Source organism: Cibotium barometz, chromosome 40 (genome assembly GCF_041138505.1).
Source record: "Cibotium barometz isolate CiBa-2024 chromosome 40, ASM4113850v1, whole genome shotgun sequence".
Taxonomy (NCBI): domain Eukaryota; kingdom Viridiplantae; phylum Streptophyta; class Polypodiopsida; order Cyatheales; family Cibotiaceae; genus Cibotium; species Cibotium barometz.
Genome location: NC_141085.1, coordinates 8,680,413 through 8,752,501, shown reverse-complemented (window position 1 = coordinate 8,752,501; position 72,089 = coordinate 8,680,413). Strand labels below are relative to the sequence as shown.

The window sequence follows — 72,089 nt, the reverse complement described above, 5'->3', positions numbered from 1 at the left end:
AAGAGAGAGACACCCTTGACAAGGCAGAGGGGAGAGAGACAGGGAGAGTAAGATGAGGTGACAGAGACAGAGGGAGTGAAGGAAGAGAGAGAGAGAGAGATAACTGAGAGAGAAAAACAAGGTGAGTGAGAGAGAGAGAGAGAGAGAGAGAGAGAGAGAGAGAGAGAGAGAGAGAGAGAGCCACATCCATTCTCTTGTCAAATGCATCACTCTGCTTTTAGCCATGACCATTCACTCTGCTTAGCCATGGCCGTTCACTCACATGAAGCCACGGTCGTTCACTCTGCTTAGCCACAACTGTTCACTCATGAAGCCACGGTCGTTCACTTCTTGGGAAATCTATAAAAAGGGCCCACCACCTTACATTTCACTCACTTTTCTCTCTATCCCCTAGCCAAACTCTTGCAATTTTTTCTCCCGAGCTTTCACACTACCAGTACAACTTTTTATCCCCATGGCAGACCCTGCCCACTTGGACTCCTCCTCTGAGGTCCTACCTCATACCCCCCCCCACAAAAGAAGAAGCGATCTGTCGGTCACCGTTTCGAGGAGTATGGGAAACACCCTACTTAGCTCTCCCACCTGGGCGAGGTCCTCATGCGGCAAATCAGCGACGGTGGCCACACCATCCATAGCCTAATGAAGAACACCCACAAGGTTGAGCACAAGTTGCTCTACTATACGGAACCTTGTTACAGGGCCATAGCCGATCCTGCCATAGTGGCCCACTTGGAGTAGATAGGGCTCAGCGGTTTACCCACTCTTCAGTCTTGGGGCCAAGACCTTCTACACTGCCTCTTCTTCATGGAAACCTATGATGTAAACCAAGCTACAGGGCATTTCATCGACAATGAGGGCCACCCCAAGACTCTCCACCTAAGTTTGGACCTCGTTTGGGAGGCACTGCATCTCCGCCACATGGATCATTGCTACGTTTTCCTGGCCAATGTGATGAGCCACACGTAAGGGATACAAACTAGGGGCCCATGACCAAGGACGTCGTGGAATGGTAGAATATATCACGCCCAGAGCTTGTAATTCCAGCCCAAGCCCTTTCATTCCTCCTCACCACCCACGCTGGACAGATAGGCTCAATAGGTGCAACATGTCCACCCTCGCTCGTGTTCATCAAGGGATGCAGGTCAATTGGGTGGAGTACATCCACAAGAAATCCACAAGAAGACGCATGCAATATGCACCAACCCCCAGGGCAAGCCCCCGCGGCCTCCTCCCTTCTCACACCAAAGTTATCTATCACGTCGTTGGATGGCCATAACTCCCACAACCCATTCGCCTCCAAAGTATAGCCCCCATTCCCACTCCTCTCCAAGAACCCCAACCCTTTCCAACCTCTCCACCCCCCAAATGCCATCACATTAAGAACAGGAGGCCACCTGCCACCAAGCTGCTGCTATGGCTGAGGCTCTGAACAGGAGGCAGAAGCCCCAAGAAGAGGAGGATCTTCGGCGTACTGCTCAATTTTTTAACGAGAGCCTTTTCGAAACCCCCAGTCCCCGCACTCATTATTTCCCCTCTTTGCCCCCTACCTTTTCCATAGCAGGTCCGTCATCCCCATCCTCCTCTCAACGGAACACCATGGATGCATGGGCCCATGCGGGCAATATCCATTCCCAAGTTGCTTACTCCCAGGACATCCGCTCGACCCATGGCGCTATCCTGGATTTTGCCCAGGGATTTTCCAACCTCGCCCGGGAGAGCTGGTCTCATCGATGAAAAGATTACATCTAGAGACAGCAAGAACAGGTCACAACAACCCAACAATAAATTCTCTGTGTACAGCAGTCCGCAGAGACCAGATAGTAGAGGTATATGCTTGTTACCCTCTTTTGAATTCTGTTTCTGTAGATGAAACGATAAATGATGTTTGCGTAGACAAACAAGAAAAACAAAATAACCTTGGACGAGACCCACTGTTTGAAAACCCTGTTTGGCATGCATGTGATTCAAACAAGAAAAAATCCAAGGTGAATGAGACATTAAAGAAAAAGTACGTAGATACTTTAACGAAATTATTAGAGGAATTTCAGGATGTTTTTCCTGATGATTTACCAGATGGTTTACCACCATCTAGAGAAGTAGACCATGGCATCGAAGTTATGCCAGGATCAAAACCTATAAGCAAACCTGCTTATAGATTAAGCCACTCCGAGGCACAGGAGGTGGAAAAACAATTAACGGAATATTTGAACAAAGGCTTTATTCGGCCTAGTTCAAGTCCGTGGGCATCGCCTATTCTTCTGGTAAAGAAGAAAGACGGATCTATGCGGATGTCCATAGACTATAGGGCTCTTAATCAGATAACGATTAAGAACAAGTATCCGATGCCACGCATGGATGAGTTGTTTGATCAACTCTATGGATCGAGATACTTCACAAAAATAGACCTGAGATCTGGGTATCATCAGGTTAGAATTAAACAAGAAGATGTTGCGAAGACAGCATTTAGGACCCGTTTCGGGCATTTTGAGTTTTTGGTTATGCCATTTGGGCTAACCAATGCTCCAGTGACATTTATGACGCTAATGGACAGTATTTTACGTCTATATCTGGGAAAATTCGTAGTAGTTTTCCTAGATGATATTCTTGTGTACAGTAAGACATAGAAAGAACACAGAGAGCATTTGCGTCTAGTGTTCGAGTTGTTGCGAGAGCACAAATTATTTGCGAAGAAAAGCAAATGTGAATTTTTTGAAACAGAAATTCACTACCTTGGCCATATTATATCCGCCGATGGTATGCGGATGGAGCCAGAAAAAGTAGAGGCTATTCTTAAATGGCCAGCGCCGAAGAATCTCGAGGAACTGCAGATTTTTCTTGGCATGTCGGGGTTCTACCGACAGTATGTGAAGGACTAGCGAAGATCGCTGTCCCGTTGACTGACCAGTTACGGTCAAAAACAAAAAACATTAGTTGGGGGGACGCCCAACAGAAGAGCTTTGACAAGCTCAAGGTGACCGTAGCAGCTGCACCTGTTTTGACAATTGTCGATCCAAATGAGCCGTTTGTTTTGGAAACAGACGCTAGTAATGAGGCCATTGGGGCCGTACTAATGCAAAGGGGACGCCCAATTGCATTTGAGAGTAAAAAGTTAGATCGTGCGCAGCGTAACTACTCGGATTACGAGCGAGAGTTACTAGCGATAGTTCATGCACTGAAAAAGTGGAGACACTATTTATATGGTGCTACTTTTGAGGTCCGGACGGACCATGAAAGTCTGAAATGGCTTTCAAGTCAAAATGAACTGAAGGGTAGAAAAGCTCGGTGGGCGGAGATTCTACAGGAGTTTGACCTTCAGATACGTTACCAGAAAGGTAAGTATAACGTGGTGGCAGATGCACTTAGTCGCATGCCACAGATAAATAAACTTAGTTTCAGAGTCTTCAAGAATGATTTCTTGGAGTCCCTACGTGGTTTATGTGAGCACGATCCATCTTTTACAGAGGTCTGGCGCGCTGTACGCGTACGCACTTCTTCACAAATGTGACCACCTCCCTCGTTGGCACGTATTGCTAGTCCGAAGAGACTGGCCGAAGGTGCAACGAGAAGGGAAGCGAGAGTTAGTCCGGAGAGACTAGCCGTGTCTTCGGGTATAGTTTGGAGCCGGAGAGTTCTGACGTAGGCCCTTCATCACCTTTGACTGCCACACGGCTTCAAAGGGGAGTGATAAACTTCGTCGGGGGGAGAAATATGATAATTACTCCATTGACGACGGGTACTTACTCTACAAGGGTAGAATATGTGTACCAACTATTGGTGACTTTCGGGCCCATATTCTTAAAGAAAGTCATGATAGTCCAAGTGCGGGTCATCCTAGGATTTAGAAGACCTATGCACTAGTAAAAAGACAGTTTTATTGGCCTAGTTTGTTTAAGGAGGTCCAGACTTATGTGCTGAAATGCAATAAGTGCCAGGTCAATAAACATGAACGTCTTAAGGTTGGAGGACTACTCCATCCGCTGGAGATTCCTCAAGGGAAATGGGAAAGCATTTCCATGGATTTCATTACCGGTTTACCCAAGACGAGTCGAGGGAATGACTCGGTGTGGGTGGTAGTGGATAGGTTAACTAAAATGGCAAAGTTTATTGCCACGAAGAAAACTATTAAAATGCCAGAGTTGGCAAAACTCTTTATTGAACATCTCTACAAGCTATATGGCCTGCCCGCAGATATAGTGTCGGATAGAGATAGAAAGTTCAACAGTCATTTTTGGAGGGAAGTCTTCAAAAAGTTGGATACTACTCTGAGTATGAGTACGGCAGATCATCTGGAGTCTGATGGTCAAACTGAAAGAGTTAACCAAATTCTAGAGGATATGTTGCGTTCTTATGTTAGTAAGAAGCAATCTAATTGGGAAGAGTACTTGCCCTTACTGGAGTTTGCATATAACAGCTCCAAACACTCAGCGACTGGATTTACACCATTCATGTTAATGTATGGATTCCAGCCGAGATCTCCGATGGCTGTAGGCCTAGAAAAGGAGAAGATTTAATCTGTCAAGGATTTCCTTGAAGATATGAATGATATGCTCAGAGCCGCACGTGAGAGCATTCGTAGCGCCCAGGATCACGCTAAAACTTATGCGGATAAAGGACGAAGAAAGGTGACCTTTGCAGAAGGTGACTTTGTATTCCTCAAGGTTCCTACGCAGTCAGAAACCATGAAAACGGAAAAGTGTAATAAACTTTCTCCGAGATATTGTGGTCCTTTTAAAATCCTTAAGAAGATTGGGGACGTAGCATATAAACTTGAGTTACCGGAGAGTTCTCAAGTCCATCCTGTCTTCCATGTCAGTAAACTGAAGAAATCAGTTCACGAGTAAGAGAACGCAGTTTCTCCAGAGATTTTGGTGGACTTGATAGAGCCACCAAAGATACCACATGAACCTGAAAAGATTCTACAGTATCGTGATAGACAGACTCGACATAAAGTGTACCAAGAGGTACTTGTTAAATGGACAGATAGGGATGAGGAGGTAGCTACCTGGGAACGTCGTAGTGCAATTTCCAAAAGGTTTTCCCAGTTTGTTTTCGAGGACGAAAACTCTTCTTAAGGGGGGGGTAATGTCATGTAGGCTGTAATGCCTGTGATGACCGACGGCAGACCGGATGGCCATATCCGGGGTTCAGTGGGAGAGGACACCCATGCGGAGTCATGGGCGGCCAGGCTAGTGTGGATGGCAGGCCACACACTATATAGCCTGGGGGATGAGGGGCAATCCTCATTCTTCCTCTATGGCTGGGTGGTGAGCCAGAGGCCCTCCCCTCTCGTGGTAACGCCCGTAGTGGCGTTACGGATATCTAACAAGATCTCTCTCACCCTGCTCTTCGGCGCCTCAACTTTACCTCGTGGAGTTTTTCTACCGAAATATGAGGCCAAGGGACTCCTTTTGTCTGAGCCCATCTGCCGTGGAAGACGGGCTTATCTTTCCTGTGGAACTTGGCTCTTTCCTGCCCTTTCAGTACCTCTCTCTATTCTTTGTTAGGCCTAGACAGCAGGATTAACCATCTACTTTCTCTTTCCTAAGGCTCCAAACTCATGTTTTTTTGGCAACAAATCTAGCACAATCTTACTTAAATAATTTTCTTTAATAATTGTCCCTTTGTCATTTGCATCACCTTGCACGTCTCTCCCTCATCATTTTACACTGCAAGGGAGCAACTCAAATGGTCCCCCCCCCCTCTCTCTCTCTCTCTCTCTCTCTCTCTCTCTCTCTCTCTCTCTCTCTCTCGGGACTTGCCTAGTGGTGCTCTTGAGGATTGGACCTCTTGTTGCTACTCACAGAGGTTATGGGTCTCTCTCCATGTGCATTGTAAGATGACGGTTAGGGTTACGCTTGTACATATTAATGGTTAGATTTGCACAATAGATGTCTCTCTCTCTCTCTCTCTCTCTCTCTCTCTCTCTCTGTCTCTCTCTCTCTCTCTCTCTCTCTCTCTCTCTCTCTCTCTCTCTCTCTCTCTGTCTCTCTCTCTCTCTCTCTCTCTCTCTCTCTCTCTCTCTCTCTCTCACACACACACACACACACAATCAATCAATCAAAGAGAAAAATATTATGAGGAACCTCTGCGAGTAATAGTACTAATCATTTTACAAAGATTATCATGCATGAGCTAAAGAGGAGTTGAATGCATGAGCTAAAGAGGAGTTGAAATGCCCCAACGGTAAGAAATCCACTTACTTGAATATCTGCCCAAGGTCTGCACATGCATAAGCATATCTATGACATGGCTCATAAACACATTAATGATACCATTACTTAAGACAAAGCTGGGTTTGGCTAACACTCAACACCCAACCATAGGCTATAAACCAAACCAAGCAATCTCTTACACCCAACACCTCTTTCAATCTACTAACCCCAAAATGCACACAAACTCCATCCAAGAGACGTAATTTATAAGCCACCTCATTAATATTTTTTGAGATAAAAAAAGGCATGCAATAACTTGTAGACTTTTCTAGTTCTCATTACTCACGAATATTTAAGAAGTTTCAAGTAAACCCACAAGTCACTAACTAAGTTTCAAGTAACCCACAAGACCCTACTGCTTTTGGTTAGCATATAATTGCACTTATAGGCTCTCTTTGCAAATTGCAATATCTATTATTGTTGGTTCAAGGTTAACTATAGCATGAACTGGGGTCTCTTTAAGTTAATCAACCATGGGGCTCTAGGTTGAAATCCATACATCAACATTAAAGACATCTTGGTAGCAAAATGCACTGCAAGTAAACACTATTAACAAAAGATACTTTTTTCCAATAAAATGGTGTCGTAGAGACAAATGCATGTAAAATGCCTTCAATTGGTTGATTCACATGCTATGTTTATCCATCAAACCTGACATGATGAAACAAGCTCATACTTAGCTTAGTGTCCATTTTCTTGAACATCACCGTAGTGAAATGTCGATAGACCATTTCAACTAGCAAGTTGAGATTTTATCTCTAGTAGGGAAATGTAAAGGTTACTAAGAGCTCCTTCTTCTCCACGTAGCCATAACCAAAAGAGACACATCCGGTTCCTATATCAAGACCCCAATTCTTTTAATAGCAAGGTGCCCTTTCACACGTGCTTGGACACTCTTATAAGTGCCTGGTCACCCTAAGGTTTGTAACCGGCCTCTTGGCTCCCTTGAACATTGCACGTGCCTTTCCCGGACGGTCGAGCTCTCTAGGCTCCCGATAAATCCGTTGTCATGGCATTACTCCCCCCTTAAGAAGAGTTTTCTTCCTCGAGAATGAAATTCGAAAACCTCTTTTTGAGTGTGCTTACCTTTTCCCAGGTAGAACCTTCTTCTGGTCTATCCTTCCACTTGACTAAACACTCCTATCGTACAGAGTGTAGAGTTATTTTCTCTTGGAAATCCAAGACTTTTTTTGGTCCATGTGGTAAGGATGGAGGTTTGATAAGTTCTACTAGGATCTCTTGAGACTGACGAGATTATTGTCATCACCTAACTTCTTTTTCAGTCTATTGACATGAAAAACTAGATGAACTTTAGAGCTTTATGGTAAAGCTAACTTATAAGCAACACTACCTACTTTTTTAAGTATTGTAAATTACCACAATACCTTGGAGATAGCTTTGGACTTCTCCCTGTTTTCAAAGATTGAGAATATGCGGGAACCTTTAAAAATACTTTATCACCTTCCTCAAAGATGATTTGCTTGCGATCTTTGTCGGCATAATGTTTAGCACACTCCTGTGCTCTCTTAACATTGTCTTTTGTGATTTTAGTCATCTCTTGGAGATCCACATTTTAGTCAACCTATCTACTACCACCCAAATCAATCCGTCTCTACCACAAAGAGTTGATTTGGATCAATAAATTGGAGAATGGGAGCTGTAGCTATAGCTACCTTAATTTTTTCAAAACTTCTTTGTTAGGAATCCCCCCCAATGAAGGTCTTTCCCTTTCCTTTAAGTTGATCCATCATTAGAAGAACTATCTTAGCATAATCTCATACATACTTTCTATAGAATCCAGACAAACCAAGAAAAATTTGGAATTCTTCTAAGTTTGTGCGATGTGGCCATTTCAATATGGCTTCAACATTCATTGGATCCATATGAATGCCATCTTTCGAGATTATGTGGCCTAAGTAATGAATTTCTTTTACGAAGAATTCACATTCACCATTTTGCTGAGGTGTGTATGACACTGTACATTGATGCCTTATGCCTTTTTTAGCCATATATGCATGAAATTCCTTGGACATATACTACTCGATCTGAACGAAGGGTGCTAACTTTACATTCACATGCATTTTTAGCCATGGATACAAAGTGCCTAAAGCACATAAAAACCTCTAACTTCTGCTTTAATGGATACACCCAGCTATATCTGGAGTAATCATCAATAAAAGTGACAAAGTAGAGATATCCCCCAATAGATGGTGTCCTCATAGGACCACATACATCACTATGTATAAGCTGTAATTTCTTAATAGCTCTCTCACAGATCCATCCTTTGGAAATGATGCCCGATGCATTTTACCAAGAATACACCCCTCACATACATGTCTATCAGGGGTCTCAAGAGTTGGAAACTCAGACACCATATCATGCCTTTGAAGGCGTAGCAAACTACCATAATTCAGATGACCAAATTGTGCATGCCATAATTCTGCATCACTCATTGCATGAGTTATAGAGATTGAGCAAGCATCAGCTGCAACTTCTCAAAGACATCCATCTTGTATAAGCCATGAAACAAGGTACCTGAGACAATGATAGAATAACCATCATTTGTATCATGAATCGTACATCTGTCATCCATAAATTTCACCATCAAGCTTGATAAGGCTAAGGCTGGAATTGGCAGCAAGTTCTTCTTAATGCCTGGCACCACATATAAAACTTTAGAAAGAGTAAATGCACCCCCATTTGTAGCAGTGAGCACAACTCTACCAACTCCTTTAACAGGATATGAAGAACCATTTGCACATGTGACGGTTCTTGCACTTGGGATAGATTCCAGAGATGAGAACAAATTTTTTTGTGAAGTAATGTGCTTACTAGCACCACTATCAAAGTACCAAGTATCCAATTCTGCCACCACTGACATACATACATCATGAACAGAAGGGTCATAATTGCAATGTACAGTCCATGCCCAATCATCTCGAGCAAAACTTACAGATTCCTTCTTCTCTGCACTTGGTGTAGATGTAGCTAGCCATGCCCAAGGCTTTCTTTTTCTCCTTCTCGAGTCTTTTCTTGCACTCATTTATGTAGTGCCCTGGTTTCCTGCAATAGTGACACTTGCCCTTCTTTTTAGGCTTATCATCTTCTTTCTCTGCATCCTTACCTGAGGATTCTGATTTTGGCTTATAGCCACCATGCGAAGAAGCTTTACCTTTGCCTTTCTAACTAGCAACAAAAGCTTGGTCACCAACTCGCATAACAGATCAATTTTGCCTAGAGACTACTCTTCTTGCAAGAGTACTGAAACCAGCTCATCAAATGTAAGGGCATTTGGATTTCTTTTCATCATGAGTCTAAGGGAAGAGGCAAAACTCTGATAAGAATCCAGCAATGCATTAAGAACTGTGGGCACCAATGTACTACCAAGATATATCTCATCCACACTAGCGAGCTGCTCCTTGAAATCTTTGATCTTGGTCAAGAAGCTATCCATTGAGTCTCCCCATTCATGTCCTCAGACTCCAACTATTTACGTAGATATGCAACACGTGCTTCATTGCGCACCTGGTATAATGCAGCAAGTGCATCCCATGCCTGTTTTAAAGTCTTACATGACTGAATATAAGGAATAATGCTTCGCTTCACAGAAAGTGCAAGCAATGCATGTGCGTGTCTTCCATCCCATCTCGTTTGAGCAGCAATGGGAGGTATTGGTGATGCATGTGGAGAAGCCATATCTGTATCAGATTCTACTTCATATGTACTTGCAGCACCTGGTTGCACTAGTAGTTGTAAAACAAGACAAGTTTTACTACCACTGACCACATTCCAAAGGTCTTTTAGCAACTAGTACATGCCTCATCATATAGGACCACAATGGGTATTTAGTCTCATCAAGTTTGTCCTTAGCAGACAACATGTTGAATACATCACTTTTGCCATCCATGACTATCTACCAAATGCAAAATCTTTCAACACACTGCAAGTACTCAGTATTCACTACTGAATGAGTGGACAACATGTTGAATACATCACTATTGCCATCCATGACTATCTACCAAATGCAAAATCTTTCAACACACTGCAAGTACTCAGTATTCACTACTGAATGCAACCCAGATGGCTACCAACTCACTGAATCACCTGTAAAGTGTATGAAAAATAACACAAAGTAGAGAATAGAGTGTTACTGGAAAGTATGATGGTCAATGTCGTTGAAGACACTGTAGATGCTGTTGCATACCAAATCTTTGCTGGTGCACAACCCAAATAGCCAAAATCGAGCAAAACCAATCCAAAAAAATGACGCCTCTCCAGAACGTCTGCAGAAACCTTGCGGTGTCCAAAACGCGTCCGAATCGCGTCGCAGACCCCAAAAATGCTGTATACTTTGTATATAGCATACTACAGTATATACCTTCTTCTCCTAAGAGGGTATCTCAATCGAAGAGAGAAAAATAGGGTCGTGAGGAGGGAGGCAGACTACTAGATCAAGTGTCTAGGAAGCTAGCTCTTATACCAATTATTGGAATTAGGGTTAGGGTTACAATAATGCACACACACAAGATAGAGAAGCTTGAGAGCACACAAACTCACTAGATTAGAATTGACAAATGTGTGCAAGATACAAAAGATAAGTACACACCCCAAAATGAGTAGATAAGAGGGCGTACATACGCATGGGGGAAAAAACCTCCTATAGTGAGTGAGGGAAAAAGTACCTCGACGGTCCTAAGTGTGTTCACACACATCACTATCATATAATGCTACACAAGTTTAAACTGCTTTTGTTATAGAACACGGAGTTTATACCTATAGAGTTATGTGATTTGGCTTATCAGATGCACTGGCCACATTCCAACAGCTTATGAATACTACCTTTAAAGATTTTTTAAGGGCATTTCTTGAAGCTTTCTTAGATTATTTACGCATTGATTTGTCATGGAAGGAGCGTTTATCTTGTTTTCGAGAGGTATTTGAACAATAAAGACTTTATCGCCTATCTCAACCCATTCAAATGCCAATTTTGGGTCAAAGACGGACTCATTTAAGGACAGTGTGTGTCCAAAAATGGGATTTTCATAAATGAGAGTAAAATCAAAATTATCATGAATTTCTCCCACCAACAAACTATAAGGGAGTCCAAAGGTTTTGGGGACATATAGGAGGCTAATTTATAGGTGATTCATCCTCTTCTATGATAAGATTCTGTATCTTTTATACAAGCTTCTTGTTATATTTGAGTGGACAGAAGAATGCCCAACAACAAGCCTATGACACATTAAAGCAAGCTTTGGCTACTGCTCCCATACTATGAGTGCCAAACTGAGATGTTATCTTCCATGTGCATATTGATGCTTCTAACTTTTCAATTGGATGCATCCTAGCCCAGCCAAGTAAACATAAATTGGACTACCTTATAAGTTTTCCAGTTGACACTTATGTGAGGCTGAGATGAATTATACTACCATAGAGTGAAGGTTTAGGAGTGGTATATGCCATGAAGAAGTTTTGACATTACCTTCTGGCGAATAAATTTATTTTCTATGTTGACCATCAAGCCTTGCTATACCTTGTCAGCAAATCGTGCTCCACAGGAAGAATCACTAGGTGGTTATTGATTCTTCTCGAATTTGATTTCATAGTGGTGGTACGGCCTAGCAAAGAAACATGTCATGGGGCTAATCATCTATCTCATGTACCTAATGGTGAAGCACCAATTGGAATATATGATGATCTACCTGATGCTACACTATTTAAAGTGGAGGCTATACCAGAGTGGAGTGAGAGAGTCGTTAAATTTTTAGCTAATGGTATGGCCTAGTAAGAAACATGTCATGGGTGATCATCTATCTCATGTCCCTAGAGTTGAAACAATTGGTTTCGTTAATGGTAGTAAATTCAAAAAGTATTATGGTCCTTTACCGACGAGGAAGCCTTGCGGTCACACATGATAAGAAGGTAGCCAAGGAGAAAGTGGAACTAAAGAAAGGCACATCCGAGAATAGCAACGATGAGAAGCTATACTAGGATCCGCACAAGCATTCATTGGAGAGGTTTAAGGATACACAGAGGAGCACATAACACCTCTATGAACATCCATTCAATTTCCTAGCCCTTATGGTAAAATGTTTTATAATGCGTTACTTGATATGGGGGCTAGTCACAATCTAATTTCTTTCAATACATGGAACCAGTTGGGAAAACCTCAACTTGTAGGTACCTCTTTGAAGGTGAAAGGTATCCATGGTAGAAATACCAAGGTTTTAGGGCTACTACAAATCGAGACATATTGTGATTGGGAATAAGCACCTAGTGGAAGACTTCCTGGTTATGCCTGTTAGAACATTTCCTGAACTAGTAATACTAGATCGTACATGGATGAAGGCTACTCGATGTATGAATGACTCGTCAACAGGATGTGTCTTTGTGGGTGAAGCCATGGCTGAACATTCTACTCATAAACCTTCCCACCTCTCATTATTATATCGAGAGTCGCAATGAGAAAGAAGCTTCAACATCCAAAAAATCTAAGGAAACCCCCTCCACTGTTCAAGGAACTCTTGATTCTTTTACCCCCACACGGTAAACACCTGCCTATCAAAAGGACGACTAGATACGATGAGCTACTGTAGGTTTTTTGCATTAGTGCCACGAGTTGTAACTCTTTTGGCTGGCCACATTTAATGCATGTAGGCTTTTCTTGGAAAACTCTAAAAACCTTGACCACCCTTTGGGGTAGTTGTGGTGAAATCGAAAACCATAAACCACCAATCGAAAATCGTAAACCACCAAAATAAAAAGTAAAAAGTAAAAAAGGTAAACATTAAAAAGTAAAAAGGTAGACGAGCAAAAAAATAAAAATAAAATTTTTTGAAATGTGCATGGACAAGTTTGCATGTTTAGGTTTTAGGCCGTTGCAATCATTTTGGTACACTTGATACAAGAACCAAAAAATTACAATTTCCCATAAGGGACCAACTATAGGAACTCTAGTCGGCCCAAAAAAAGTGCATGTGCAATCCTTCCCAAAGTATTTAGAACTATCTGAAACCCATTTTGGGTAAGTTTCTCTTAAAATTAATAATAAAATAAAGATTAAATTATATAAAAAATAAAAAAAACTATCTGAAACATCCTCCTAGCCCTAAAACAGCCCGCAATGATATGCAATTGTGATCTGGGTGCGTTTTAAAGATGGATTTCGAGAAAACCACGTTGACCCAAGTACGCTTGTATATCAACCCACTTTGGTCTCGGGACCCTCTTCAGGAACAAGATTGAGTGTGGTATAAGGCCTAAGACTCTCAACAACAAAGTAGTGACACTTCCTCCGATTTGGAATCGATGAAAGGGATACCGGGCCATGGGGGAGAAATCCTCACTTAACCAATAAACACTAGACCATCACTAGCTTGATAGGCCGCATGACTAATTACTTCAGGGGTTCAGCTTCGACTACAACCTCTACACCTAACCAAGTAGCATATCAATTTGGGGATGAGGGAGTGGAGGTTAGCTTCAAGGCCACACTAGTGTTGCCTTACACACGAGTCCCACGCATGTGGAAATCCTTGTCCACATGGGACCAATCTTGACCGACAATCTGATGCCCATAGACCAAAACCTCACCCAAAACTTACTACTAGATGGTAGGACCAAAGAGGAGGTGCAAGAGGTAGAAGCCATAATCCAAGCAACAAGAAAAAGAAGGAGACACCTTACGCCAAGCCCAACAATGATTAACGACCCAAATTGCACCAATTGAGCAAGCCACCTAAGCTTTGCACAAGTGACTGACAACCTATAGAGCGCCATACCATAAGAATTCATATCCAAGGTGGATCTAGGTGTAAGATTCTCGGACTCATTATTGCAAACCGAGAGCTGGGAATTCAATGCAATCCAAGAAACCTTTAACAGACCTGGCTATGGATCTTATATATGCTATTAGCTGGATGAAATCAAGTGGAAGACCCTTGCATCATAGAAAGAGTGCACGAACAAACCAATGTCATGGGGCTTTTCCCAACCACACTTGAGAGTATAAAAAAGCTCAACCAAGAAGCCAACACTCCATGACCTAGCTCACAAATGCAGGGGCAGGGTGTGTCACTTACCTTGTGAATACTTGTGCTTGGGAACCTCGTAGGTTGCGCCACCGCAAGAGCACCCAAGAGCTCCACTCCGTGTGGCAGCCTCCACACTCCAACAAACGCAGCTCAATCCTTCTCATACTCTCTCTCTCTCTCTCTCTCTCTCTCTCTCTCTCTCTCTCTCTCTCTCTCTCTCTCTCTCATACACATGCAATGAGCACACAAGAGATCAAATCAAAATAGGCAAGAAAGACACAAGAGAGCAAAAGAATGCAGAAGAAGATCGCTTTATTGATTATGCAAAAGAATGGAGAAGAAGATCACTCTATTGATTATGCAAAAGAATCGAGAAGAAGATCACTCTATTGATTATGCATAAGAGAATGAATGGTGAGAATACAAATTGATCCTTATCTTGGCCCCAAGCATTCACCTAAAATATAGGTCCATGGCTATCCAAGGCTGCCTAAGCTTGTGTAAACACTTAATCTAAGCATGCAATCTCCATAATTAATCCCATGATGCGCCTTTCATAGACAAGTGACAATCGCACATATAAAATATACAATATTAGCATTTTTAATGTCAACGGCCAAATGAACTAACGGTTGCCAATGGATGGGGTTAACACTGGTGGAGAGGTGTCCAATGAGGGTTAACATGACCCCCCCCCCCTTCGTGATGCAAATTCTATCCTCGGAATATGTTGGTGAAGATGAGTCAATGCCGTCGATAACAAGGTGATGATAGTTGAAGGCCAAGCGTTGGATACATGCATGAAAAACGAATCAACCAGTAATAAAGAGTTCTTTGTAACAATAAGATGAAACGTGCTCTTTAAATAAAAAACTGGGTAAACTTCAAGTTGTGGCTACGAAGAGGAAAGGTAAGGCCAATTTAACTTAAAGGTTAGTAATAAGCCTGTCTATACCTAAACTAGTCTGTCATATGCCTATGGTTATGGTTCAGTCTCAAGTTACACAAACTCTAGTGGGATAGTGCTAAATCAAAAGGTGGTCTTTTTTTATTTTTTCTTTTGTTTGGTTTAGTAATTATAATAGAGATAAGACACCAACCCGTGGAGACCAAGGCAATGGTCAAGAGACCCCTGCTAAGAGAGTATCTAGGGACCGCAAGGAATCTCCTAAGAGGAGGCGACAATGATTAGCCTCTCTTTATTAGTTTTTTCACGACACAAGGTCCTACCCCATAAGAAAGAAGGCATCAATCTTAAGGTACCATCGCTAGTAGCCAAGAGTTCTACTAGGATCTATATAGCACGATAGTTATCTTCTTGGTTTTTTTTGTTTGTTTTTTTGTCATTTTTTTTAAAAAAAATTGGATTATTTTTTGATCTACAAACTGAGCTAACGGTCACTAAAAATTGTTACCATATTATAGTAGTGATGTGTGTGAACACACTTAGGACCGCCGGGGCACTTTTTCCCTCACTAGGAGGTTTTTTCCCCCGTGCATTGTATATACGCCCATTATCTTCTAGGGCTTGTTATCTTTCATTTTTGGCACTCATAATACACTACTGTGTTGTGCTCAAGCTTCCTCATCTTCTTGAAGTTGTGTGTGCATTCCTGCAACCCTAATTCCAACAATTGGTATCAGAGCAGGCTTCCTTCTCCCGGGCAGCATCACCGGCACCTGCCGCTTCATCTCCTCCGATTGCAACGAGGTTTCACGAGCGTCTGCAGGTTAGTATATGCCGTGGGATAGCCCGTAGGGATTGGTCGTTTCAGAATTTTGATCTGAAGTCATTTCGCCCTCCGTTTTTGCATTCCAAGTACTGCGCAGGCAAAATCGTCCTACTGTGCAGATTTTCTGTCAAGATTAAAATCTGCAGGACAGGTGCCCATTCGTCTGTTTTGGGCTGTGCTGCATAGCACAGGTCGATTTTATACAGGTTTACCTCTTACAGACAGCATTTACATCTAGTAGTACAGTCATTGGCCATGGCTGACAACAATGATGTATTCCGCATGTTGGCTGCTGAGGATAAGTTGGATGGCACCAACTATCCATTGTGGGCATATATGATGCGACATGTATTGGTAGCAAAGGGGTTATGGAACATTGTGCAGGGTATTGATGCACGTCCTATTGTGGCTGGGAATGCTGCAAACACATCAGAAACAGGTACTGTAGATGATGGTGCAGGCACAAGTGCTGTAGCAGCTGTTCGAGAACCACCACTTTCAGCAGAGCAGATTCGTTGGGATGGTAGAGATGCGCAGGCTCATGCCTTGATTGCGCTGTCTGTCAAACGTACCATTATCCCACATATTCGCTCCTGCAGGACTTCTAAGGATGCTTGGGATGTACTTGCCACATTGTATCAGGCAAGAAATGAGGCTCGTGTTGCTTACCTCCGAAAACAGTTGGAGAATGAGCATATGAACGAAGGTGATTCTATGGATAGTTTTTTGACAAAGATCAAGGATTTCAAAGAGCAGCTCATTTCTGCAGATGAAATCCTGTCAGACAGTTCACTTGTGCAGACTGTTTTGAATGGTCTACCAGATTCTTATCAGGGTTTTGCTTCCACTCTTCGCCTGATGATGAAAGGCAATCCCAATGCCTTATCATTTGAGGAGTTAGTTTCTGTTTTGCTGCAAGAAGACCAGTCAAGGCAAAACAGGAATAATATGCGTGTCGCAGATCAAGCTTTCGTTGCTAGTCAGAGAAGCGGGAAAGGTAAAGCTGGCTTTTCTTCTAGTAAGCAGAAATCTGCAAATGCTGCGCAACCAAAGAAGGAAGACAAAGATGAGAAGAAGGGTGACAAACAGAAGACATTTTGCAAGTACTGTAAGGGAAATGATCATGTCATCAAAGCGTGTCCTAAGCTGGCTGCGAAAGAGGCTAAGAAGAAAGAGGCTGGTATGGCTGTTGCAGATGCCTCTCCTTCTAACAATGAATCTGCTAATGTTGTGCTAGATACAGAATGGGCATTCAATGCGCAGTGCAGTTATGACCCATCTTTGCATGACACATGTATGTCTGCAGTAGATTCAGATGTATGGTACTTTGACAGTGGTGCCACTAAGCATATCACCTCGCAGCGCAGTTTATTCACTTTCCTTGAGTCTGCTCCCACAGGGAATACTGTCACTTGTGCCAATAACTCCTCTTATCTCGTTAAAGGAGTTGGACAGATTGTGCTGAATGTTGCAAATGGCAACACCTTTACACTTTTTGATGCATTGTATGTGCCAGGGATCAAAAAGAATCTGCTGTCAGTCTCCGCATTTGCCAAAACAGGTTTGGTTGTAAAATTTGTGGATGACAGATGTACTGTTCATGATCTCTCTTGTGGTGACATCATTGTAGCATCTGGTTCACTATGTCGAGGGCTGTATAAGCTCAATATGGATGGCAAATGTGTAGAGGATTCAGCATGTGCTATTATGGATACGCAGGCTATTTCAAATGCAAAACTGTGGCATGCACGTTTTGGTCATCTGAATTTTGCAAGTTTGCTGCGCCTGCAGAAATCTGAAATGGTGTCTTCTTTGCCTAAGCTTGAGGCACCTGTCAAGCATGTTTGTGAGGGCTGCATATTGGGTAAAATGCAGCGTGCTTCCTTTCCCAAAGATGGATCAGTGAGAGCTGAACGCAGATTGCAGCTTGTTCACAGTGATGTTTGTGGTCCCATGCAAACTCCATCATTTGGAAACTACCTTTACTTCGTGACTTTCATTGATGATTTTACCAGGCATGCATGGGTATATCCTTTGAAGGCAAAGTCCGAAGTGTTTTTGTGCTTCAAACAGTTTTTGGTTATGGCTGAAAATGTGTCAGAAAGTAAAATGGGCACCCTCCGTTCAGATCGAGGGGGGGAGTATATGTCTTCAGAATTTAATGCATTTCTGGCTGAGCGTGGGATAAAACACCAATGTACAGTGCCGTATACACCACAGCAAAATGGTGTGGCTGAGAGAAAAAACAGGTCTCTCATGGAAATGGCAAGATGTATGGTTAAGAGTCAAAGTCTACCACATGGTTTTTGGCTTGAGGCTGTCATGTGTGCCACTTATGTACTAAACAGGTGTCCCACCAAAGCATTACAGGTTGTCACTCCATATGAGGCTTGGCATGGCCGCAAGCCATCTGTTGGCCATTTACGTGTTTTTGGTTGCCTGGCATATGCATTAGTGCCTGTGCAACATCGCAGAAAATTGGATGACAAAGCTGTCAAATGTATTTTTGTTGGATATAGTGCTGAGAGCAAAGGCTATTTTTTTTATCATCCACAGACAAAGCGCATTTTGGTTAGCCGTGATGTTGTATTTGTGGAAGATGCAGTTCAGCCCTTGGTTTCATGTACTAAGGAGACAGATATCAGCTCACGTGATGTCTATGATACATTGTTGCCTCTTTTCAGTGGTGCACAGTCAAGTGCAATACCTCATGAGGCAGTTTTTCAGCCTATGCAGGTTTTAAATGATGAATACATGCATATTTGACTGCACATGGGTTTCAGAATAGTCCAACAGAAAGCACTTTGTATGTTAAACGTGTGGATGGTGTACATCTAATCATTGCTCTCTATGTCGATGACATGCTGCTCACAGGACCAAATGAGAGTCATATTGCTGATTTTAAGGCTGATTTGAATGCCTCTTTTGAGATGTCAGATTTGGGGCATTTGCATCATTATTTGGGGATACAATTTAAGCAGTGTGATGGAGGTATTGCTTTGTGTCAGACAAAGTATATTGAAACATTGTTGCGGAGATTTGGCCTTGAAGACTGCAAGCCTATTGCTACTCCAATGGAGACAGGTTTGAAGTTGAGTCTTCATGATGCTGGAGATCACTTTGATGTCACACTCTATCAGACAGCTGTTGGTTGCCTCATTTATGTATGCATTACGAGGCCAGACATTCAGTTTGCAGTCTCACAGGTGAGCAGATTTATGCATAGCCCAGGCATTAAGCATTGGCAGGCAGTGAAGCGTATCTTTCGCTATTTGAGTGGTACTCGGCATCTTGGGTTGTTTTATCCCAAGGGGGGATCATTGCCGCCAGATTTACATGTTTTTTCAGATTCTGACTGGGCTGGTTGTTATGACACACGCGTGTCCACGAGTGGTTTTTGCTTCATGCTTGGAAGCTCATGCATATCATGGTTGAGCAAGAAGCAGCCTACTGTGGCCACTTCTAGTTGTGAAGCTGAGTACAGGGCAGCTTTCACAGCTACGGTTGAGTGTGTGTGGCTCAGACGCCTTATGGCTGATTTGGGTGTTGGGCAGCCATCTGCCACCACCATCTTCACTGACAGTCAGAGCGCATTGGCAGTTGCGCGGAACCCAGTGTTCCATGCTCGTACGAAGCACATTGAGGTGCACTACCATTATGTCAGGGAGAGACTCTCTGCAGGAGAGATCAGTTTGGCTTATGTGCCAACACAGGATAACCTTGCAGACCTTTTCACAAAGGCTCTGCCTCGTGAGAAGTTCGAAGCTTTTCGCAAAGCTTTGGGCTTACTCCCTTTTGTGGATTCGTCCACATAGCTAGACACTTCCCTATACATGAGTGCTAGCTCTTGTTCACCGCATCACTCCAGGGGGGATTTGTTACCATATTATAGTAGTGATGTGTGTGAACACACTTAGGACCGCCGGGGCACTTTTTCCCTCACTAGGAGGTTTTTTCCCCCCTGCATTGTATATACGCCCATTATCTTCTAGGGCTTGTTATCTTTCATTTTTGGCACTCATAATACACTACTGTGTTGTGCTCAAGCTTCCTCATCTTCTTGAAGTTGTGTGTGCATTCCTGCAACCCTAATTCCAACAAAAATTGAGTGGGGGTACTCTCTTCTATTTCTCTTTCTTGTAGTGGTATCAAAGATTTGCTTAGATTCTTGTTTGAGGAGTGATTAAAGCTTAATCATTTTTGGATCAAGGTTTTGACAGATTTTTAAATGTCATTTACATGAGTTTTAAGATCACTTAGCTTTGATTTTATTATGATTGATCCATGATTAGTTTGTAACTCTAGAAACCGTAATTTTTGCACAATACCACACCCACCCTAGATTCATCATTTCATTGCAAAATCTTGAGGAATTTTATGTTTAGTGAGAGATCTATCAACATTTTCTCTTCTACAACAAAGAAAGATTAAGAAAATGGATGTTGTGCAAATCTTGGGTGGAGTGCAGTTCTTGTTCAAATCAAGTCTACAACAAAAGCTTTGGAGTATAAACATAGTGTAAGTGCTTAATCTTTCATGTCTTGGTAGCTCTTATCCATTTTTTTGTAAAGAAATCATTCGTATATAGTAAAGATTGCCAAGAAAGGCTAGACAAAGGCATAGACATGTGAAAAGCAACAAAAAAAACTTGGATCTTGAAATTTCTTCCATAACACAATGAAGGCCTTGTGAAGAAAAAGTGTAGATTACATATTTCCTATGCAGATTGGTAAAGAAGTGTGCAGATTGATACAGAAGTGTGCAGAGTTCAAAACTTGCTATAGAAATACAATTCTTGGTATAGTTTTAAAGAAATCCTAGTGCAAAGTGTAGATTAGTGAAATCTTGATGTAGATTTATAAAGTTTACAAAGAAAAGTGTGCAAAAGTGAAGATATTGGTGCTATGAGTAAGATTCATCATAGATTTATACAAGCCTACAACAACGGACTTCTATGCTTTACAAAAGATTAACATTCAATTGATTCACAGCCTTGCTTGAACTCGAGCCGAGTCTTTCGATGTGCTCCCCAATACTATAAGACTCTTACCTACATATAGAAGTCAGTAACAAGCTTATTGATGAATGAAAACAAAATTTAAAAGAGATTCACAACATTCATCAGATGACAAGAACTATTACAGGTTTACTACAACAAGTAGGAACAAATACTACATCATTTCTCATGTACAATGGAGGCTGTCAAACTAACAACAAGCACTTAGAATAGGCTACTGGAGATGACAGATTTTTGACTTTCAACATCTACATATTTGCATCCATGGATGGTGTAGAGATGCTACTACTTACATTAGGACTGATTGTTTCACTCACTCCTGGGCACCAAGTTCAAAATTGAAGATAATGGTGCGGAATCCGAGCAATTGAAGGGCTGAGCCTAAAAATCCCCCATCTCCGGAAAGTAAAAATAACACTTCAAGCTTTTACTAAGAGACTAGAAGACACACTCCAAGCATATGAGGAAGAGCCTAAACCTGCTTTATTGTTTACCTTTTGATGAGAGGTAGGCTCTAAATAGAAGCAAACCTGACTTGGAGAAACTTTCCTTGAAAAAATGACCATTGTTGCATACATTGGCAACTTCAAGGGATTAATTATATGTGGACCGATTGCTTAAGCAAAATGCTGATGTGAATGCATTAGACAAGGATGGATATAGTGAACTATAAAGGGCAGTGCGTGCTGGCTAGAAAAGAGACAATTGTGAATCAACTTATTATAGCACAAGTAGATTTTATTATCTGTGACAATGGAGGGCATGGTCACCATGAAACTCATTTCGGTGGCCTTGAAACTCGTTTCACATTTCGGTGTTGAAATGTTTCATGCGCATCACTATAACCATTTCATTTCATGTGGAACAAAAGGTCTTGAATTTTTCTATGGTTTAGCCTCTCTATATTTTTAAGCCTCTCACTTCCCTTCTTTTATGTCTCTTTTGCTCTCCATTCTTCAATATATTTTCATATTGTCATGCATATATCGTTTCGATCTACCGTTTCATTGTGCACCTATCCACATTTGAAACGTTTCATTCCAAAATATATCGTTTCGACAAAGAAACGTTTCAGCAATGAAATGTTTCGTGGTGACCTTGATGGAGGGGCAATATTATTTCATTACAGTGTTCAAATGGGATCTATGAACTTGGTGAGATCATTCTTGTGATAATGGAGGGGAGAACATTATAACATTACAGTGTTTAAAGGAGATCTATGAACTTTGTGGGGTTGCTAGGGAGGGAAGCCCTTCTTCCTCATCATCTGTGTCCTCATCATCTGTGTCCTCATCATCTGTGTCCCATCAGCTGTGTAGCAAGCCCTTCTTCCTCATCAACACAGTTAGCTGTGTATAGAAAACACAATGGCTAAGACAACCTATAGTGTAGATCAAAGCCTTCCTATTATGTAGCTCAGAGCCTTCCTGTTTTGGTAATATCATAGCAGTGTTGGCCATGGCATTGTACTCATGCAAGCAAGCCTTGGCAGTGCATCACAAGCTCAACAAGCAAACATAGAAAAAAAAATGTTTCCTTCGTTGCCCAAAGCTCTTCTCTCTAAGCTAACCACCCTTATCACCGAGCCATCACAAAGCTTTCTGAAGCTCTAAGCTCAACAATAAAAGGGGTATTCACGATCATTGAGCTCAAGGAGCTCTTAGGGGAAGATTGGTCATCTCGCCACAGCGTCGTCGGAAGGAGAAGAAGAAGGAGAAAAAAAATGCTTTAGTAAAAGGGGTGCATTCTTTCATTAGATTATAGGGATTATTTTGACCTTTTCACACTTCTCTTTAGCCCTAACCTACTGGCCTTTCACACTTTACTTGACCATGAGGGTTTAGTAAAAGGGGTGCATTCTTTCATTAGATTATAGGGTTTATTTTGACCTTTATACACTTCTCTTTAGCCCTAACCTACTGGCCTTTCACACTTTACTTGACCATGAGGGTTGCTCACATGTTTTAGAACATTACGGTGTTGTTCACATGCTTTGGGTGTTTTATGAGGTGTGTTTTCACACTATGTTTTGTGGTATTTTTACTTGGGTTTGGCACACTCTCTTGTACATATGCCTGATTACTTCAAAATACATGTCACATGCACAAGAACCTCAATGGGCTAGCTTAGAATTACATTTTACAAGTTTCACAAATGAAATGGGAGGTACTCTCCACCTCTATCTCTTTTTGCAAATCATCTCCTAGTGTCTCTAGGGTTTGATTAGTCAAACATTGTCCAAGATATATGGATCAATTTTGGAGTCTCAAATCAAAATCTTCAATACGTCACACTAGCTAGCAACCCAGTTGATATTATTATTCCATACATTTACTTAGATGTTACTTTTATCATATCAATCTTTACCATACAATCAGGCACTCACACTTGCCATAAAAAGGGGGTATGCCACTGTTGCACACATTGAGATAGTGTTTCTAGGCACATTTTCCAAGAAACCAGTACCAAGAGACTGCTTCAATTTCTCCTATGGAGAAATTGAAGTCTGTGAGACTATTTCAATTTCTCCATTTCCTATGGAAAAATTGAAGTCCTTGAGACTACTCATGGAGCAAGGAAACTAGGCTTGGTACTCTCACATTTCCCAATTCTTATCCTCATAGGGCCTCTATGCTCAAGTCAAGATGACCAACAAAAATATATTTATGTCTTTATATTTTAGAGATGTGTTGTTGCACAATATAGAAATCTTTGTGTTCACTTGTGGGGACTGAGAGAAGAAGCAACATGGCCTGATTTGGACTTTGACCACAAATTTCCTTATTCTTCAAATAACAAGATGATAGATAGGCACACACATTCTAGACGGAATTAAAGGGACCATGAATGGCTAGGTATCGATGCCGGGTCAAACAAAAGACCAAAATGCCAAAAGATGAGCCATGCCAAAGACGCAAGATCCCCAAGATCAAATGGAAAGGATAATGGAATGCGGTCAAGAATGAAGTTAACCATGCTCACACCTAAGATCAAAGGGAAATCCGATCCATGCAAACTCCCATGCAATGGCTCTCCAAACACCTAGATCAAATGGTAGATATCGGGAACTAATGTCGATGATGAAGCTAGTTGTATATATCTTCTAGGATCAAATGGAAAGACATGGTATACATCATGGACCCCTGAAATCAATATACTAGTAGCTCTTGTGTTGAAGGGAAAGCTTGCAAGCCCATCCTCGCAACTATATTTACAATCCGATAGCATCCAAGGTATCCCATAACTCTTAAGTAGCTCTTGGGTCAAAGGGAAAGTTCGCAAGCCCGTCAACGCAACTTTAGTGTGAATCTAGTAGCATCCAAGGTATCCAATAACCCATGGCTGGAATGTTAGGTAGTCTTAGAAAATGAAAGGATCACCATATGGGCCAAAACCAAGATGTGCATTTGCAAGATAAGTCACATAATCAAGTACCATACATCCCAAGTGGCATATAATACATCCAAAGATAAATTTCTCAACTCCAAAGAACATAGGGGATCATGTTGACGTCCATGGCAGCCAAAAGAACATGACTCATATTAAGAATTATCATGCAAGAACCAATGTGAACTAATGTTGTCGGCCCATGTAACATCACTTGCCCCATCCAAGCTATGGTCACTCTATTAATACATGGTCCTATACCCTCTCAAGGTCTCTAAGGTCATCCCCATAGGCATAGTCTATATCCTTCAATAGTGCCCCTATATGACCTATATCCCATGATAAATCAATCTCCATCAACACTGAATCTAATAAGGTTCCTAGCTCAAATACAATCTCTCAAGATCAACATCATATGATCTAATAAGAATATGATCCATGTGCATAATCTCACCTGTCCTACGACGCCTCAAGAAAGTCATCACTACACTCACGTACTATGCTTGACTGCTCAAACATATGAACTATATCCACACAAACTCTCCTAGGAAATCTATGAGAACTAGGAGTAGTGGTCTAACACATCTTACATAAGAAACTCATGCCTATGCGCCTCCTCATGGTCCATAATATGCTCATAGGTATCCTATGATGATCCAATATGTGAAGTATCATCAACCCCATGTGTAACAATGCATGCATCACTAGCTCTCAATCCTCAAGTAGACCCTCATGAACATCTAATGCATCCAAATGAAGATGAGATGAAGACCCTCATGATCCATTAACACTAAATCTAAGATGATGCCTAGCTCAAATATAAATCTCTCAAGGTCAACATCATATGATCTAATAAGAATATGATCCATGTGCATAATATCGCCTGACCTACGAGGCCTCACCTCACGAAAGTCATCACTACACTCACATACTATGCCTGACTACTCAAACATTTGAACTATATCCACATAAACGCTCCCAAAAAGTCTGTGATTGAGAACTAGGAGTAGTGGTCAAATCAAGAATGCCTCCACATGTGAAAACTCTAGAGGAGTAGCCTAACACATCTAACATAAGAAACTCAAGCCTATGCTCCTCCTCATGGTCCATCGTATGCTCATAGGTATCCCATGATCCAATATGTGAAGTATCATAATCTCGTGTAACAATGGATGCATCACTAGCTCTGAATCCTCTAATAGACCCTCATGAACGTCTAATGCATCTGAATGAAGACCCGCATGATAGAGGTAGGCATAATGCTCGATGTCAGTATCATCACCCACAATGCTTGATGCTATGACGCGACCGTCAAGATCCACATGATCTAGAGCACACATGTCAATATCACATACGTCACCATGATGTGTATCATGTTTCAATATCATCACCATGTGCATGTGTAGTAATATCATCATGTGCACGTGTATCAATATCAACATGTGTGTATGATAGATACATCATCATCATCTACATCATAATACAATGAATGAATCGGTCTAGGTTAATGGGAAGCAATAGGTGGCTAGATGTCATAGACGAGTCATAGAAGCTATCGAGATCCATGCGACACTATTGCGATAGCAACGTGTGTAAGCATGCTTAACACATGTCCTCCAAGGATCCAATCCTATCACACCATGACTCATTGAATGCTCCAATCATGATCATCATCTACCATGTAGCCATATGTACCAACACCACCAAAATCATGACAATGTGTTATCCATCCCAAAACTCATGATAGGTTATGCCCGTGGTGAATTAGTCACCCACATCCTGAGACAACTCCACGGTGCCCCAAAATCTTGGGTCTAGGTCAAATATCTCAGCACACTATTGAAATCTCTAATGATGGGAATTGATTCCAACAATGCCTCCATGTCCACATGCATGGGCGCCATGGTTATTCTCAGTCACTCTGAGGAAATGGTTATGCTGAATAATGAAGTGATTGTAGAAAGGAGCATCTTCGATTCCATCCATGTATTGTGGGTATATATCTTCCAAATGTCCCTATCTGTTGCATTCTCAATATGTGTGACAAATTGAATGAGGCATCTCTATGAAGGGGATAAGCTAAATTTTTTGCTAGAGTGATTTGGTGTGGGATCAATGTTTAAAGCATGTGAGTCATGAGAGGATCGTGACTTGCAATCTCTCTTCTCTCTTCAATGTATTTCCTTGAAGTTTTAGGAAGCAACTCACTTTTAAAGAATAGACAACTATATTAATGAAGGCTTATCCAAATTCAACTAGAAGAGAGGAAGAGGCTAAATTAGGAAAGGGGTATGGATCCCTTACACAATTAAATATTGATTCTCTGGAAAAATATCATACTTCTTCTTTACCATATTTTTATCTCCCTTCTCTACCATATAGATATCTATGATATGCACATAGCCTCTATCTTTAATGCATATCCTACATTCACATGTATGGTTCTTGAAAACATAAAGATATTCCTCCAGAAAATCATTGTGCTGATATCAAATGGCTTATTGAACATCTTATAAAAAATATGGAACTCCTAATCATCTTTACTTCTTTGCAAAAACTCAATCAATAGCATATCACTTGACTTTTTATATGGACAAGGAAATGCACTATGTATTAGGTAATACAATTCACTAATTAAAGCAAAATAGTAAGAAATAAGTGTTAGTTTATACCTTATTGAAATTAAGTTTCTTGGAGATCAATGGTCACTTGGATTAAGGTGGCAGAGAAGTGTAGTCTACACCCTCCAGGAAGCAACAAAGGATTTTCTTATAGAATTCTTTCAAGACACTATGTTAGTAGCTGCACATGCACATAGGTTGAAAATCATAAACAAGGACATGGAGACATTAAAGAGGGTCTGGTACGTTGAAGATAGGACATGGAGACATTGAAGAGGTTACGTTGGAGATATGACATGGAGACATTAAAGAGGGTACACCCATTTTTAAGATTCACAAATAAATATTTATCCATTTCCTTATAGTTCTTAGAAGCATAAGGGCTGGCTAAAGTATCAAGATCCAGGTCCATATAAGGTAAAACACATCACCAACTTGGTCAAAGTGGAATTATAAACTATTAACAATCAGTAATCATTTAGGGTATAAGGGTTGAGAATAAATGTTTTAAGGATGTTATCAACAAGGAAAAATTGTTGGTAAGCTTTGTATAAATGCATGAGCCTTTATGGTGATGTAGCTTATGCTTGTTTTATGTTGTGAAAGGAAATCTGATGCGACCCTACTATTATTGAGTGTAGTTTATTGTTTATTATTTTTTACAATATGATTATCTCCATATCTTGATGTATTCTAATTGAATACTTGAATTTAGGTTTGTCCCCTTGGATCTATTTCCTATTATGGTATTAGATCCCCTTTCCATATGAATTCTCATATGTTCGTCTCTTCGGTCAATTTCTTCTTATCATGGTATTAGAGCCCCTTTCCACATAAAATCTAGTTTATTCTTCCCCTTGGGTCAATTTCTTATCATAGTATTAGAGCCCCTTTTCCATATGAAATCTAGTATGTTGGAAATTATTAACACTTAGCATCTTACAGATAGCCAACAGCCTTTGAGCGGACAAGTATTAACTATGTGAATAAACCACATGTGCCTTGATCATATGGAGTGTGCCACGTGGTGGGTGGCTGAGGTTGTAGTTGAAGTGTCACATTCTGGATAATTCTCCTAGCAAAATCACGTACTTGAGAGCTCACATTTGTGAGAAAATCTACAATAGAAATTAGTTTTTTTTGTTTAAATCCTTCAAAATCTCTTTGTAATTTGATACTATATCCTTGGTACCTAGAAAATTAAGTAAGTATCAAAGTTGGGTTTGTAGGTTGGCTAACTACTATCTCTAGCTTAGAAAGAAATTAGAGGAGCATAAACACACTAACATAACGAGTCATTCTAATTGTGCACCATGTATAGGCCTTAAATCAACATAAGCATAAGGGTCATGTGCAAGCTTAACTTCATTGCAGCTAGCACCAAATGCATGTGTATAAATAGGTCATTATTCAATTAACTTCAAGGCTAGGAATGAATGTATGGTAGTGCAATGGTCAGGACGACAGACTTTAGTGAAAGAGGTACAAGGTTCGAAACCCATCACAATGGTCCACTATGATATGCCACCAATGTGCACTTGCCCATTAGCCACCCACTCCACCAATAATTAGGAACATCCAAATTAGATCAATACAATAATGTAGCATCTTTGGTATTTACTTTGAATTAATGGGGTGATCATCATGATGTACTCATGAGAAAATTTATTTAGATCAGCAAAGATGAAAGCAAGATTAATTAATTGGACATAGTGACTTGAGATTGGATTGATTTGATTTGTAGGTGGTGTGCTTTTCAGTGGCGATGGTGTGCTTATCGTTGATTTGATTTGTAGGTAGTGTGCTTATCATTTTTTGAACACTTTGCACATCTAACTCTCAAAAACCAAAATAGGAAATCTTCACCTTAAAGTTTGAACATCTAACGAAATCTTCACAATTGTATAGCATAAAAAAGCAAGATTTGGTTGTCGATGCAATCTCATCTCAAGGATATGAACACGGCATGTGGCTCATTCTTATAACAAGGATTTCACATTGATTCTCTGCTGCCCACATAAAAATGGCATGGGTAACTTCAAGATGGATTTATGCTTTCATGGTGTAACATTCATACCTGAACACTCTAAGAAGACATGGATGTACTTTCAACAAGAAAAGTGTGAATTATTTTAACATTTCAAGGAATTTGAGGCCATGGTGGAGACGCGCAGACACATAAAGATTCTAAGATTTAATAGGGGTGGTGAATATATATCAAAGAAGGTTAATGACTTTTTGAAGTTGTATGGCATGCTGAGAGAAAAAAATAGGATCATTGTAGAGGGTGCAAGGACAGTGATGAATGTAAAATGCATGCCTCCCTTCAATTAAACAAAGTAAAGTGTGCATGCATGGCAGGAGTTCTAAGCAAGTAATTAGTGGGCAAAAGTCACACCTCATCCAAAGATTTTTGTCTATATTTATCATGTACACAATAAGGACAAAACAAATGAGTGCAAGTATAACAAAGGGTGGCTAGTAAACTAGGAAGACTAAAATCGGGTTGTCAATGGCATTTCCCAACATTAAAGTAAACTAAAAAAATCACTAAACTATGGATGATAAACCAGGGGAGATGAATCTGTTTCAAATATTTGAAAAAAAAAAAACAATGCTAGCAACATGGGTTAGGAGAAATGGTTAGTTGAAAGCTTAAATGATCACGAGTCATGTTGTGGTGTATCATGTGTCATGTAACTTCTGATATCATAGAATTTGTCCCTCTCTATGAGTTTTGCCTTTAAGTCCTATTATGTGGTTGTCATCCGTCTATGTCATTCCTATGAGGCATGCATCACATCAGTGTGAGTGATTTATCCCTTGGGGGTGGTTTCACAAATGTTTCGATGAGTTTCAATACTACAGCCCTGTCAAGATTGGTGGACATGGGAGAAGAGGTGAGTGTCTGGTGACCAGAGATATGCTTTTAATTACAAGCTTATTTTTGGCTCCTCTCAAAAGAAGAAACACTACAATACCCAGAGATTTCTGAAGTGACCAGAATTTAGCAAGATATCGACAACAGATATCATCCACAATTAGCAAGGGCTAAAACAACCATTCAAATTGAAGCAAAGGCAGATCTCCTCGCTCCATTCCTGACTTGCAAAAAGCAACATTGAGGCTAGCTAGCTGTAGCCTCCTCCACCTTTCTCAGAAAAGTTTATTTGGAATTATTGAGCTTAGTACTTTTTCAATAATCCATTATTATGAGCTGGTTTGCAGAGTTACAATTGAAAAATGTCCCCTCAAATGCTCTGATGAAAAAAACACTGGAAACTTTTGTGATTGAGGTGAGTAGGTGAGTAAGTAGTTCCAACTTATTAAGAAAACTTGTAGATGGGCAGTTCTAAGAAGACACTTATCAGCCATAGACAAAATTGTGTGCCACTTACCTTCCCCATGTTCTTTGATGCATAGAATAATGAATTGTTAAGCATGTGTCTCAAGGAATTCGGAGACTGAATTCACTTCCTTGTCCTCTTCCATGCTCACAATCTATTTAGACCCGTCTTTCCATTCCTCAAGCTTCTGTAGCAGAAGCAACGACTGACTTTCTACATCTGAGCTGGAGGATCCCTTGACAAGGGACTTGAGTAAAACTTCTGCCCCTGTTGCGTGCAATGCCTCCAATGCCACATCTTTTGCATCGAGTCAACAGAAGAAAGTCATTTTTGTAAGAGCCATAAAAGCCTCCACTTATAATAAAAACATGTATGTGGTGTCAAAGAAGAAGAGAAAAAGGCATACCACATTGACACAGTGACACAAGGGCTTTGACAGCCTCAAAGCGAGTTTTGTCGTCAGGGGCAAATTCTAGCATCTTTGCAAGCTCTGTGACTCCCCCTGCTTCCACAAAACTCTTTCTTCTCCTGTCTGTTAAAATAATAGTCTAGAAATTAAAAATTGAGAGAGGAGCTCTCAAAACTAATTATAAACAAGATGGTATAACGACAGGAAACAACCATTAGTTGCAATCAAAGATATCCTTGAAGCACCACTTCGCTTCATGAAGGGGTCTTCCAGTCGCACTAAGGCAACAGACTGCCAAATCAAGCTATCACCTGCAAACCAAGGGTTTTAACAAGACTCCTACATCCACAGGGCCGGCCTACAATCTTCTCAATTGAAAACTGAAAATGAGAATTTTATTTGAAACAACATGCATCAAAAAAGCAGACCTCAGATCTCAGCAGCATTCATTGGAAAGGTTTCCTACCCTACCCATGATGGGAAACATGTTAAAGCTGACATAAGTTATTGTCACTGCTGCCAATAGCTTGACCAACCAGCCGACCTTTTTCACCACTTCCGACTCATCTGGCATGTTTTCTGCAGCTTCCAAAATCAATGAATCTCTGTTAAAACAATAATAATGCATTTTTTGAAGCAGTAGCCACCAAAAGAACGATTTGCTGCACAAACAAACTTGAATAACTACACGTTACGCTGCTTTCTACTATGAATGACTATTCTTAGATTTTAGTTTATTAAATTATAACGCTCAGCCTAAAGCTGTATAACAGGTAGCTTCAAAAGCATCTAAAGCTTAAAAACATCTTTTTCTGTCCTCCTTTTTTCCTAAGAGCCATCTTGAAAAGCTGCTTTTCTATGTGGAAGTGATGGCATGACCATTTTATTATAATCTTGGGGATCCAACCTGCATCCACAAATCAACACAAGTACGTGTATGCACACAGAAACGCACGAGCACACGTACACACATGAGCACTAAACAATATACATAAATAGATATACTTATGGAAAGTTACTCGCAATGCTTCAAATCATCAGCTCCATCATGCATAGCATAGAATACTTGCTATGGCATCCCCACTCACGCCATCAACTCCCAAGAGTACTTCATGTTAGTAATACATGGTAGATTAGGTCTCTCTCTCGCTACCGTGTATTGAGCATGAAGAGGAAGTAGTTTGTGCATGGGTTTAAGTCTTTGATTGGGCACTAATCACAATCAACGCTTCCAAAAAGTGGTCAAATAGGAAGTGAACATGAAATGATCTTCACATCTCCTAACAAAGACTGAAAAGCAATCCTAATACTGACTCCAAAGCTCAATCGCTTCGAGAACTGCTGAATGATCTTGGTCTTTCCATCACCATAGATCGGTTGTGATAACTAGTCATACATTGCATTGGCAAAGATCGCAAAAAACCCGGTGGATCACTAGAGGGAATAAGCAGGTAAAGTAAATCTAGAGGAAATAACTGACCAGGCAATTTCTTTTAGCTAATTCACCAAGTGCAAGCATTTTTGGAACCACTAGACAATTTAATCCTTACGAAGGGGATTCGTGCAGCAGCTACAATAAACTGTAAGGATTAAGTAGCACCATTTTTAAAGATATTGCAACCATTCAAAGGTAAAACCATGGATAGAACCTTCTATGGTTGTAGTAACTCGCTTCTGTGTCTCACTTACAGATTGGACACCTGCTAAACGAGAAGCTTATGTTTAATCCAGTAGTCTGAATGCCTGGCCTTGAAATCAGATTATGCTGTCGATATTACGTGTGCATGGTAAACTCCATTATGTAACAGAGTGTGTGATTCTCTCTCTAGCTCTCCCTTCTGCCCCAAGGGCTGAATTGCATACGATATATAATCGAAGGCAATTACCTGATACTGTTGGAGAACAAAAATTAGATATCTGTCCTATGATCAATAACTTCTTGCCCGCTCTTCATAAGCATTCGATTCTAAAGAGACAAAGCTAGTCTTTTACAATAAGGAGAAGAATAATGCTGATTTTTTAGCAGGGGGAAGAAGTTAAAACACTATGAACATGTTTAGAAAACATGTGAACAAGTATTAAATGCAAGAAATACAAGACCAATTATCCATCTGAAGTAAGTCTTTGGAGGAGAAAAACTACTCTATATAATAGATTGAGTTATGAGTACAAAACATGCTGAATGCACTTCCAAACCTCAAGCTGTAACAAAAACTCACCATCCTTGGCTGTTGAACCTGCAGAATGCAGCCTTTGCATGGCAAACATTTGACTTTTTCCATGACAAACCTGCATAAATTTACCGATTATAAACTTTTTTTCTGATGGTACTCACAAACATTAACCTATTTTGCGATGCTTTATTTCCATGCTAAGTAAAACAAGACTGCCTTTCTTGGGGGGGGGGAGAGAAAGAAAGAAAGATATGTTAAAGTTTCCAAAAGACCCATACGGTCTATGAGACCAAAAAGGTAGTAGTACAATGTATCGACAATGAATACTGAACCATGGAAAAGAAAAAACTGTAAGAAACTACATAAGCATAAGTATCCATGTGACGCTACATGATAAAAATGTGTGGTCACCAAGTGATACCATCCTTCTCCGCAATAGAACACAAAGCAGCCATAGCATCTCCCCTGAGTGATGGGAGCTCGCCATGTAGTTGAAGGTTATCCTGAATCTGCAGCTGTCGGGTCGAGGGATGAGACCTCTCAAATCTTGGGCATTTGTCTCTCCGAGGGGATCGTGCATGCTCACTACTGACACTCCATGTACATGTGACGATATCACACATCTGTGTAGGCTGTCAGGGACCTGGCTGGTCCTGCTGTCGCTCCTGTCAGGCCACTATAGTCGAAGACTGTGACCCAAAGAAATCTGTGATGCAGGTCTTCAAGGCACCATGCTAGCTCCGTCTCTCAGAGTGCTGCCTAAGCATGACCTCTCTCTCAAGCTACGATAAACACATGCCTGAACAGATTGGCAGTGCATAGAGCGTCCTCAAATCATGATATTATCACTGATGATACACAGCAAGCCATCTGTTCCCCGTGCTATCCAGATCATCCAGGCAGAGATTGCTGCGGCTCCTATGATGATGGAGGTCTTGTTCTAGGCAATCACTTATATACATAGGGTGAGGGAGATGGATCAACTTCAACTCCCCTGACTTGCACTATAGTCATCACAGCAGATAGCAGCCAGAGGAGAGCATTCTGGCGGTCATAGGGACATGAACTCAACTTTGGAGAAGTTAGAGCGGTAGTTTTATTGGCCCAAAATGAGGGGAGACATGTTCACTCATGTGCAGCACTGTTTGGTTTGTCAAAAAGTGAAACCTCCTCACGAGAAGAAGACAAGGTTGTTACAACCTTTACCTATTCCCGAAGAGCCTTTTCAAGATATCTCAATGGATTTTGTGATGAACCTATGTCCCAATCCAGGTAAGTGTAATATGCAATGTTTGACGATTGTTAATCATTTTAGCAAGTTTGTTCTGCTTATTCCTTGCAGGGCTAAGGTTAGTGCTGGAGATGTTGCTAGGTTGTTTATCAAGCATTGGTACCCCATAGGTGGCATACCTAGGACCATTGTGTCAGATTGAGATGCCAAGTTTACCAGTCATTTCTCGAGATAAGTGGATAAGATAAGTGTGCCATGTGGCATCCACTTATTAGAAGTGACATTTGTATGGGTGAAAAGATAAGGCTACAAGCCTACAAAAGCATTGTACTTGGTGAGTATCAAACACATCTATCAATCAATCTAATCATCATTGAGTCATAAACATCACGAGGACTTATAGTCATAAACATCATGAGAACTTATACTAACTCTTTCTAAGCGGGAATTATGACGAGGCTTGGCGTAGGATCCGGGAACGATGTTTACCCACCCTCACAAACCCACACATCAAGCACTCATGCACACACATTATACCACATACCCCACCAACCCTCTCTCCCACATCCACCTCACGCACGTCCCACCACATCCACCTTCAGAGGATACATGGTGATGAAGGTTATACGTAGACTTCTGAACAGCCGATCACGGGATCACAAGGGGCTTATGGCTGAGCACCTCTCTTATGCACGCGACACCGTGGCACCCCTCCTAGCCCATATGTTCAATAGGGCCCTCTCTGAGGGCTTTCCCCCCACCTAGCCATCGCGCATGACTGCGCCTGTCCATAAGGTGCAAGACCCCATGGATCCTAGTAACTACACAACCATCATGATTGGCCATATCTTGGCAAAGCTCTATGGATCTATACTTGACTATGAGCTCAGCACACCGGCAAAGAGAAGAGGATACAAGGCACCAAGGCAGGCACGATTCACAAGGACCTTCTCCACGTTGGATCACATATTCACACTTCGGACTATCATCAAGCAAGCCAAGGCAAATGGCCGCCAACTATACTGTTGTTTTGTGGACTTCCACAGAGCTTTTGATATAGTGCCTCGGCCCCGTCTCTTACAACGCTTATAGCATCTTGGGGTCCCGTTTGACATGAGATGGGCTATTATTGCCTTCTATGAGTCAGTTACTCGCAGGGTGAGATGCTCGAGAGGACTATCTGGGAAGGTCTCTAGAGCCATCGGAATGAAACAAGGATGCCCACTATCTCTGACCCTCTTTGGACTTTACATAGATGAGATCTCAGACTTGATTGACAAAACCAGAGGCGAAGGACCTTTTCTAGGAGGTATTCTTGTTTCCATCCTTTTATATGCTGATGATATTGTACTCATTGCAGATTCTAAGGAGGGGATTTAGAAGCACATGGATACTTCACAAGATTTTTGCACACAAAGGGGCATCTCAATCAACCTTATAGGTTATGGTATTCCACACCTCCTACCCAATTGCATGCCGTACAAAGATCACTTACATGGTGCAACTGCTCCTCACTGAAGACCAACCACAATCGGAAAACAAGTGCACAAGCTCAAATCACTTAACTTTGACAATTAATGTACAGCATAATCATCCACCAAATCTGAAAATAACAAAACACAACTTGACACCACCACTGGGGTCGGAAAGGGCCGACACTCCCCTCAATACAAGCTGTATTTCTTAGAGTATTTGATGATTACAAGTTTCACGGGCTTTTGAGCCAAATTCCTCCATTCATGAAATGAATACAAATAGATCAAATACCATAAATGTTGTCGGTGAAGAACGATTTGTTGATAAAGACCGTGTCACAGGCAGTCTCCCACCTTCACTGAGCCAAGCACCTGCACTATACTGGTCTTCCACTGTACTAGCACCTGGCAGGGTGATTCACCGCGGAGGGATGAAAACCTCGTACTCCAAATGAAGCTTTGCTCCCAAATTCCCAGGCCCATTGACCTTCCCTAGCTCTCAAAACTTGAGAGCATGGTCAAGGCAAGCACAGGGACAATAAGATCTCATAGAATCCCAATGAGAGAGATAGAGAGCCAGGGAGATATGCGCTAGCCCCCAAAATGTGTGATAAAAAATGAGAGAGAAAGCTGTATTAACGTCTATTAGAGGCCGAACGTGACCTATGAGACAAATCAATGTACAACTGTCAATGTCTTTTGGATGTCCAGAAAAAAAAAAAGGACAAAATGAACATGAAGTAAACTATGAAAGTTCTGAGCTAGTGGGGAGGTGTGATGGATGGAGCACTATTGCTAGAGGCTCAGTATGCAACCTATATGCGCAGGGTATACAAGAATGCAATGCAGATCTGTCTAGCTCCAACCAGTACCATAATGGGGGTGTAATATGTGATACATAGGCGATGGCGAGGCAAAAATACCTCGGAGCATGATCTCCGGGTGTGAGCGTAAGTGAGCTAGCCGCTCTTGGATATGGTGCTGATGTCGAGCCCGTATCTCTGTGATCTCCCTTTGATGTAGTCTGGGAGTCTGGTAGCCTGGTGCTCTTGGTCTCCATCTGGCTCGGAGGTCCGCATCGCGCTGAAGTGTAACCCCCTCTTGTGTCAGAATAGGCATTGGGATAGATCTCTGGAAGAAATCAGTGAACTGGAGCTGTCGCCCACCTCTCCCTGTGGTATGATCCTCTCCCTGTGGTATGATCCTCTCCCTGTGGTATGATCCGTAGCAGTGTCTCTCTGTGGCGCTGTGTCTCTAGCAAGAACTGGCCAAATCTGCGCTAGTCTGTGGACTCCATGATCTGGCGGAGTGAGGGATGTCCACTGAAGATGGTGGTGTATCTCTCTCTAATGACACTATATGCTGTGCATCTCCATACATAATGTTCCTCACTCTCAACCTCCTCCTGGCATAGTCTGCATATCCTCTCTGCTCTGGGGATCTGTGCTGCCCTACCTACCTCAATATCAAGCTGGTGTGATGACACTCTAAGCTGGCCAATCACCACTCGGGCACTGTGAGGCATGTACACATCCATGTATCCAGGTCTCTATATGAATCCATCCGCTGAGATACGCATAAACTGATCTCTGTAGTATAGCATCTTCGACGGTAGAGACTGACTGGGTGTAATCCAAGTCTCTTGAGTGTATCGCTGCCATAAATCCTGCCGAAGGACTCTGTTCCTCTCACTGTGAGAGAGCTGGATGTGTGGTGCATGTCTATCATACTGGAAAGGTGGCAGGTGATCTATGTCAAGACCATGCTGAGTGAGAGCCACTGTATCATCTGTGAATACCATGATCTCCTATCTCCACACTGTGCGAGCTACCTGGACGCCTCAAAAGCTCTATGTGAGTCGATCTGATGGCATATCTCTGATCCTCTGTATGAAGCAGATCGTCTGGAAGAGGGCCTCTACTAGCATAGGAGGTGCAGCAAACTCCGTCCGGACAATGTCATGTGGGACGGAGGGTTTGCTGCGGATCATCCGTGAGAGCATGAGAATCTGAGGCCTCTCTATCTGAGACCATGTGGAGGTGGCGAGCCCAGGTGCCCATACTGCTGCAGCATACATCAAAGTAGGGGTGACTAGTGTGTCAAACAACCACCCCTTCGTGCAGGGTTCCTGGAAGTGTGCCTGGTGACACTGTCTCTCTAGCATGGCCAGAGCTGCATATCCTCGTGTGAGTCTATCCCTGGCTGCCTGTGCTATAGTAAATCTTCCTGGCGGACTCGTAAATGTAATCCCCACGTACACATATGAGTCTACCACCTCTACCTCTCCTCTTGCTAGTGTGAAGATGGCATGTCGTCGAACCGGCCCTGAGGTGTGGAAAATCATGGCCTTGGTTCTCCCAAGGTTCACTATAAGCCCCCTCTGTGTGCAAAAGTCATCGAGTGCATGGAGATGGTGCTGTAGTCCCATCTACGACTCAGAGACCAGAATAATATCATTTGCATATAGCATAATGTGGACTGTGGTACCTGAGATGTCTACCCCGTCCCCACCACCGTGACCAATGAAGTCAGCCACCTCAGCATCGTATGCGCCTGAAGACCTGCTCATATAAAGCATAGATGCCCCAAACCATCTCTGATGGGATCCCCAATGACTGCAGGCGCTGGAAGAGTCTCTCTCGTGGCACCGTGTCAAATGCTTTGCGAAAATCCACAAAGCAGCAGTATAATCTCTTCTCCCGCGCCCTAGCCTGGTCAATCAGACATCTCAGGAGAAAGCTCGTCGGAATCCAGCCTTGCAGTCCCTCCTTCTCTGAATACGAGCTCAACTCTGCCTCGAGCGCTGCGCCATAAAGTTTGGCCAATGTATGACCAATCATGATAGTCCTGTAGTTGCTAGGGTCTAGCATGTCTCCCGCTTTGTGGAGAGGCACGATGGTGTGCATAGTCCACTCAGTTCAGCTGCATAAATAAGATGCTCACTCTGTATACCTGTGTGGTCAGCCGATCTCCCATGCTGTAATCGGCGGATAGCTCTCTCTACCATCGAGGCGGTAAAGAAAGTAGAGGTGGTAGGGCGGGATTCCTGTGGCTGTGGTATGAGCGGCTGCTAAGGGATATGGTAGAGGCTCTTTGCATATGTGTGCCATGTGTGTGGATTCTCAATCGGGGTATGAGGGCAAGGCTCTCTCATCCTGCGCCATGCAGTGGCTGCATCTCTGCTCATGAGAAGGTGTATATATCCCAGTACTGTGCCTCCTCATATGCACGCCTCTTACGGCGTGTGAGGATCCTCATCTGTCGGCTCGCCTGTCTCTGTATGATGGTCCCCAGTGCTCTTTGGGCACGAGGTGCTATATAGCTCTCTGCACTCATCATCATACCACCGATTCTGGGGCATGCTCCCAGATCTATCTGTATGTGCAATGTGTGTATGATGGGAGAAGCTGCGGGTGGCAGCCGTATGTAGTAGAGATGACAGCTAGGTGGTGAGTGTGTCTAGAGGTGACAAGGGATCCATCTGGAATAGCCCGTCATATACATGATGCTCATATGTCACTACCTGTGTGGTCTCCATGGACCCCATGATGTAGTCCACTGTGCTACCCCCCCTGATCGTGGAAAGCATGTCAGTGCTCCTGAATCCTGCCACCCTGTCTGCTGAGAGCTGCAGTCTAATCCACATGTATCTAGCCTCCTGGTCATGTGCTACCACCTATAGCGCTCCTGTAGCTCTCGCTTGAAGAGTACCGCTATACCCCCAGATCCTCTCAATGTGCTCTGCCGTGTGGTCCCCCTGTATGTAAACTCCCACTGATAGCCCTCTACTTTGAGTAGCCCCCTCTCTGGGCTCTGGTGCGTCTCTGTAAGTAGTATGATGTCCCGTCCCTCCATGACCTCCTCCATCCTCCCAGGATGTGTCCAAGCCATTAAATGGCCTCACGTGGATGAGAAAGGAGGTGAGGGTGCCTACCAGGCTGGCTGGACAATAGTTATGGAACTGGCCCCAGACACTAGCCAACAGGCGGCCTGATATTTAAAGTGAGTGTGAACTCCCTAAGGTTATAAAACCTTTGCAAATATAAATAAGGTAGAAATCCCCTGCCCATGAACTAGACACATCATAGCACGCAGTCACATGAAAACAAGTCACGCGAAATCATTTTCAAGCAAGCAGAGATGCGTGCACGTGCATTATGCAATGGATATGACTCTCGTTCCTAGAACTTGCATATGCAACACTTTCCCATGGTTATAAGGGAATAGGCAAAGGCTGAAGCAAACCAAGCCTTTTGCCTGTCAAACTTTACTTTTTGGCAAGTGATACATGCAAGTACATATGCCTCTATATTTTTGCGCATTATAAGTAATGCTCAATCATGCACATAGTAGGCATTATAACTATGTGTCCTGGATACGAAGGAGCATGGCACTCATCAATGACCTTTTGCCTCATGTTTGACACAACACATAGGCAGTTAGTTATCCTTCATGAGATACCCCTCTTTGATCACATAAGAGGCATGTGCATGTCCAACCACTAAATCAGTCCATATATGCCCAAAATCAGCATCTGTATGGTACAATTCACGCATGGCAGACAAATCCCCACGTGAGGCAACTAACACTGCAACCACATATGGCTTTTTCGACAATGCATCTGCCACCACATTCTTCTTTCTTGGAGTGTGCATGATCTGAAAATGAAACATAGACAAGAAGTTTGTCATCCTCACACACATACAAAAGGAACCATCCTTCTTCTGCACCATGGTTGTTTCTGCTCCTCGTACCGTGGGTCCCAATCCGTACGGTACGGACTGGACTAGACCGGTACATAATTTTTTTGGGGAATAAAAACCCTTTTTTGGGTGACCGTTTGTGACCATTGAGCATTCTAACCGTTTTTGTTTACTGTTTTTTCAGTTGTTCATGGCTGTTGATTAATGGGCATTCTGACTATTTCTTTATACTTCTTTTTCAACTGTTTATGAGTGTTGGAACTTGGCTTGTCCATGGGCTTTGGTGCCTCAGCCTTAGCGCTTTATAAGCGCACCCCTCCCCCCCCCAAAAAAAAAAAATTGGACCAAACCGGTATGGATTTCTTTTGGAAAAAAAAAAATCCTTTTTTTTTGGGTGACCATTTATGACCATTGGGCATTCTGACCGTTTTTTTTTTTCTGTTTTTCAGCTGTTTATGGCTGTTGGAACTTGGCTTGCCCATGGGCTTTGGTGCCTCGGCCTTGGCGCTTTATATCCCCCCCCCACCCCAAGCCTTTTGTATCAAGTCTTTTAGGCTCTAGTAGTCAAGCCTTCACTCACTCTCTCTCAAGCACTCAAGTCTTCTAGGTTCTAGGTGTAGGCCTTCTTTTTGTACTTTGAACTTTCTATTACCTAATCTCGTGAATCGTGCCTTTTTGGAGGCTTATGCTCTTTGTATGGTCACTGTAGTTTTGTTTTCATAGAAAATGTTGTTGTTGACATCTTTGTCTAGACTCCTAAATTTAAAAAGTATGAAAATATTTATTTTTTTCATGTACATACCTAACATACCTAAAAAATTTGGGTCTTCCAAAATTCATACCTTAAACGCACCGTACCGTACGTACCTTACAACTATGTTCTACATCAGTAAGACCGGTGAGCAATATAGCAAAGAGCTTGGCTGAACCAAACCTCGGTCCAAAAGCTCTGTCACTTGTTTCATAATCTCCTCTTGCTGTGCTCCGCTTGTAGACGATCTTTTGCTCATGGGATCAAATGATGACAAAATTGCAGCTTTTAAAGAGATACTGCAACAGACATTTGACATGTCTGATTTGGGGCTCGTACACTACTATTTGGGCATACAGTTTGTGCAGGATAACAGAGGCATTGGGTTGTTGCAATCTCGGTATGTTGCTAAACTTCTGGAGAAGTTTAAATTTCAGGATTGCAAGCCTATTAGCACTCCTATGGAGCCTGGGATGAAACTGTCACTACAAGATGACAGTATTTCTTTTGATGCCACTACATATGCTCAGGCTGTTGGGTGCCTTATTTACTTGTGTACTACACGGCCAGAAATTCAGTATGCCGTATCTCAGTTGAGCAGATTCATGCACAGCCCGCGATTGTCACATTGGCAAGCTGTGAAGTGTGTATTTCGGTATTTGCAGGGTACCTTGTCTCTTGGGTTGCTTTATCCTGAGGGGGGTGACAGCAATTATATGCTTACAGCGATTCAGATTGGGCTGGTGATTTTGATACCAGACATTCCACTAGTGGAAATTGTTTCTTTCTTGGCTCTTCCTGTATTTCTTGGCTAAGCAAGAAACAGACCACAGTGGCCACTTCGTCTTGTGAGGCAGAGTACAGAGCAGCCTACACTACTACCGTTGAGTGTGTCTGGCTGTGTCGTCTCATGACTGATATGGATATTTCAATGGAGGAGCCTACACCTATCTATACTGATAGTCAGAGTGCCATTGCTGTGGCCAGGAATCCTGTGTTTCATGCTCACACGAAACACATTGAGATTCACTATCATTTTGTTCGGGAGAGACTCCAGGCAAGTGATATCAGTCTGATCTACTGTCCTACAGATCAGAATGTGGCAGACATCTTCACCAAGGCATTACCACGTCCGAAATTCGAAGCATTCCGCACTGCTTTGAATTTGTTTCCTTTTGGTGGATGATGTATAGTGATCACATATCACTCCAGGGGGGGTTGTTGGGTTTTATGCTGTGTATGCACCCAGAGGAGTGCTAGTGATCATCAGTAGATTATTTGGGGCACTTTTTACTTCAGTTAGTGGAGGTTTTTTCCCCCAGTTTTAGCTTAGTTTCACTTATAATAGTTTATAAGTGATTTGGTCAACCTGGCACACTTTATGGCCGAACCATGTGAACACATCTATTAGGTCACTTCTTTATGTGGCTATTGTACTTCACTTTTATCACTACTGAATACATGAGCAGTCGTGTTCCTCTCTCTGCTTCTTACGTTTCTTGCTAAAGTACCTTCCAAACCCTAACCCTAACAGCTGAGCTCCTTCAATTCTCCACGTAATTGAGAGGCAAGATTTGTGCATAAAATCTCTCTTTAAAGTCCTCCCATGTCTAAACGGAGTTGCTAGAGAGCTTTTCCGTGATGCACCAATACGCAGCCAAGTCCTTTATTAGAAACATGCTTACATGGCGAATCTTGGATTTCTCAGAGAATTTCTCATCACTGAAGGCAAAGTCAAACTCGGCTATAAAAGCCATTGCCTTGCTTGCATCATAATCACCATGATAGGCTTCAAACTTTATAGATTTGTCACCTGCTTTAAATTCTTTAAGCCTCTTAGCATAGTGACCCTCATTTTCCTGCTTTCTCTTCCCCTTATCCAATGGGGAAATAGTAGGTGAATGCATCAAACCCTGATGAGAAACATGCGGTACAAAGGCGTGTGCTCTATGCAACTGTCACCTGTGCAAAGGCAGCCTCCCAATACTTGCATTCACATAAGGATCCCTGCATGAGACTCATTCATCATGGGTATACTCGGTGGCATGAGTGGCACGTGATACATAATCAGCTTTGGCTGTCCCAACATTATGCACAACTTCTAGCCCATGACGGAGCTCATCTCTAGCCAAGTCCATAGGCAAACCGCAGCAACTAACATGCCTATCACTTTTCCCATGGGAAGCATGCATCACATGTACATTAACATCCTCTTTGTCACTCTCTTTGCCATATATATCCTTTTCTTTTCTCGACCCATGCGGGGTGGAGGCTTGCTTTCTAGTCACAGAAGCCTCATCTTTGTGCACATAAGACTTGAGACATAGCATTACCTGTCTCCCCATGCAGGGGTTCTTTCACACAAAGTTCCCTGCATTGCCTTTCATTGAATCTCCAGCGCGTATAAGGTAGTTGTCACCATTTGGCCACCCAATTGGTCCACCCGTGCTTTCTTATCATGTATGTACATTGGACTGGTGTCCATGGCAGTTGTTTATGCCGCGGATTGATGCCACTCATGTGATACTGTGGACTTGGCTTTCCGTTGGGACTTCTGCCTCTGTGTACATGCCCGAAAATGCTTGGTGGATTGGTGTTCCATTGGGTCTGGTACCTTGTGTACTTGCCTGGAGCACGTCTATTTTGGTATAGTCTCATGAACGGGGATTGTCCATACCAATGCTGCATTGCATAGCATCTTTATGTGCTTGCTTGCAATTGAAATTGCATGATGTTTTCACGCTTGCTTGACCAATGTGTAGTTCCGGGTAAGGAGACGCCCGCCCGCGAACCGTGCGTGTGAAACTGTCTGCTGACATGGTTATGTGGCATGTGACAGGTGGTAAGTATTGGTCATAAACCTAGCCTTAGGAGTTAGCACTAATTTATAAGTGCTTCATTAAGTTTTGGACGACCAAAACTTACTTATAAATTATGATCAGCCCGGTGTTCACACACACTGATGTCCCGAGGTGGACATAACCCAATGTCCACCGCCCAGACCTTAACCCATTTGTACAAAGGGAGTAACCAGCCATGTGTCCACTCTAGCTTGCTCCACAAAACACCTGCCTGCCACCTACACTGGACACCTCACCACCTTACTCCTCCTCTCTCTAGAGATTGGCGTCTCCTTCATGAGGGCTGTTGGGCTCCTTTCTCAAGTTGAACCATAGGGGAAACTTTTCCAAGGTTCCCTTCATCCTCTTGAAGATTTTTGTCACGAAGAAATGCAACAAATCGAAGATCTCATCACTCCAAGGACTTCCATCGCAAAGACTTCCATTGTCATCGACTCTACTTGCAATTGGTAAGCATTTATGCTTAAATATGGAAGCAAGTAGCAACATGGAGGAACCGGATTACAAGATCACATACCCTGTGTAGTGTTCTCTTGTCCTACGTGCTCTCTTGCAGATTGTTGCTACCGTGTTGGTGGAACAATAGAGAGCAAAAAAGGGGAAAAATTTCAGGGAACATGGGCACTTGAGAGGGTAGTGTGGGTTACAAGTCTACATCGACAACCACTTGTTTGCAATACTGTATTTATATGCATTGATATGGAAATCTGGTCAGAAATGCACATGACACTATGTACTTGATTCTCCCAAGATCAATATACTTTATTTGAGGGAGGGGTCAACCGTTCCGGCTCATTGTGTGTCTCTTGTCAATTCAGCAAATTACTTCTTGTATTTGAGCAAGTGTCTATCAAATATTAGTGTATTTAAGTGTATTGATTAGCATTGTGTTCAACCAAGTTACATTGGTATCAGCATACGGTTCTCTTTCACTTCTATCGTGAGAGACGATCACCATGAACACTAGCTATCTCTACACTTAGAACATTATGGACAGCCATACAATGAATGTTGGAGATTCTAACACAAGAGGCAAGAACCTTATTTGATAATATGGGCAACAAATTGGACTTCTCGTCAGCTTATCACCCTCAAACGGATGGGCAAGTGAGGCTGTACTCAGAAAGTTTCTGCGTGAGATTCGGACACCGGATGTGTGTTGCAGGACTTTTTCTCTTATGAATAATTTATAAGGCTATCTGTACACACTTATTTAAGTGGGTGGACATTTTATGGGCTTTGTAATTGAGAGCATACACATTGGGTGGACCAAAATTTTAATCCTTATGGACACACAAAAAAAGGCACCCATATCTCATGGACTATTTATGCTTTTATATATATTCATGGCGGCTGTCCTTGCTCTCCACATTTGGGGAATCGTGAGCATAAAAAAAGGGGTGCTTTTGATATTTATGCCTCAACCCTATGCTATACATAGAGGAGTAGGCCTCTTATCGACTGGTTTCATGCACAAGTCATGGGATCTATCTCTCTCTCATATGCTCGTTAATCTGCAGAAAACAGGCCGGTTCTCTCTCTCTCTCTCTCTCTCTCTCTCTCTCTCTCTCTCAGCAGGTCAATGCTACTGTTCTGGTTTGCTTTAGCTGGTCGCCCTCAGGCTGGCCGACAGCTATTGTAGAGTCTCCTCCTTTTGGTTGCACCAGAGCTGGCCGTACTGCTGCTGTGCAGTTCTGTCCCTATTGGCCAACAGCAGTGTGATTGTCTTTTTCTTCCGCACCTAGTTGGTGCAGAGAACAGGCCGTACAGCAGCACAACAGTTGTAGATCTTTACTCTTGCTCGTCTAGCTGCTGCAGAAGCTGGCCGTACAACAGCACCCTTGCAAAGGACTGGCCATACAGCAGCTATTTCTCTCTCTATCGCTTGCTCGACTGGTTGCTGCAGAGGTGTATGCTGTACAGCCGGCTGTATATGGAGTTCCTTGGCTCTACAAGCTTGTGATGGTCTTGGAAATCTGGTGTTGAAAAACATCCTCATCTCTCATATTTGTAACTCTCTGAAATGAAATATTGTTCCGAAAGAGGGGTCGGCCCGTTCTGGCCTCAGTGCTGTGTAGTGTTTATTCATCTCCTTCTGTTCAGTGTTTGCTCTGCTGTGGATTTAAAAATGTGTTTTGCAGTGCCGGGTCGGTTACAGCTGAGCAAATACCCAAAGAGGACAGGACATGTGGACTCTGTCAGACGGAAGTTAAGTCAAAGGAGCACTATGTTTGCCAATGCCAAGTCTACTATGAGATCAAAGAGAGATTTCACCATCTATTCAGAGGGGGATTTGGACCCTTATCCCGGATCATAGAGTACCCAGATCAAGGGTGCCTTAGACTCTTCTTGCTAGAGCTCAACCGACACAGAGAGTCACAACTCACAGATCCTCACCCCAATAGCCCTCTTCTCAACTTACCATCACCAGTTTTTACCAACCTAGAGTGGTGGATAGGGAGGCACAAGAGCCCATCACAATGGATAGAGAAACCTATACCACAGTGCCCCCTCACAACAGGCCCATGGGAGTCAGATCACATCGGGCATGCACACTCCAGAGAGCTAGATGCCATCGTCCCATCGGACCCCAACCATCCTCTGCTCATCAGCCCCAAGTTCAGGAGATTCTAGCTTGCCATCGTTACAGCCTCATCCTCACAGCAGACTATCGACATCTCTAGCCTTCTTGTATCACCCATGATGGACATCCTCAATGGGCCCTTGCCTGGCATACGAGGTTGATTGATTGTTTTATTCAGCTCTTCCATATTCCATCACTTATTGTACCCTATACCTAGCATAGTAGGATCTAGATTTTTCATCTTGTATAATCTCTGAGATCTTAGCTTTCAGTTTTCAGTTTTAGTTATTGTTGCTTTTTCTTATTTCATCCATGACGAGATTTCATGGACACACACACACACATATATATACCATGGATCTTTTTGATCCACCATAGCTTAGGCTTGTACCTGCGTAACCCTAAATCTACAGTCCAAACATAGCAGCCGAGCCCACTACCCTCGAGCACCACGCACCCGGGGAGTCACTAGAGAGGCAAGGGTATACATTTTAGTCAAGTTTTCCTTCTTGAAAGAGACCCACCCACCTTAGTCAAGTTTATCTTCTAAGAAATGTACAGATCCTCTTTAAAAAAGCAATATCAATAGGATTTGAATCCTAGATCTCTTTAGAAGCGCGCACAGCATACTCTTGTCTGCACATTGTTGCATATTACAAAATATAACCTTTTTTAGCGTTCTCTTGTTTCCTTTAATAGGCAGCCTTTCTTTGATGTAAGTGGCTTCAATAGTGTGGATAGCTTTTTGATAAAACCCCATAAATGTAATTCTTTGATTCTAATTTTTGAGTGGACAAATAAATTGTGGTATCACACATAATAACGGAAGTGGTGGTATACACCCTTATATTGAAAAAGCTAGGAAAGAAGTATACCTAAGAAATAGATTACAAACACCATTGGTTGTGGTTGTTGGGTTAGAAAGTTTAAAAATCCAAACACACCATACTCATTAACCACGACGACATTATTGGAAAACTGATATCGGTATTAAAAGATATTTATCTAAGGTGCAATGTAGAATGGAAAGAAACACACCTGAGTTGTGCAACGGAGCTGGTGTGGTTGGGTGCATAGTAAATAGTGGCTGGTGATGCTTCGACACAAAGGGGGGCATTGATTGCCCGCTTCTGCTAGTGCTGTGCTGTGATGGTAGTGCTGCTGCCAGTGCTTCTTGGTGTGGTTGGTAGCCAAAAGACGGCTCACAACCCGCCTCATCATCTCCTCACAATGTCGTTAGGTCAGAAATATTGGACCTGTTAAAACCTTTAAAACTTTCTTTTAAAATTGGATCAATATCAAACGTAGTCACAAGTAACGTTTCAAGGTCCTCGTTTTGAGGTTTTTGAAGTTTCGCCAAAAAACATTTCATCCCAAAATAGAAAAACCAATAGGTTTCGAAAAAATTAATATTTTTTAAATTTAATTAGACCATTTAGAGATCACGCTGAAAAATGCAAATTGCACAGAGATAACAAGAAAATGTAATGATTCATGGATTTGAAAGCTTGAAACATAGAAACTTCAATGCATAAACTACACCAATTTGGAGAGATGGGAGATAGTAGGAGGAGAGAAGTAGAAATTCGAAGGAAGAGAGGAAAGGGGGAAATCCGAGGAGCAAACTTCAAAGGGAATCGAGGATGAGCAAAAGGGAATGCACCCTCTCCAAGGAAGAGCAACGAACTCCGACGGGCAACAAAAACACGCTCAAAAACATGCAAGAAGAGGTGCAGTAGAAGGCAACCAAAACAGGCACCCCAGAAAAAAACGTAAATTGTCAACCTCTGTGTGGCATAATCCGCAAACCCTCTGGTCTCTACGAGACCAAAAGTAATACATGTGATTTGTGGGTAACTGTATGCCAACAAACATGAAAGGAAAAAAACTAGCCACCCAAAGAACAGGATCAACATACTACGTTAGTTCTACATGTACAATGTGATCAAGCCAACCAGCTATGTGATATCTTTATCCAATAATAGTACCATCCTCCTCCATGACAGAGTGTAGAGCTGTGATGAAGTCCACCTCCTATAGTCCATGCCTCGGAAGTCTTAGCATTAATGCCCAGGAGAGCCAGACAGAGAGAGCTTACAAGCAGCTACACAAACAGACTAACAACAGATTAACACTTCATCAAGATTAATGAGGGATTAAGGGATTAGGTGGGGGGTTAATCAGTCATGGACAAAGCATATTTTTTATTAAGTGGATTACCCCTTTTAAACATAAGTTTAGCCTTGGACCCATATAGAAAGTTTCTACACATAAGCCAAATGTAAAGCTAGATGACATGTGTTATGCTAGGTGTCCTAGTAGGTGTCACTTAGTAATAAGTGCTCTAACACCAATCTAAGTTTATGTTTCTATGCACTTTATTTAATGCTCGCCTCCTAAACACATTTCCAGTACCAAAGTGAACATTTCCAACAATCCTCCCTATAGTGGTAATGTGTGTATGTACAAAGATTTATCTTTAACTGTGAATGCTTGATCACCACCATGAGTGTTAGACATATTAACTCCAGTCTACTCCTCTTGTAATAATAATCCCACCATCTCATCAACGTTAATAGGATTAGCCCCTCCTCTCATAGAGAGGCTGAGAGAGGTGTGAAAACCAAGATAAAAGAGAGGCAATGAGTTCAAAGTGGTGGTAAAACGAGTTGCCTGTCTGGAATTACCTCATCAATGTTCAGTAGTTGCTCCCTTAAGTCTTTTACCTTCATAAGGTGCTCGGTCATAGAGTTGCCCTCATCCGTAGATAGAATATCTAATTGTCTCTTTAAATAGGCAACTAAAGCTCATTCCAAGTCAAAACATAGACTCCAAGGTTTCCCAAGCCTGCTTGGCTGTCCTACAAGACCGAATGTGGAGAATAATAATACTCCTTCGCACTCAAAGTGCTATAAGTGACATAGCTTGTGCATCTCTGAAATCCCATCTTCGTTGTTCTGGAGTAGGGGCAGAAGGAGGAACAGGTGTTGCACGATCTCTTCCAGCTACCACTTGAGCTGCTGTAGCTTGACCTCGAGGAGGAGTGGCAAGCTGGAGAATGGGTGGCCTAGTGTCATCACATGGCACATTGTCCCAACAGTCCTTTTGCTATAAGCAAGTTCCTAATCATGAAACTCCATAATGAATAGTTGGAGCCATCCAACTTATCCTCATAAGACAAGATCCCAAACACATCTCGAGTTGCTTGTGCCATAATTCCCCCGCCGCCAACCTTAACTGCAAATACTAAGTGCTTTAAACAAAAAGAATCCCCCCTGTTGAGAGATTGCAGCACCCAAACTGAATATGCAGATAAGAAAATACTGAAAAATGTTTGCTGAAATGAGCTAATGCTTCTAAATGCACTAAGGGATGGAAGTGCACTAAGATGCTTCAGAATCCACCAAAAAATCCCCAAAATTTTTGACGAGAAGCCCTTTAACTGAAATCCCCAAAAATAGGTTGTATGCAAAAAGCCCTAAAATTCCCTTTATTTTCTAAGAGACAGAAGCCCTAAAAACCCTAAATGGCTAATTGAACAAAAGCTTGACAAAATCCCCAAATTGACTGAATTCCTGGCTAATTGACCCAATTGACAAGCACAAAATCTCCTAACTTCTGCAAATCACTAAAAGCCACAATTTTTTGCTACTTAAAATGCCCAATTTTGCAAAAATTTCAAAAAGACCTAATTTTTTTTGTGCAAGGGAGGACTTGAATTTCTGCAAATTTATCTACTTTCAAAAAACCCCAAAATTATGCTTACTGAACACCCTGATTTGCAGATCTCTCTGACATTGGTTGAGCAGCAAACGGGGACTAGGCACCTGACGGAATCTGATGGATGTCAAACGGACAAACAGCAAGGGCAATGCATTGTGATGCAATGGACACATGGATGAAGCAACAAACAGGTACAGAACATTCGGATGTGCAGGTATATGGGTAAGCGCCAGAGTGTATCAAGTGGTCCTATAGGGATTTTACAGTTGGTAACATTGTTGCCTGTGTAGTGTTGCCCACAGCAAGTGCGGGTTGTGCAGCAGGACAGCAGGTCAACAGGGCGGCGCAAAGGAAGGGCAGAAGCACGTGGGTGTTTTTTCTACTTATAAAACCGTGGGATTGGGAGTCTTCTACTCATCTTCCCTTTTCCGGACATGACAAAATCTTGGAGACAGTCTATTGCAAGGCTTCACAATACGGTTTCCAACTCTCGTGCATTGAGTATCGGTAAGTGGGTAGTTTTGTGTATTTTCTCATCTTTTCTTGCGTGAAAATTTCCTCTTTAATTTCTGAATTCAGAATCGGTACATAGTTTTCGTGCAGCACCACCTTTTTTATCCTCCAGGACCTATCGGATCATGAGGATAACCCTCAACCCGGTGGGGAGCCTATTGAGGTGGTGCAGGAGGAGAAGGTTGAAGGGGTCGAAAAGTCTTACTTTGAGGAGAAAATGCCCAAACTCCGGGCTGACTTACAGACTGATATGCAGCAGTTGAGGGATCAGGTGTCACTCTTACAGAGGGCAGTTCTTGGATCAGTCCTAACTCTAGGTCCAGTTGCATACTCAGGAAAAAGAGTTGTATGCGGTGATACACGCATTGAAAATTTGGAGACATTATTTTTATGGATCCAAATTTGTTGTCTTGACTGACCTCTATGATAGACCTGAGTTGAGAGGGAGGAAGGCCCGGTGGGCAGAGCTTATGCAAGACTTTGATATGGAGATTCGGTATTGGAAGGGTAGCTTGAACTGGGTTGCAAATGCCTCGAGTCGGATTAAAGAGGTGAATCTTTTGAGTTTCACCGAGATTAGTGCTGACTTGTATGATTCCCCAAGAGGGCTATGTCGGACCAATGGGCATTTCAGTCGATATTTGCAGCAGGTTCAGGCAAGGAGCTCCACAGTTTTAGACCAAGACTCAAGGGTCATACCACCTATTAGGGTGGCTGGTAGTCAATACTTGATCCAGAACGAATTATTGTTCCGGGATGATGAGGCTGCATACCGGATTGTGCTCAGATTAGGAGGAACATTCTTTATGAATGTCACGCCTCTCCTACAGCACGTCATCCAGGTGTACAGGACTTATGATTTAGTAAAACGGATGTTTACTGGCCTCAAATGAAGGGGTAGATCCAGGAGTATGTGGTGAAGTGTCATCAATGTCACGTGAATAAGGCCAAGCTTCTTAGAGCGAGAGGGTTGTTACATCCTCTATTTACGTGTGAGCCATGGGTTCTCTGCTCGGGGAGTCCCCCAAAATCTGAGTTAAATAATCCATATGTGTGTTCTTTCATTTATATGTTTATAATCGCCTTCACTTATAAAAGGCTCCGTGTTTTCTCTTATCCCTATTAGGAGCGAGGGAGGGTGATGAAGAGCTGGCCCTACTGCTCCGGTCACTTACTGATTGGAGGATTAGCATGGCACAGGAGGTGCACATGCCTAGATCGCTCTCTTGCAACATGTAATGGAGTTAGAAGGTAGCTACTTCTTCAAGTGCTAACCTCCCTACCTCGGTCCAAAACCCTAACCAGAGAGACTCTGTGACCATGGCACGGGAGCTGACACAAGGTGAGTCTTGCTCTGAGGCAGCGTCAATGGGGTAGGTGGTAGCATCTTTTCTTGTGTAAGGGTCCCACCACCTTCGCTCCGGAAGCGGGATTGTTGGGTATTCGGAGTCTCTTTGTGTGTATCCGTCATATACATGTACCCCTCTTTGTGTACCCACTTGTGTCCGTGTGTGAAAAGACCCTGTATGTGTGTGTGAATAGTAAATACTCATTTCTGTAAGTAAGTGAGTAAGTGCATGTGGACAACCTCTTATAGCCGTTTATGTGTGTATGTAATAAGCAGTGATGTCATGGGCACTTGCCATGTGTCATTACCCCAATGTGTGTTGTGTCAAAAAATAAGGCTCTAAAAGCCTATAAAAGCATTGTACTCTTTGAAGCTTTTAACAACATTAACAACATTAATCAGAGTATCTTTGAGTCGTGCAATCACTGTGCCTATCTTTCAATTTGTTACATCTCTCACTCTCTTTACTACACTCACCACTGTGTATATGTTTGAGCCTCCATAGCTGCTAGTCGGCTAACCCTAACCTACCCACAAGTGTGAACATTTCCAACACAGAGTATGTACCTGCAGAGCAGCTGACGAGTGGAAGGTCCGAGCTTGGGGGGGGGTGGTGGGTGGGGGGATATCTGGCTCTCAGAAAAGAATGAGCTCTCTCTATTGACTGCATGGGTTTGTGGGGCCAGAGTATCACGCTCTCAAGTGTGGCAATGGCCCGTGACTCCTCTACCCATGTGGGGCCTGAGTGGCCTCCTCTGTCGTAGGCTGAGGCAGTTTGGGAGCCACCCAGCACGCAATTTGCAGCAAGAAGAACTCATTGGCGAGCCAAGAAAATTCTCTGATATTCATTTTCTTGGGCACAACACTCCCATGTGAAGTTTGATTCACCCACAACGATTGACTGGATGGTGCGGAAGAGCCCCATCGCAATACACAACACTCAAGCATTCTTCACTTGATGGCACCACAAGCTTCAACCCACATCCGACCCTCTTGCAGGTTTATCTAGCTTCCCCATTCCCAAGCCTCCGAAAGGAGTATCACCCTCTCATTCAATAAATTGGTCAGGTTATGGAGTCCCCACAGTCAGACACTTTCGTGGTAGCCAAAGCAACTCGGAATCCATCCATTCGGGTACGCATAGCATCTCCAAAGGCTCTCCCTCAAGTCAACCCCACCCCTCTCCTCAGCCCCAGGGAGCCCAAGCCTGGTCGGCCCGACCCTGCAGCCCACCACCCGCCTCCCCAAGCACCAAGCCCAGCATAGCAAGGACGCCGGCTATTGGCAACCAACCGACGGCCGCACCAGCAACACCACCCTCTCCTACAAGGCCGTCGACAACCAAAGAGCCAAACAAGTGGATACCAAAGAGCCAAACAAGTGGTTCCCTCGAGGCAACGGTACCTACTCGTAACCGTTACGAACATATAGCACAAGACTAGGTTTATGAGAAGACGGGATCCCCGGCACCTTCTGGAGTTTGGTTGCATCCATGGGATGCCTCTGATTTTCTAGATCTGACTGGAGGTCCGAGGATGCACGGACCGAACCTTTCCCGCACTGAGAGATTCTATGTGGATGAGTGGGCTTATAGCCACAGGAGCATTATTGGCATTATTGCACGTTGGTAGCGCCCTCTCATACCATGCCTCTCTTCTCCTTCACCTAGTGGACCCCTGGACACCAAAGAGGCAACAGAGTGTCTGCATCACAGAGAACTTGATTCAGGATCCCGATATTAGCAAGTGGATAAAGGAGATCTGGGAAGCTCTCTCTTCAAGCATGGCTCAGCTGCAGAAGTGTATTTTGACTTTGGTTTTGGAGAGATCAGCACTTTCTTACAGAGGGCAGCCCAGGACAAACTGCTCAATTGAGGAGAGAAGGGTGGAGTTCCAATATCCTGCCCGAGCATCTTTCTGGACTCAGGCTCCTTGGGACTTTCTTTAGCTATCAGGCCCCCACAATCACGGAGACGGACGAGGTCTGCAGGTTGAGGAGTACAGTTGGTACCACTGAGTCAGGGCCACCCCAGGTTCATGTCATTGCCACAGATTTCTACAGACTTCTCTCAGTCGGTCCCCTCACCCCTCAGATTGAGGCAACGAGAGAGAATTTGGCAGCACACTCAGGAGGTGGTCCCCCAGATGTATAGAGTTTCTTGAGCTCCCTCTTCTTGCTCAACGAGCTGAGTGAGACTCTTCGGGCCCTGCTTCACGACAAGTGTCCCGGCCAGGATTGTTGGATCAGGCCCCCGACAAAAGGATCTCCATCAACATCTTCTTTGACAATCTTGGCATGTATGGTTCGACCTCTCTCCACCCATTTCATCTTGGCACAAGGTTTCAATAGGGCCAAAAGAGTATACTTGTTAGGGTCTATGCCATCCTCTTGCATTCTCTCCAAGAGCATAAAAGCATGCTGGTATTCTCCACGGTCAACATACCCTTGTATGAGAGAAGTCCAGGAATGTTCGTTCCGATAACTCAACCTCTCAAAAACCTGATGTGCAGTCGACATGCCTCCGCATTCCACAAGCAGAGGGACAAGGTAGTTCCCAAGCACTCTGTGCACTTCCAGGCCATGAGCATGGATGTGAACATGCACAAGCTCGGCAAACGCTAAATCTTTCCTCTTCTTGCACTTGTCCAAGATGCACATGAGATCATCCACTAGGGGCATCCCATTCATGTTATTGAAAGAAGAGAACGCCTCTTCTGTGGTGAGCACTTCCCAATCAATTGTCGTATGCATGTAAGATGTTATAAAAGCATCCACATGATGTAGATCGGACCAAAGACAGCTAGGCAGACTACTACTAGCACTACAGAGACACAGGGAGATCTTACTTCAGACACCCACACATCATAGCGGAGGAAGACAGTCCCAGTTGACTAACTTCTTCCAGAGATTGGCACCAGTAGCCCAGCCACACACATTGGGAGTGACATCTCAGCGAGCGGAGGAGATTCGAGCTAGGCGACGACCCAGACTAGCCGGCTACCAGACACCACAGCTACACCACAGACAGGTCGCGGCCATCCGGTCTCGACACCAGCAGGAGGTCCAGGAGCAGCTGGCACATTTTCGCTCTGATCCAGGACGTATGTTCCAGACATTTACGGCATTCCTCAGATCGGATGTATGACATATTGTACCCAGACTATGGGACTGGATGGAGTTAGGAGTAGATAACATATCATACTTGTATCACCCCTTCAACATATAGAGATCCATTAGTAGCCCTAGTACACCATTAGTAGCCCTAGTACACCATCCACACCCTCTCGTTTGTACACCACCATTGAGTCCCATATGGTCGTGTTGTCATACTTGTACATTTTATTCTCACTCCACATTTTCCTCTTGATGATTGGAGGAACATCATTGTACTACTTGTTTGTCTCATAGGCCAATTTTGGCCTTTTGCAGACGTTAATATATCTTTCTTGCTTGTTCTCTCTCTCTCTCTCTCTCTCTCTCGGGACTTGCCTAGTGGTGCTCTTGAGGATTGGACCTCTTGTTGCTACTCACAGAGGTTATGGGTCTCTCTCCATGTGCATTGTAAGATGACGGTTAGGGTTACGCTTGTACATACTAATGGTTAGATTTGCACAATAGATGGGTCTCTCTCTCTCTCTCTCTCTCTCTCTCTCTCTCTCTCTCACACACACACACACACACAATCAATCAATCAAAGAGAAAAATATTATGAGGAACCTTTGCGAGTAATAGTACTAATCATTTTACAAAGATTATCATGCATGAGCTAAAGAGGAGTTGAATGCAGTAGCTAAAGAGGAGTTGAATGCAGTAGCTAAAGAGGAGTTAAAATGCCCCAACAGTAAGAAATCCACTTACTTGAATATCCGCCCAAGGTCTGCACATGCACAAGCATATCTATGACATGGCTCATAAACACATTAATGATACCATTACTTAAGACAAAGTTGGGTTTGGCTAACACTCAACACCCAACCATAGGCTATAAACCAAACCAAGCAATCTCTTACACCCAACACCTCTTTCAATCTACTAACCAGAATGCACACAAACTCCATCCAAGAGACGTAATTTATAAGCCACCTCATTAATATTTTTTGAGATAAAAAAAGGCATGCAATAACTTGTAGACTTTTCTAGTTCTCATTACTCACGAATATTTAAGAAGTTTCAAGTAAACCCACAAGTCACTAAATAAGTTTCAAGTAACCCACAAGACTCTACTGCTTTTGGTTAGCATATAATTGCACTTATAGGCTCTCTTTGCAAATTGCAATATCTATTATTGTTGGTTCAAGAGGTTAACTATAGCATGAACTGGGGTCTCTTTAAGTTAATCAACCATGGGGCTCTAGGTTGAAATCCATATATCAACATTAAAGACATCTTGGAAGCAAAATGCTTAGCACTGCAAGTAAACACTATTAACAAAAGATACTTTTTTCCAATAAAATGGTGTCGTAGAGACAAATGCATGTAGAATGCCTTCAATTGGTTGATTCACATGCTATGTTTATCCATCAAACCTGACATGATGAAACAAGCTCATACTTAGCTTAGTGTCCATTTTCTTGAACATCACCGTAGTGAAATGTCGAGTAAACTCGGGATCCCTACTATAGACCATTTCAATTAGCAAGTTGAGATTTTATCTCTAGTAGGGAAAGGTAAAGGTTACTAAGAGCTCCTTCTTCTCCACCCAGCCATAACCAAAAGAGACACACCGGTTCCTATATCAAGACCCCAATTCTTTTAATAGCAAGGTGCCCTTCCACACGTGCCTGGACACTCTTATAAGTGCCTGGTCACCCTAAGGTTTGTAACCGACCTCTTGGCTCCCCTGAACATTGCTCGTGCCTTGCCCGGACGGTCGAGCTCTCTAGGCTCCCGATAAATCCGTTGTCATGACATTACTCCCCCCTTAAGAAGAGTTTTCTTCCTCGAAAATGAAATTCGAAAACCTCTTTTTGCTTGTGCTTACCTTTTCCCAGGTAGAACCTTCTTCTAGTCTATCCTTCCACTTGACTAAACACTCCTATCGTACAGAGTGTAGAGTTATTTTCTCTTGGAAATCCAAGACTTTTCTTGGTTCATGTGGTAAGGATGGAGATTCGATAAGTTCTACTAGGATCTCTTGACAGACGAGATTATTGTCATCACTTGACTTCTTTTTCAGTCTATTGACATGAAAAACTGGATGAACTTTAGAGCTTTATGGTAAAGCTAACTTATAAGCAACACTACCTACTTTTTTAAGTATTGTAAATGGCCACAATACCTTGGAGATAGCTTTGGACTTCTCCCCGTTTTCAAAGATTCAGAATATGCGGGAACCTTTAAAAATACTTTATCACCTTCCTCAAAGATGATTTGCTTACGATCTTTGTCGGCATAATGTTTAGCACAGTCCTGTGCTCTCTTAACATTGTCTTTTGTGATTTTAGTCATCTCTTGGAGATCTTGAAGAAAATATTTAACCTTTGTATCTTTTCTTTCTCGAGTCCAATGGCCACTGGAGCTTACATAAACATAAACGGACTAAATCCCGTGGTTGAATGTTTGGCACTATTATAAGCAAACTTCAATATGGTTAAATATTCTTCCCAATTGGTTTGGTTTTTACTTACATATTCCCGTAACATATCTTCCAAGACTTGGTTGACTCTCTCGGTTTGACCATCACTTTGAGGATGATCAGCCATACTCATAATTAGCATGGTGTCCAATCTCTTGAACACAGCACGCCGAAAGTGATTGTTAAACTTTGTATCTCTATCACTAACTATATCGGCTGGTAAGCATATAGTCGATAGATATTCTCAATGAATAGCCTTGCTAACTCAAGCGGAGTCACTGACGTTTTTGTTGGAAAACCGACACATTTTAGTCAACCTATCTACTACCACCCAAATCAAATCATGGCCTCTGTTCGTTTTAGGTAATCTAACTATAAAGTCCATTGAGATACTTTCCCACTTGCCATTTGGGATCTCTAGTGGACTTAGTAAACCACCTACTTTTAGGCATTCTGCTTTATAGACCTGGCACTTTTGGCAATTTAAGACAGTCTTGGACGTCCTTACTTAAGCCAGACCAATAAAATTGTCTCTTAACTAGTGCATATGTCTTCCGTATTCCAGGCTGACCAGCACTCGGACTATTATGACATTCATATAAAATTTGGTGCCTTATGTCCGAGTCCGAAGGTATACATACTCTACCTTTGTAAAGTAGGTAACCATTATCGATGGAAAAATTCTTCCACAACAATTTCTTTCATCACTCACAAGTGACATGTCTCGTTGAGACATCTCTCAAGACTCACCCCCGCTGGTGGAAGTGTTTGTCTCGTGAACGGGACTATCTTTATTTGTAGTCAAGGGATCCCTCTTCTCTATGACACTCCACACGTGGGCATAATGTACATCATCGACGCACTTCCCCTTAAGTGATTCCAAAAAATCACTCTTAATTTGAGTAAAACTCAACTTGTTAACCATGGGAATGTGACTCAATGAATCGGTTACCGCATTGTAACATCCTTTTCTATATCTTAGCTGAAATTCAAAATCTTGGAAAAACTCTGGTCATTGAGCTTTGCGTCCTTTCAACTCTTTTTGACTAGATAGCCATTTGATACTCTCATGATCAAAGACTATCTCAAATCAGGCACCATATAAATAATGCCTCCACTTCTTTAAGGCATGAATTATAGCATATAACTCCCTTTCATAAGCTAAATAATTTTGTTGAGCTCTGTCCAACTTTTTACTTTCGAATGCAATAGGTTTCCCCCCTTGTAAGAGGACTGCACCTACTGCATCATTACTAGCATCCGTCTCTACCACCACCAAGGGTTGATTTGGATCAATAAATTGGAGCTATAGCTACCTTAATTTTTTCAAAACTTCTTTGCTAGGAATCCCCCCAAATGAAGATCTTTCCCTTTCCTTTAAGTTGATCCATCATTAGAACAACTATCTTAGCATAATCTCATACATACTTTCTATAGAATCCAAACAAACCAAGAAAAATTTATAATTCTTCTAAGTTTGTGCGATGTGGCCATTTCAATATGGCTTCAACATTCGTTGGATCCAAACAAATGCCATCTTTCGAGATTATGTGGCCAAGTATTAAATTTCTTTTACGAAGAATTCACATTTACTCTCTTTGGCGTAAAGTGAATGCTTCGTAAGTAACTCAAATACTTGCCGTAAGTGTTCGAGATGTTCTTTCTTGGTACGCTATAGATCAAGATATTATCTAGGAAAACCATGACAAATTTTCCTAAATAAGGTTTCAAGACACTATCCATGAGTGTCATGAATGTGGCCGGAGCATTAGTCAAACTAAAGGGCATGACTAAAAACTCATAGTGATCAAACTTAGTTCGAAAAGCAGTCTTTTGGACATCTGCTTCCCGAATTCTCACTTGATGATATCCGGATCGTAAATCGATTTTCATAAAATACTTTGCCCCTTGGAGTTGATCAAACAACTCATCTATTCGTGGTGGCAAAGATACTTATTCTTAATCGTGATTTGATCCAAACCATGGTAGTCTACACATAACCGCATAGACCCATCTTTTTTCTTCACCAATAGAATTGGTGAAGCCCAAGGCGAAGCGCTTGGTCTAATGAATCCACTTTTAAGGTAGTCCTTTAACTGTTGTTCGATTCCTTGTTCTTCCTTAAAACTAAGCCCATAAGGAGGCTTACTTATTGGCTTTGAGCCAGGTAGTACTTCAATTGGATTCTCAACTTCGTGGACATGAGGTAATCCTTCCGGTAATTCATTTGAAAACATATCTTTAAATTGTTGTAACAATTGCTTTAAGAATTCATTAACTTTCTTATTGTTAACATGCGTCATGTAAACACTATGCTCACTTAAACCACTTATGTTTTCACATGCGAAAAAAGAAATGACATCATCAAGACTTGTGTAGCACAAAAAGATGTTTTCTACTTCATTAGCTTGTACAAGGCGATTTGAGTTCCATAAAGCATATAAGAGGTGAGGAGGGTACATCATGTTCACCTTGCAAGCGCACTTTCTTACCATCTACTTCAAACTCAAAAGAATTATGTAAATAACTTCTAGACAAATATGGACCAATGTTATATAACCACTCTCGACCTAGAATAGCATCCGCTCGAGTGATATGCATAACTTGAAAATCCAAATGCATCTCATGACCTTGAATGACTAATGGGACATCATGAACTACTGTATCCCAGACATCTTTATCATAGCCGTTAATTAAAGAAACCACATACTTATGATCACTTGGACTTTGTGGCAACTTTAATTTCTTGACTAAAGTATAGTTGAAGAAACTGTGCATGGCACTATCATCAATCATAACTCGTACCTTGTGACCTTTAACGTGACCATGCATTCGAACCAACTCATGTGGTCCAAATGTTAGCGCCCACATCGATGACATGACACAGCACGCATGAGTAGAATCAGCATGATAAACTTGAACCTCTTTAAACTTACAAGAGAAGTCTCTAGAGGGAGCACTGGAATAGTGTGCACTTGAACCTCTTTAAACTTACGAGAAGTCTCTCGAGGGAGCACTTGAATAGTGTGCACTTGCTTTTGATCACGCTGATTTTTCTCATTGTCTTTTAGCTTAGGACACTATAGTTTACTATGACCCTTTTTCATGGAGTGAACCATAAATTTTCTTTTTTAGCTCTTTCAAAATCTTCATGCTTCAGAAATTTTTGTAGTCCTTTAGACTTCTTAGATTAGTCATTCTTTTGGTTAGGTCCCTTTCTTTTATTTTGACCTTGATGCTTGGAATCCTCGGACACACTAAATGTCCGTTGTGCATTCTGCATATGCTTTTTCTTTCTGAGGATAGTGTCGTCGAAAATTTGAGCAAACTTAATTGCTTCTTCTAAAGTTTTCAGCTCATTTTGCTTAACTTGGCTCTTATAGTCCGAATCTAATCCGCGAATAAATCCATGACTTTTCTGAAAGTCATCCATACCTTTCAACTTGAGAATAATTTCTCGATAATTGGAGATATACTGAGTCAATGTAAGAATTCTCATCTCACAATTGTCCTATTATGCTTCCCAATTACGATTCATCTTATTCTCTGGAAGAAAGTCTTTCATGAATGCACTTTCAAATTCAGTGCATGTAGTAGACCAATTTTCGGACTCCAAGCTCATCCACCACTTGTATACTTTACCTCCTAGAGTTAAGCTCGCTTCAAGCATGCGTATCTCCTCTGGAGTGTGACACAATTGATGTAAATCCTGCCACTTTAATAAAAAAGTGTTGATCGCATCCTTATTGCGTTCCTTCTCCCTCCCATTAAAAGTCGGAGGTTTCAAATCTTTTAGAATAGGAGCAACATCTCTAGAGTGAGACGTACCGACATTCATGTTTCTCCCTTGGGCGGGGGCCACTGGCATCCCTCCCACTAAAGCACTTACAGTGGTAGAAGCTTGCATATTATCCTTTAACTCCTAAAGAAAGAGGAGTATCTTATTGTACTTGGCCTCAATGTCCAAAGTGTAGGACTCTAAAGCCTTAAACTGTTTAGTGCTTACCAAATTATCATCAAGAAGATTATCGCCGGTAATCGCGAGACATCAGGATCGACCACTACCTTTTCCGTGTCTAACAAATGACTGGGATCTCCACTTATGGACTCATTAGGGTTATTAGATTCCATTTGGACTCTCTAAACGCGATGCAAAAGAATAAACACGAGCACCAACCTCAAGTCCAAGCTCTAGGAAAGCAACCGGATTGTTGGCTCGAAGCGAAATCACCAGGTGCGGTATGAAAACCTGAGAGTAGTCGTGAGAAACACCTCTCAATCGTTGTGAAAACAGCCTTGAATCTTCTCGAAGAATCCTCCGTGGGAACGACTTCCAAAGTTTTTAACACCTTTGAAATTTTAATTTCTGATTTCTGAATTTTTCATGGAAGCCTCAGCGTTTACTGCAACACGGCGGCTCTTAGGCTCTCAGCAGGCGGCTTCGTTTTCTGTCGTCTGGCGACCGCTGGTTAAGTTTGGGGATGGCTGGGTCGTCAAGGTAGCCATAAAGGCGACAGTCGTTGCGATGCCACTGTATGACTAGCTGGCTAGCTGCGCGCTGGTTAGCGTATGCGAGCCAATTAAATTTGGTTGCGCTTGGCGACTTGGGCTACACAGGCTATAGCCTACCCTATATCAAGACCCTAATAGCAAGGTGCCCTTTCACACGTGCCCGGACACTGTTATTACTGGATGGTTACCCTAAGGTCTATAATCAGCCTCTTGGCTCCCCTGCACATCGCATGTGCCTTGCCCATACGATTGAGCTCTCTAGGCTCTCGATAAATCCGTTGTCATGACATGAAAAATCTAAACTAGCTAGTCTAGATTTTAGTAAAAAATCTTACCAACTTTGTGAGTTGGTCAACAATCACCCAAATAGCATTATTCCCTAGCAATCTAACCACAAATCCATGGAAATACTATTTTTAAAGGATACAACACTATTTTTATTATCTTGGACTTATTGACAATTCTAAACATATTATTTTTATTATCTTGGACTTTTATTGACAATTCTAATTATATTATTTAACATCATATTTCAACTTTGGTTAAAAGGAATCCCTTCTAACAAAATGCTCACTCCTCAATACCCAAAGGTGACCAATAGAGCATGTATCATGCGATCAAACAAGATATGACTCCTCACATCATCTACATTGGATACACATAACTTACCTTTTTGGAAGCGAAATGGCATGAATAGAGTACTCCCTGAAACAAACATAAATAGGGGTCATTATAACCTAGACTAGTACAATTAACAAGGTGAATAATGTAAAGAATTATACATACAAGATAATTTCATTCTAGGCAAGATATCTACTATGCCTTGCGTACTAGATATTAAGAAGTAGTGAAGAATGTAAATTTATTAAGGTCAATAATTTTTCAATTATGATTGAGATCATGGTAGAATTATTTGAGAGGAAGAGGTAGGGAGAGAGAGAGTGTGAGAGGGAGTGAGAGATAAGAACATGACAACATTACATCCTTAGGATCGAAAATACCGCTTTCAATTTACAGATAAAACCAAGTTCATTCACATACACCTTCCAAATACAACTCTTTTATCATAACTGTTATTCAAAACATATAACAAACCGAGAATTTGACATAATTAATCAAAACAACAACAAAATAAAAATTTACCAAGGGAAGTAATACAAAAGACAAGGTGATCTATATTTGAGACCACTTTATTCCAGAAAAAGATTATTACATCTCTAACTACGTACTTATAAGGACTACTGCAATCAAACATTGTTTAAATTGATAACATACCGTAACTACCTACATCTATATGCTTTTTGGGCTACTCTATTCTTTAACTCCTCTTGTAGGGGCTCCTTCGTCTCTTCAGCAATATACTCATAACTTCGCCAAGTGCCGATAGCATTTCCAATCTTCATGTTCCACACATACAAATCTCCAGAATCAATAGGCTCATCCGCTAGCATCTTTGTCCGAAGATTACGGGCCTCTATTGTGATTTTGAGATGTTTTGTCACATCTCTGCCCGTTTTCTTGTATAAATCTTTGCAAACTGTCCTGTCAACAGTGTGGATCATACTTGGAGGGTCCGATGAGAAAAAATTAGCAATTGTAGGGCTGATAAAAATAAAAATTCAGCAATGGGGAAAGCTAAAAATCAAGAGAAAAAGTGGGGGGACTCGGGGCGGTGGGCATCAGCCCCAATCCTATGAGAGGACAGGTAAACTCTTAGCAATGCCATGATTAGTGGCATGTATGGCAAGTGTAAAGATGCATAATCCCATAATGAATAATATACATGTGACATGTCAAAATCATGAGGGCAAGCCAACACTAGCCAAGTATGTAGAAGGCACTTATCACATGTGAGAAAGTGACAATGTCAACATTGTAAAAACCATCCCGCTCTGCAAGAGAAAACAGCGTAAAAGGCATCTCTAGCAAACATCACATAAGAGAAAGCGTCTAGCATAGACAAGAATAAGGGTTAACAAGCATAAGTGACCATGAGTCATCACCAACTACATGTGGGCAAGTAAAATCCTCCATTGAAATGCATCTGCCAGACAATGCATACCAAGAAGTACTGACTATAGAGCATAGTCATCAAAAGAAATAGCATCAGAAGACATCTCCTGTAAGATGAAATGGTCAAGGTTGATACATGTGTAGCCAAATTGGCCTGATCTGCACCTATGGAAGAAGATGTCAGCTTCTTCTTCTTTTCACTGTCAATACGCTTTTTGCATTCCTCTATGGTGTGCTCAATTTTCCTGCAATAATTACAATGCTTTTTCTTTTCAAGCTTGTCCTCTATCTTGGGAGGATCCGATGGGCCAGGTTTAGGCCCAGATCGATTCCCACGAAAGGGAGCAGTCATTGTTGACTCAAAGACATCATGTTGTTCCTATTGGAATGGGATTTCTCTTCACTAAGCAAGAGAGTCACAAGGTTGTCAAAAGTGACCGCATTAGGTGCATTGCCAGCCAACAACTGCAAAGTGGTGCCAAATGTTTGATAAGAGTCACGAAATTACGCAAGATTGTCTGAACAAGATAGCCATCTGTCTCAAGACCTCATCAACGTTAATGAGATGCTCTCGAAGGTATTTCACATGCGTAAGGTTTTGATCGATAGAGTCACCTTCAAGCATGCGGTCAGCAAGCTTACCCTGAAGGTAAGCTACACAAGCCTCATTGTGACCTGAATACAACTCCGCCAAGGTATCCCAAGCACCCTTCGTGGTGGTGCAAGAACGAATATGCGGAATGATGTGCCTATGGCACGAGAGAGCAATCAACACATGGGCCTGAGCATCCCTAGCATTTCGAGTACGATGCTGCTGGGTAGGAGGAGGATGAGAAGGTTGACCTGTAGGAGGGTAAGCGAAAATCACTTCACCTTCCGTTGGAGCAGATGCGAGAGGACGCTCCTTTGTGCCATCCACATATAGCTATACATTCTTGGCAACCAATACATCATGCATCATATAAGCCCACATAGGGTAGTTATCCCCATTGAGCTTGTCCTCTTGAGACAGCATGCCAAAGAGATCATTGTTACTGTTGGCCATGACAACACAACAAATCTGCACAGGTCACCACAAGAGTAGGCAATGCCCAGCAAAACTATAAAAATGTAGGAGATAAATAGCAGGATAATTAATGGACTGAAAGGGAACTCCTTCACTACAAGAAATACATATGCATGTCTCAAATCTGCAAGTGTACTGCACGTTAATGCAAATTTGTCAAAGTGTCCACAATGGCATACATATACTGTGCAAACCATATGTATACATGTGCCATTGAAAACACGATCAGCTAACACCTATAAGAGCTGCAAGTGCACAAATCCTAGCAAAATCAAAGGTGAATAGTTCGAATGCTGTAAAAATGGGCTCAATGTAGAAAAGCCCTAATTTTTAGGCAGCCAATTAGACTAAATCTGAACCGATATCTATAAAGTTGCAAGTGTCCAAATGTGCAATTGTTACCTGTACCAATGCTATACTGTCCCAATGCCCAGTGAATGTGCCTATAACACCCAAAACGCTTGCAAATGCTTATAATAGATCTGCAAATAGAGTCAATTTCTAAAATTTCTAAATTTCTAGTGCAATTATACACCAAATCTATTGAAATCAATGCCAATGTGTGCCAACGTTGGAACTGCAAGCTCAATGGTGAAAAGCCCCAAATTTTAACAAACAAAATGTGCAATTTCAAGTAAAAATCTGCAAATCCCACAAACCTGTAAACTTGTAAGGGCTGAAATTTTTGAAAAATTTTCAAATGCCCCAAATTTTATAGATCTGTACTCTGTCAACTTCATGGATGAGTCAGGTTCAATCTGTCCATGCAGCTGTAGTTGTAGGGCTACGAAGAGCATAGCAAGGTGGCACAAGGCATGGCACACGGTGGTAGGGCAGGGCGGTACTGTGCAGAAGCTGCAGGGCAGCGTAGGTCGAGCGACGTAGTAGGGCAACAGCTTGAAGTCAAAGTAGGGCGACAGCTACAAGGCAGCACAGGTCGGCAACTTCAAGAAGGGTGGTGCACAGCAGTGGTTGGGCAGAACAGGTCGGCAAACGCACAACAGGTACAATAGGCAGGCAGAACCAACCAGGGACAGTACGGGTCATTGGCGACGCTTACGAGCTGAAATGAATGTGCTTGCGTACGATAAGCTGTAGCAAAAAACTAAAGAACAACAGGTGAAACCCTAACCCTAACCGACAAGCTCTGATACCAATGCTGGGTAGGAGGGCAGCTAGCCTGCGCGCGCGCGCACACACACACACACACACACACAAGCTCAAGCACAGAGAAACGTGAGAGTGCTGGAAAAGATGTACTCATCAATAATGATAATGAATGTATAATACGAGTACTAAAGTACTCTAGGACAAAGTGCCCACACACAAAAGTGTGTTCCTCCACGGGGAAAAAACCCCTGTCCAGTCAGGGTAAAAAGTGCTCGAGGATAGAGAGGGTTCACACCATAAATGGCTGGGCGGGCATGGACTAACATGACCAACAGAAAAGCCTTTTTGGACCACAACATTGTTAATAATTTCACAGAAAAGCAATTGTGTCATTGTGTCCTCCTCTTTCATTTCGCAAGTTGTAATTGTCATCATGAGCTCTTGTAAGCTGCATGCCATCATACAACAATTGGACAAGTACTAAAAACAAGATCAATTTTTTAAAGAACTTTATAAGACCAAACTGTACCTTAGATCATATACATGTGCAGCCATTCTTGTCCCCATCCTTGTATACGCCTGATGTGATTAAAACAAACCCAAGTGTTCCTCAAATCCCCATCTCTTGTTTGGCGCATACGGTTCACCAGATCTAACCCTGATGCAGGCCCTATGGTTGACATTTTAAATATGTAACACCGCTCTGACTCATCCAAAGCTTGCCCAGGAAAACGATTACCATAGAAGCACCCAAAAGCGCATTGTCTCTTCAATTCTAGGATAGTTAACTCTGCTCCTTGCACTGAACCGTTGATCCTAGAAGCACGCACCATCCTCCTCAATCTGTAAGAGAATTGGACAACTTAACAAACTATGTAAACTTTAAGTTCACAAGAATTACCAAACAATTAAACTCAATATGGAATTAACATTACCTTTGACATTGAATTAGGGGATGCATGTGTTCCAATAATAGTGACAACTCCATGTTGCTAATATTTGATTCATTCTTCATATGCTTCCTAACAACTACATCCTATACGAGTTGTTTGGTGATATCCATTTGTACCTTCCTTGGACCGCTTGTAGCCACCTTTGAAACGGCCCCTTGCACAAGTTCTCTTATCTTTTGCAATTCCTGCCTTGATGTGCCTCATGCAAATGTTCCCCTTGATGTATCATTAATCTTGACATATGTGGGTCGGTAGGCATACAATAGTACACCGTAGCACCACACATTCTTCTACATACAAGTTTGTTCTTGTATTAGAAACAAGTGATCCATATCCATCCGTTGTTGAGCCCAGAGAGGAAGGAAGTTTCTATGTGAGCTTGCCTATTATGTGAAAAATTACAAAGTTTCAATAAATACTTTTATAAATCAAAGTTTACTGAAATTAAGCCAAGACATTAAGCTTTCCGATCCATAATGTTGTATTCAGTGTGTCGTTCATAGTGTTGCTTCCACACAAGGCATAAGTGCACTCAAATAAGCCTCCACAGGAACTCTTTCGTACAACTCTAGGAAACTTCACATGACTCTCTATAGGTTTCATCCAACAATGGCCATCATGTGCTTGCTTCATTCCTTGCATCATTGGAGAGGCTGAAGGATCGCATACATTCAGCAACTCAAAAGCCACATTACTATTATAGATTTGAGGTAACTCTTCTACTTTCTTAATATGTGTGCTTAATAATAATATTCTACGAAGAACACCAGCATGAGATTCCTCATACAATAAGTATTTGACCATACTCTTCTGAATTGGTGTACCTGTGGGAGAATCTTCTATTGTAAGATCAATAATGACTTCTTTTGGGGTGCTCGTTGAAGTGTTGCTTGACTCTCCTATTATTGGAATAACAAGGTATTCTGTTGTTATATCTTTATCAAAGATATAACATGGTTCCTCTCTAGCGAGTCTAGCTTATTGGATAGGTATAAGATGATCTACACCATCATCTTGTGGTTTAATTACAAAAACTTTCAATCCAAAGTGAGGACATAATATTCCATCAAAGTCATCACCTTTAGTAATATAAAAACGACCTTGTATAGTTCTAACAGTAGGATCACTATACAAACCTCCTACAAAAATGTGAAAATAAGTGTTCTCCATAGCAAGAAAAGCTCTCAGAGAAAACCAGCTCACAAACACACAACAAACTAATGACAATGAATTCAAAATCTAAACATTGATTCTATACAAATTAGAAAAAAATATACATACTCATTTTTTAAAAATAATCATTATTTTGACAAACATAAAAACATTCTTCAATCATTATAAATAGTGTCATTAATACACAAAATCTAAAATTTATTTTCAATAATTATAATATATAATAAATGCTTGCAAACTAACTCTTATTTAATGATTATTCCATAATTAACTCCCATATAATGATTATTCCATAACTAACTCCCATATAATGATTGCATAACCTTTACATGTCTTTTGTGATCCCAATTTAGGCTATAACCTTACTACCAGTCATCATCAAGGACTATTGTAAAGCAAAAGCACATCAAATAGCTCTTGTATCTTTTTATGATTCCATCCATTTTTATTTTAAGTAAAGAGTACATCCTTGTGTAGCTCTTAAGTAAAGAGTACATCCTTGTGTAGCTCTTAAGCCACTGATTTGAACCCCAAGTAAGGATGTGCTTGTAAAGAGTGGGTAGTTTAGGCATGTGCTTGAAAAGAGTGGGTAGTTCTAGATATGTTAATACATAACTTGCTGTGAAAGCTATGGATTCAATGCTGAGCAATAGAGTCTTACGTGTGATTGATAAATTAATTGATCATGTGTGTGTGTGTGAAAGAGAGAGAGAAAGGTATTAAAGACATTTATAATACCATGACCCCCCACCCTCACTAAGGGCGACGGTTGCCCTTAGTGAGGGTGGGGGGTGGCACACCCCCCCACCAACTAAGGGTGATCGTCGCCCTTAGTGAGGGTGGGGGGTGGCACACCCCCCCCCACCAACTAAGAGCAATGGTCGCCCTTAGTTGGTGGGAGAGGGGGGCCTTAGTTGGCGACCCCCCTCCCCCCCAACTAACTAAGGGCGACGGGCACCCTTAGTTGGCGAACCCCCCCACCAACTAAGGGCAACCATTTCCCTTAGTTGGTGGGGGGTGTCCCACCCCCCACTAAGGGCGACCGTCACCCTTAGTGGGGGGGCCGTTTTGCATGTAGGCCCCACCATGGATACTCTCCATGGAATTGGTTTGCCGCTTGGTCATGTTGGAGTGTCGATAGAAGATGTTGAAGTGGGAGAAGTTCCTCTTCCTGCAAACGTGGTAGCCACTCTCCCCCCCTCCCTACACATGAATGTGGCTCCCCTCCCCCCTCCCTACATGTGAATGCGACAGCCCTCCCCCCTGAAAGCAAAACCCCCCCTAAAAGCAAAACACTTCCCTCTTCCCCCATAAAGTACAGCCCCCTCTCCCTCTCTCTCACAGAATCTCTCCCTCCCTAAACCCTAAAAGGACATCCCTCTCCCTCCCTCTCTCTCACAGACTCTCTTTTTTCCTCTCTCTCTCTCTCTCTCTCTCTCTCTCTCTCTCTCTTCCTTTTCCTCTCCTCTCCTTTCTCTTTTCTTCATTGTTTCTTTCCTCTCCTCTCTTCTTCTTTGTTCCTGCTTTCTCTTCTTTCAAAACCCTAAATTTTTTTAATTTAATAATTTTTCTCTCTATTTATATCCATCCCTCTATTTATATCTATTGCTTTTTTGCTCTATTTTTATCTTTTGCTTTCTTATATCTTTTAGGAATCTTTCTTTCTTGTTCAATCTCCTTTCTCTCATGTTACTTGTTTATCCTCATGGCGTCTCCCCAATTCCAAAGAGGGACACAAGTGTCCTTGATGTTCAATGATACCAAGGTAGCTACTGGACCATTTTGCATGTTGGTCGTCCCACCATGGATATTGTCCATGGAATTGGTTTGCCGCTTGGTCATGTTGGAGTGTCCATAGAAAATGTTGAAGTGGGAGAAGTTCCTCTTCCTTTTCCCCTCGAAGATGGTGATATCGACAAGTTAAATCAAACGAAAGGATACATCATTGTGTGGCCAGCCATAGATCCCATAAGTCTTATTTTATCTCTCTCCACCTTTCCAATTATGCTCTTTTTTAGTGGTTTTTTTTAGAGCAATTTATCTTGTATATGTCGATGTGTTTAGATTGTTGGCAAACATATCAAAGAGAAAACTCCACATCCAAAGCGTGCAAAACACATAAAGAGCACACCTGCGAGACAAGCAAGCCAAGAAGTGACAAGTACGAAGAAGAGGAAGAAAGTTCAAGAGGAAGATGATGATGATTGGATTCCTCCTTGAAGAGTCGAGTTGCTAAGTCTTTAAAGAAAGGTTCTTCTTCAAAATCCATTAAAGAAACTAAGGAAGTAGGAGAGGTGGAAGAGGGAATTGAAAAAGAGGGCGATAATGAAGAGGGTTTCATGGTGACTAATGCAACTCGCTTGCGATTAAAACTCCTACAAGACAGTCTTAACAAAGTGAAGGTAATTGTTAACCACTTTTTATCAAATCTTACATAAGGTATCCTTTGGATTACCAAGAAATATTTGGCGTACTATGTTTCAATCTTTCATCATCATAACCTTAATTTTTTTAACCATAGGATGAATAAAGTGGGATATGTTTCTTCTTCCCTTGTGGACAAAGCGTGCCTCATTAGGGTTCTTGGGCTGGCAAACAAAGAAACAATTATGAAGCACACTAGAGAGATGAACAAGGCATGGATAGACAAGCATACCTTGACACAAAAAAAAAAGATCCACCCATCCTGGTATAACTACGAGCTTTGAGAACTTTCCCAAATAGTATTCCAGGTAAACCTTCAATCTTTTGACACTTGCAATATATGATTAACATTTGCCTATTATCCACTAATGTTGTAATTCATGAATAATAGGATGAGTACCTCGCAGCCACCCGAGATATTGACCCCCTAGATAGTTTGCCTGCACATGAGTTTGAAGAGAAATGGAGAACGGCATTTTATAAGGATGAAAGAAATTGGAGGCATGCTACAAGGCGGTTGGCGGTGATTGCAAACCCTGCACAAGGGGAAGGTTTCTTTGAGTAAGAAATCCTACACTCTTTCCTTAGTCTATTTCGTACGCAACAAAATTTTATGGTTTTAATGTTGCAGTTTAATTTTGGTGTTATGTTGCAGATGACTAGTGTAAGTTAATTGGGACGAGAAACCGGATTGCTTGATAGGGGATGGCTATACAGCCTGGCAAATAGCTTATTGCCAAATGACCACAAAGCACAGATTTTGGATATTTTTATTGATGGCAATTTGCAAAGATTGAAGGATTCACAAATTCCTAAAAATAAGCAATAATTATTTTCCCTATCTTCTTGATATATACAAGCACTCTATTTTGTTTGAATAACAATTTCAATGGCAACACAACAAATGCAAGCTTCTTGGCTTCGAAGAGAAGAAGTCATATGGCATGAGATTGGAGCACAAGGTGTAGCTGTCCTTGCAAAAATATTAGAAAAGTACAAGGTAATTTTTCCAGATACATTCTTGGAGGACCTCGCCAATCTTAAGAGACTGTATTTTAGGAAGATGTTCGAGGAAATGGTGGGATCCCCGAAGAAACAAGGTGTTGTAGCTTCAAACCTTGCTATCGTCAAGGCTACCAAA

General features: G+C 42.0%; 1 protein-coding gene across 4 annotated transcripts; it reads right to left on the bottom strand.

The window, feature by feature from the left end:
• Positions 1–30,195: 30,195 nt before the first annotated feature.
• LOC147615167 (uncharacterized) lies at positions 30,196–62,210 on the bottom strand. 4 transcript variants are annotated; one of them, XR_015262758.1, is made up of 8 exons: positions 61,875–62,210; positions 47,577–47,794; positions 32,979–33,048; positions 31,231–31,338; positions 30,972–31,070; positions 30,757–30,882; positions 30,402–30,647; positions 30,196–30,278 (listed from the first exon to the last, which is right to left on the bottom strand). XR_015262758.1 is itself a non-coding variant. In XM_086779186.1 (8 exons), the coding sequence occupies exons 3-8, from the start codon at positions 47,757–47,759 to the stop codon at positions 30,505–30,507; spliced, it is 729 nt and encodes a 242-aa protein (XP_086635312.1). In that variant the 5' UTR covers positions 47,760–47,794; positions 48,471–48,642; positions 61,875–62,210; the 3' UTR covers positions 30,196–30,504. The 4 variants fall into 4 exon arrangements, 3 of the variants coding, with proteins under 3 accessions (XP_086635312.1, XP_086635311.1, XP_086635313.1); XM_086779186.1 differs by adding an exon at positions 48,471–48,642 and having other exon boundaries at positions 30,196–30,647; XM_086779185.1 differs by having other exon boundaries at positions 30,196–30,647; positions 61,875–62,209.
• Positions 62,211–72,089: the final 9,879 nt, after the last annotated feature.

Coding starts and splice junctions, on each gene's coding strand:
- LOC147615167 (XM_086779186.1), bottom strand. CDS start 47,759: ATGATGAGGCGGGTTGTGAGCCGTCTTTTGGCTACCAACCACACCAAG. Junction 33,049..47,576: donor AGCTCCGTTGCACAACTCAG/GTGTGTTTCTTT, acceptor AAATTTATGCAG/GTTTGTCATGGAAAAAGTCA. Junction 31,071..31,230: donor TAACATGTTTCCCATCATGG/GTAGGGTAGGAA, acceptor CTTGGTTTGCAG/GTGATAGCTTGATTTGGCAG.